The sequence below is a fragment of the Nothoprocta perdicaria genome, unplaced genomic scaffold, assembly GCF_003342845.1.
Source record: "Nothoprocta perdicaria isolate Ctin4 unplaced genomic scaffold, notPer1 scaffold_7, whole genome shotgun sequence".
NCBI classification, from domain to species: Eukaryota; Metazoa; Chordata; class Aves; order Tinamiformes; family Tinamidae; genus Nothoprocta; species Nothoprocta perdicaria.
In genome coordinates this window covers 8734854-8806942 of record NW_020455976.1, presented here as the reverse complement: position 1 = coordinate 8806942, position 72089 = coordinate 8734854, and the positions used below count along the sequence as shown (strand labels likewise).

The following is a 72089-nucleotide window of genomic DNA, read 5'->3' as shown; positions in this document are numbered from 1 at the left end:
TGGCAGGAGGGCACCAGCCACAGTTTTGTATGGGCTCACTACTACTTACCCAGGACTCAGAGAGATTTTGTTGAACTGTGGGCAGTTTCAGCAGAACTGCTGATAGAGTCATAGAATCACCGAATCCTTAAGGTTTAGAAGGGACCTTTAGAGATCATCTAGTCCAACGTTCCTGCACAGGCAGGGTCACCTAGAGCATCTGGCACAGGCTGCGTCCAAGTGGGTTTGAAGATCTCCAGAGAAGGAGACTCCACAGCCTCTCTGGGCAGCCTGTTCCAGGGCTCTGGCAYCCTCACTGTCAAGAAATTTTTCCTTTAGTTCCTGTGGAACTTTTGATGCTTCTGTTTGTGACTGTTTCCTCTTTTGCTGTCCACCACTGAAAAGAGGCCGCCCCCTCCTCCTCACTGCCTCCCTTGAGGTATTTATGGACACTRATCAGGTCCCCCCTCAGCCTYCTCTTCTCCAGGCTGAACAGGCCCAGCTCCYTCAGCCTTGATCTTCAGAGAGTCTTAGGGCAAACTCAGGTGTATTGGTGGTACAGGGCAGAGTACTGTAGCAGTGGTGTCCAWTTAATACCAGAGATGAAGGATTGCACTGGGCCATTCTCTTTGTCCTCCTTCTCACTTTGCCTGTGCCAACAGTATCACAGGAGATCAATAGAGTTTCCTCTTCCAGGATTTTGGGGCATATTGTGTTAGTTTTTAAGCTGTGAGTCCTAGATTTAGTGGACTGGATTAAAATCACAGCTAAAATAAACAACAGCAAATGCCCCTTGATTGGGGTTGAATTAAACCATTAGAAAATGTATTCCTCTTCCTATGCCATTTTGGGGTTTTAGCTTGTGATGTTTTCCAGCCTTTCAAATGGTCCTTCATCGTGAGAGACAGCCTGGTTCCAGCTTCCCCTCCTCTCCAACCTGAGAATAACACGTCTTGGCTGTAATAAGGGGTCCACACATTATAGTTATAGGTTACCTTGGTGCGAATGGTTGAGTTTTCTTGTTTACTGTATAAAAGTATATTGTCTTTCAAATGTACCTGAGAATGAACTGATACTTTTATAACTCAAGGTAAATATCTTGAGTAGTTCCATGAAAAATAAAACGTTTTTCTTTTGTGATTTATGATTAACTGGAAATGTTATCAATCTTTCATTTACTTACAATGCTTAAAGGTTGTACATAAAAATGAAACAGTTCTTATGTTCTGGAGGAAGAGTGAAGAAAATACAAACATTTAACAGAGGTAAAGATCATGAAAACCCCATTCACTCCAGAGCAARCTCATCTGGCATTAGGAATGGGATAAGAATGGGACTCTCCATTTTTAAATCAAATTAAATCCATTAAAAATCTTCTTTAAAAATGCAAAAGTTACTTTATAAAGTGGGTAACTAGTGAAACCTATAGGCTACTGAAATCACCAGAGGATTCCAGGATATTGAAAAGTTTCATGCTAAAAAGGCTAGAGAGCTTTGCTGGCGAGAGAAGTACATTGGCCTCACGATAGGCAGTAATGATATGGTATGAGAAAGAACATGAGATTAGAAATTATAAAAGAACAGTCTCTGTGAGTCCTGATTTTGGACTGTGGGAGCAGAATCGAAACCTCTGATTAAAACAGGGATGTGGAACCCCATGGAAGCAGCACATTGTATGTAGCGCACTCACACTCATTAAGCACAATGAGCAATTACAGATTAAAAGCTGCTGGTGTCTCACTTCCACKGGGCAAATGCTTTCAGTGGAGAAGAGGGAATGAATTTTGATAATTAGATGCTTTCAGGCTGCAAGTTTAATAGAAAGAGGGAAGTCTACTGTTTCTACCATAACTGCTGCATTTGCAGGCCCCCTGCAAAGCCTCTGCAGTTACATAGATCACCTCTCCTAAAGCAGCAGTGTCAACAGCGGCCAATTTGCACAATTCTTAGTTCTGTGAATCAAATGACAACTGTGGGTACTGCCATGATTAGCATGATCTGTAAAATAATAACTTACCTTGTCACAAGTGAAATTAGTTTCTCTCCCGTTGTTCCTGTATTTTTTTCTCTCCCTCTTCTCTTTGCAGGGTAAGGCACATTCTGCCCCAGTCCATTTTCACACTGCTTGGCTTTACATGTCTGAAGCAATTTAGACCTGGAGGAGGTGAACTGGCTTGAAAATTTTAAGGCAGGACCATCTCCCATCCTCCCATCTCCCTACAGGGGGGCAGGTGTGTGTATATATATATACATATATATATTTTTTTTTCCTGCTAAATAGGACTAGAAGAGACTTTTGGAGGGAAATATGGTGCCAAGAAGCCTTGTTAATGATCTTTTAATGTTCCTCAGGAACTGCAACTCAGACCACATTATGCTTATGTATTAAGGTACCATTATGTGTACAAATCAGCAGGACTGCACCAGGGATGACTCACACTGACATTATTTTGTCAGTGCTGCAACATCTCTACTGCTGCTCTCAGCCTGGGCTTTGACTCTGGAGGCGGCTTGTCCAGCGCTGCTGACATGGAGCATTCTCTGCATAGGTGTRGAGGTAGTTGATGGGCAGCTGTAATTAAAAGCTTTGCTGTTTGAATGAGAATCATTTTCCTCTCAAATAGGAAATGCCAGAKACAGACTGTAGTGCTGCATATCAGAATTTGGATCTTGAATGTCTGGACATAGCCGTTTTCATAAATTCTTCCCTTACGCTTTTGCCCACGAGCGAGGTGGATGTTGCTCCTGCCCTGAGCCTGCCAGGCTGCCATCTGCCTGGTGGTCCAAGGCACCAACCTGAATCCAGCTGGTTTCATGGCTGGGATCCAAAGCTCTTTTCAGCTCACAGCCAGGGATCCGAATATGTGCATGCAGACATTTATAGATGCCCTGGGGGTGACCTAGAAGCCCTGCAGGCCGAGGGCTTCTGAGCCCCCTCTGCAGGCCTTCCTTACTCAGTGGCTTATGGTGGAAAAGTGAGGTTCAACCCTTCCTACCATGGAGGCGTTATCCTCAAAATGGCAGGAGATGCCACCTGAAGCTGCTATTGAAATTAATATAACACTGCAAAGAGTAACAGCAATTCAGCTGGTTTGAAAAGTACCTCCACAAGACKGGGGCAAAGTCCCTGCATGGCTAGAAAGCTCCAGAAGGTACTTCAGCCTCCCGGCTTGACCTGCCTTTGTGTGGACACCTGCAAGTGTTTCAGCACTCTCTTCCTTCCAGGAGCTGAGCTGGGAGAGAAGAACCTGAAGTTTCACCAAGTCTGAAAGTTCTCCACAGTGTGTTGGGGAAGCTGTGAAGAAGAGAGTGGCTGTTGAATACTGCTGTGCAGGACTGCTCCTGTGCCAAATACTGGTGCCATGGACAACGAGAAGCCTCGTTCCAGTAGGGTTCCTGATGAACCAGGTACTGTGGCTGCATATACCTGTATTGCTCTAGCAGATGGTACCACTGACTTATTTTTCCATCAAAAATGTAGGTCTGTTTCTCTGCTGCTCCTCATGTGTATTATTTAGGTGGTGAGCGTTTAGGGTACATATTSTTCCTTACTATGAGCATTTTCAAAGCTTCGGCTGAAGGGAATTTTTCTCTCACCGTGGCCTCTTGCCAAATCTGCAGCAATAGCAGGCTGTTGGAAGGCAGTTCATCRCTCTCCAGGTACACAGACTCAGCTACATAAACAGCAAGGCAGCCTGGATTTCGACAGTTCTCCAAGGCCGGGGCCCATCTCYACCTCACTGAGGAAGTCTGGAGGCATGTGATTTCTTGGAAGATTCTTTTAAATTTATWTTTATTTTATTGCAGCTGTTTCCACTGTCTGGCTTAACCTGTTGGTTAATTGGATTTACTCAACTGTTTCCTCAGCGAGCAAAAGCCTTTCACGATTTGCAAATCTGGGAATACCTGTTAGGAGGGCAGTGATCTCCCTGCTCCAGCGTCAGCCCAGAGACAGCTCTTGCGTGTGGCCCGCTGATCTTCTTTACGCGCTGCCGCGTCAGCAGCCACGTCGGGCTGTGATGACGGGGTGCGAGCTCGCCGCCAGAAGGGACAGCTTTGTAATCCCTGCAAATACCCCCGCCCTGCGGGGACCCTTTTGCGTCTGTGGTTGGGGTTTGCTGCCCTGCTGTGAAGAGCCTTGAGAGGATAAATACAGCGCTGATGGACTGAGCGCTTCAGGACTCAGCGAAAGGAATCGCTTGCCTGTGAGCTAGAAAAATACAGCTGAGCAAGAGCCTGGTCAGAGCAGCTAGACTGACTGCTGTGTGTGCTGGAACGCCACGGTACGGCTTTCCAGGGATTCGCTGGGTGGGACTGCCTCAGAGAACACAGGTCACTTCTAAACTCTCCTCAACTGTGCTGAAATGGAGGGAGCTGCCTCAGTAACAAGCCTGAGAACGTGCTGGATGAAAGACTACATTCAGTGAAAATCCAGCTGTCCTGGGACAATTCCGTTGCTCCAGGAAGTCCAGTTGCTCTCGCAGGATGAGGAAACAAAGGCGGTCTAACAGTATTGGCAGGTGTACCTTGCCTGCCATCCCAGAATATCCAGGCTTTCAGGACATTAAGGTTTGTATGCAAAAATTCTCTTTGGAATGTATTTTTCTGATAGAGGCATTTCCCTATTATCTGGTAAGTTGTTATTTGATGTGATACTATGTTTTGGCTGGGTCTTGGTATAAAAAAGATTAAAAGCTTGAAAGATATTTCTTCCACTTCATTATCAAGTTGAGATTTGCTTAAATATATATATTTTTCTAAGGTTTTGAGTTAGGAAGGAAGGATTACTTTTCATTAAATTTTACTGCTTTTGAATTACCTAATTTAATCCAAAAGTGAAGTCACTCTAGGCATGACCACTAGTTTTGCTGGATCTCTTCCAGAGTGTGATGGAATAGTTAGAGGTCAAAAACTTGATTCATTTTCAAAGAGGGATGTGGAGCTGCTGGAGAGAGTCCAGYGCAGGGCTACSAGGATGATCAGGGGCCTGGAACATCTGCCCTRTGAGCAAAGGCYGAGRGAGCTGGGCCTGTTGAGCCTGGAGAAGAGGAGGCTGAGGGGGCACCTGATCAGCGTGTATAAATACCTCAAGGGAGGCAGTGAGGAGGAGGGGGCGGCCTCTTTTCAGTGGTGGACAGCAATAGGACTAGAGGAAATGGCTTCAAACTGAGGCACCAAAAGTTCCACAGGAACTTGAGGAAACATTTCCTAACAGTGAGGGTGGCAGAGCCCTGGCACAGGCTGCCCAGAGAGGCTGTGGAGTCTCCTTCTCTGGAGATCTTCAAAACCTGCTTGGASGCAGCCTGTGCCCCCTGCTCTAGGTGACCCTGTGTGTGCAGGGGGTTGAACTAGATGGTCYCTAGAGGTCCCTTCCAACCTTAAGGATTCTGTGAGTCTATGAAACAGTAGCATAATGCCAAACAGGTCTTCCTTCAAGCTGAATGGCCAAAAAAAAAAAAAAAAAAAAAAAATCAATGAATAAGCCATGTTCCAGTCTAATTTGATATTGCTCCTGTGAGCTTGGAACAGGCTGGGTTGTCTTAACATAGGCATGAGAAAGAAAAAGAAGAGCAGCAACTTTCAAAAACCAAGGAACACAAGTACGGACATGCAAAGGCCTTTGTGAAAAGGTATATTGTGAATTTCTGGTATATTTATTTGAGACTCATTGATTCCCTCAAACTGAATAAAGTAGTATGGATTTTCCCCTAAAATCCACAAAAAGACACCCCCGATGTTAATGGCAGCTGGATCAGGACCTTTGAATATTCACATATCAGGTGAATGTTCACTTTCAGGTATCAGAATGATTGGTTGCCATGGAGATAGCCATTAAATGACAGGAAGGGAGGTGACAACTCCATGCACATCTATGATGTCTTGTAAGATAATAGTAAACTCATATGTTTAGGTTATAGAAACATATTTTATGTGAAAACTGTAATTCTTATTGTAATATGCTTTGATTCAAAGCAAAGTTACTTGGGAGTAGGGAAAGAAAAAAGAAAAGATCTCTGAAAAGGACCATCCATTTTGATCATGTGAAAAAGCAGCTATAGGCTGATGAGATTTGGAAAGGATCAACCTGAAGTTTTATTAATACGGATAGCCTGGGGAACATCTAAGGAAAACTTGATTTTTAAAAAGGCTACATGAAATTCTAATTGTAGGGGAGATAAATGTTCAGCATTGCTTAACCTCAGGCCATCAGACTTCTGTTCCAGACAAGGGTTGATACAAAACRCCAGGATCTTCAGGGAATTTGATCCTAAAATCTTCCCTAACCTCCCTACTAGTTGGAACCAAAAAASTAATTTCCTTTTGTTGCTTAATCAGCACATTTTAATTCAGACTCCCCTCTTCCTTCTGTCCCCACCCTCTCTCTCCCACATTTATGTTTTATATAGTTACCAGTAAGTTATTCAGGAACTCCACTCTTCTGGAATCTGAGGGGAAGAGAAAAGACTTTCTCAGCTCAGTGTCCAAATGCAGCTTCGTCAGCGCATTTCTGGGGTGGCTCTTCAGGAAGCTGCTTGAAAGGCTGCCAGACGACCAGCAGTGGCTTCCATGACAAACCACTGCAGGAGTATTTTGATGAGCGACTCATGGAGCTCAAGAACTATGAAAGCAGAAGAGCAAGCAGGAAGCCCAGGGGATTTGCTGGTGAGAAACAGAACCTGCTCCGCAGCCGCAGGGGTTGTTGGTGCAGGAGCAGTTGCAGTGCTGTGACACTGTCCGGGCACTGCAAGGAAAAAACAGAGGCACCCTGCGAGCCTCACCACCGAGCCAGCAAAGCAGTGTTCCAGTGTGATGGACAAGAGCAAACCCAGAAGGTCCTGGCCTTCTACAAGAGTGACTACTTGGACATTTTCACAATGCACATCATTGCTCCACTAAAGCATTTCTGTGGAAAAAAAGGGCTACAGTAGCTAGCTACAGTGATTGGAGTAGTCCTCAAAACTGAGACAAATTGTTCCTGGTCAGGACATGCAGACTTGAGCTGTTCACGTGTGTCCGTGCACATTTCACACAGAACCATGCTGCTTTGTGGCAGCAACCGTTCTCTTGGTTTGTGTTCTTGCTTGACATTGGACATTTTTGTCATCAGTTATTTTCCACAGAGAACACTTATAATTGAGAAAATCTCCAATTGTTGTATATAGAGATATTAATATTTTAAATACCTGCACATATTACTTGAATTATTAACTTGCCTTAAAAAAATGTATTTAGTGTCAGAGAAGCATCCTGCTTTCCTGTGTGTGAAGGCAGCCTCCTTCCTTCCTAATGTACGTGTGAGACCACTACAGCAAATTCCTAAAGGAATTTGCATTTCAAAATGTTTATTGTTTAACAATAGAATTATTGTTTATAGCAGCATCTAAGTATGTAAACGTCAGCTGCAGCTGAATTTTTCTGTTATATGAAATGTCAGTGTTTAATTCTACAGTGCACTGTATGAATATCCAATCCAAAGCCAGGTAATTACTGCATGTTTAGTAGGAAAAGTGCTACAGGCTGTGGCATCATTAGCAATAAATTCCTCCTTACAGTAGCGGTTTGAGTGAACCGCCTCTCTCAGCTTGTTTTTTGGTTACTTTTTGTTTTTTTTTTTTACTTTGTTTTGCATTTTGTGGGTTTTTTTTTTTTTTTGTCTCTTTTTCTTATTATAAGCTAACGAGTAATGGCAATGGGTGCGATGAATGCACTGAGTGCAAATTGCCACTGTCAGAGTTGCTCAGCTGCAGGGGCAGTGGTCAAAGGTCTCTGCGAGAGCCCAGACGCAGCCCCTCGGAACAGGAGCGGGGATGGGGGCTGAGGTGGTTCTGCCTTCTCTTTCCCTTATGTACTGTCAGAGGAGTGGTAAAATATCCCCTCGGATTCTCTCAGATGGTTAAGATCTTGTGAAAAAAAATGGCTTGGGTTTGTTTGAAAGTTGTTACCTTTCAAATACATAATCTGCATTTATGTGTTTTATTACCTTGGGTTTTACTGAGTTTAGCTGCTGGGTATAAGCTGTTCTCACAGCATTGCTTTCTGAGACCTGATACAAAGTCTCTGCCACCTGCAGCCCTGCACAAATCATCTTTATGCCTCTCTGAAAACTCCTTTTCCCCTTGAACAAAAGCAACTGCACCACTTTCCTGCTGGTGGTTTTGCAGCTAATTGTTTTGGATCCTTAATGTGCAGAGCAGTGAGAAGCTCTTTGCAGAAATGTGCTGTTGTTTTCTTGCTCTGAACACTTTCTCTCTGCTCAACTGGAGTTCAGGCAAACTACTCCACAGGGCTTCATAAATCAGACAGTGCCCACCTTAAAAATAGTCCCTGTCTTCCAGTGCCTGTGGCCTTGTGAGTGATTTTTGTCATTCTGGCCTGGGTACCTGTCTGTGGGTTTGTAAAGAATTGTGTTGTCTGGCACCTCGTAGTGCATCCTGTGTAAGGAAGAGGTCGGAACCAGGACAATCCTGGTTTCAGTCTAGAAACCGACCTTCCTCAAAGCTAGAAACACCCTTGATGCAGCTTTCAGCTCCCTCCATCGCCATCCATGAGGACACGATGGAGCAGAAAAGAAGAAGTGTTATTAAAGCACATAAAGCCCCAAAGGCRAGATGCATCTCATTGACACTGAAATACCTTTAAGCTCCCAGGCACTCAAGGAAGCTCAGTTTGAACAGATGTCTCGTAAAAGCAAAACAGATCATTTTCATGTATTTAAATTAAGGAATTTATTAAAAAAAAAGCCAAAAAAACAATCAAAACAGTGGTTTGATCTAGATACAGCAGCACTGTGACATTACTAGGACATTATGTACGAAGAATCCAAGCAGCCATAGAACACAGAAGCCTTTATCTTCAGTAACAATCTCAAAATGAATCTAGTTTCATCAAACAATGTTAAAGATCTCCCTGGAAAGAGAAACAAAACCAAATATCCCCCCAACCCTCTAACCCTTTGGATACTAGAATGATTTTTTTTGTACAATACCAACAGCCACTAGCTCTTCTAATTGAAAACATTTGCTTTAATTTATTATGAAAATGATTTGTTGTTGACTCAGTTATGAAAGACGGCTTTTAACATTGCTTTAGAAGTGTCTGCTCTTCATATGACTACAGTATTAGAAGTGCCTAAACACATTTAATCCTGGATATGCTCTTGAAATTCAATCAGAAGGATATTCTGTGTATGTTCATATACCAAATATGATTTTTAATTTTTAAAGCAGGTGGAAAGACTAACCCTAATATGAAACGGCAATTTTACAATTTAATTATTAGTCAAATATGGGCAACCACATGATAGTTCATGAAATCTTTAGATCTATCTACATTGCTCAGAAACACAAAATAAAGTTTTTACATCCTTCACCTTCAAAAGGCTAAAATGCCAAGTCTTTTAGAAGCGTGTCCAGTACTTAGAAGAAATGCAATCAAGGGAAATTGCACACGAAGTAATTCATCTGAGCTGGCTAATAAACATACTCAGCTGCGGGCGGGGTGATGAGGAAGGAAAACACATTTGTCATCCAGCCACTCTCTGGAATACTTCTTGCTGGGACTGACTCTTCTTCACTGGCCTGCGATGTGCCAGAGATCTGGAATTTCCCCTCTGCAGTCCTTTGATCCCAGGAATGTGGTTACTTCTTTTKCTTCCATAGATGGGCAGTGAGTTGATCCGGTGTTTACCATTCACGCATCACTGTGACTGTACACAGCATTACACTTAATTGACACCTAGGAATTCTGGTGCAGGTTTGGCCAAAAAAAGAGAAAAAAACGTGAAGCTGAACAAGGGCATGATATTTTCTTCCCTTCTTCATCACTACTTATTTCCAGCATAAAAAAGAGGAAGTGTTTGTGTCATCGCTGCAATTAGTAGCTAGCTCTTAGATAAGAAATGAATACTGGAACATTTGCTCTGTCATCTTCTGCTGGAGGTGTCTTTGCAGAAGTGAAGTGCATCCCGTCTCAGCATCTCTGAGGAACTGTAACAACCCAACAACTGAAAAGACCCCTTCTTTACAGGAGTCACCTCCCTAGAGTCACGGAAATAAGAGCTCCATCAGGCCTATTTCGCTTATAATAACAAAGTTAATATTGATCTGCTTTATGCATAGACTACAGGGTGCTTTCCATTGACAGGGAGCAGCACTCCACGTTTAAGAACTGGAAAGCAAAACTGCTCACAGCTTTGCCCAGGTCAGTAAAGGAAAACCCGGCAGGACAGGAATACAGTCCACTGCTGCTGGCTCCGCCACACAGACCAAGGAGAACACTTTTTCACAAGCAACAATATTGATTTCACTGAAYAGGCTGCAATCTCTTTAAAATTGTCTCTTTCATAAAATCAATTGACAGTGTCCTAGCTCAGCTGATCCAGCAGCAGCATCTTGTACTTGCATTATCACAGAGAGGTTTGGGGGACATGAGTCTACAACACTGCRGCACGATGTTGGCTTTCCCCTTCATCAGGGATATCCCTAGAGGAAACAACGGGCACTTTGTTTATCGCTCTTCCATGAAAGTCTACAATAAGAATGACAGGATTCAGGCTCAGGTATGTGGGAACACTAATCTGTGGAAGAGCTGATCATCCAGGCTCCATGGGCACCTCCTTGCTCTTCGAGCTCTTACCTCTGACTTGCTCACAGAGAATAAACTACCTTGGAGCCATGGGCCAGACCTCTGCTTAATGGGACCTTGAGGAACTTCAAGAGACTCCAGAAACTTTGGGTTGCAGACAACTAACCAAGGATGAATGTGATGTACAGTAAYTGCTATTTGATGCTTAATAAAGATACACACATTAGGTAGCTTCCTCACTGTACTTTAGTGCTCATGGCCTCTCTGTGTTCTTTTTTTTTTTTTGTCCTTCTCCTGGCTTTATTGGTATCATGGGCTGTTTTCTGGTTTTCRTTTTAGCTGAGTCATTGTGTTTGAGAGAAGATTAGCAGCAACTGGACATGAAATGGGAGGTTTTCATAGATAAAGAGAGCCTGGAGCCTGAGTTCTGTTTGAACAAAACCAGGAATCAGCATCTTGGAAAGAGCCACTCGCAATGTTAATGAAGTTGGAGTTTGCCTATGCAACCTACAGCGCTACTCGCCATAGCTTCTGGGGAGGGGATGACTGCAGATTGAGTCAGAAGCAAATTGTGTTACAGGCACCTGGAGGTGCCTCCGAACTGTCGGTCACCGGGCAGCTCTAACCTGCAGCAGGGCGGGCTGCAAACTGCAGCACTGAATTGTGCGGTTCCCGAGCGTGCCGTGGGATTCCCAGCATCTGTCTGGTTTGATAATCTTCACACCTGTTCTATCTTAACACATACATTCCTGCTCAGGCAGTATCTCAGTCACAGCCGCTCTTGTAAAAAGCTCTTTTTAGATAACCCAGGTCAAGTGTGTGTATCTAAGAGTTTATTATTTGGTATTTTTTCTTCATTACTTGTAAGTTTAGAAAGTCTGTCAGCCAACCAGAGCACAAGAAGAATGCTGCAAGACGAAGTGAATCTTGAGGCACCAGAGAGGATGAATAAAGAATTTTTGAATCATAAAGCCCATAATAAATGTTCACTACATTACTTAGGAAAGTCTTTAAAAGTAACAGACTTATTTGCACAATTCAGGATCAGTGTGCAGGAGTTCCCTAGTTATTACAAAGAGCTCTATTTGTTCATCAGTCTTATTAAAACAATCAGATCTTAATTTGTGCATTTTTCAAAAGAAACTGCACTGTAATTGGAAGATGATATAGAAAATGAATCACTCTGGAAAGCTATTAAACAGCTACTCCTTTCTCCTCCCCTGTTATGTGCAAAGCTACCTCAAAAAATTATCCATGCTGAATCCAAATATTGCAAATATTGCATATTCCCTCGTAAATGTTCTCCAAGATTGTATGATGAAATTAGGAGCCTATTTTTTTCAGGACTTCTGCACACCCATGGTGTTTTCTCAATGAAGCATTTGACTCCACAGAGACAAGTTCCAGTTGCTCCTGGTCGCGCAGAGGAAGGGAAGGACTGTGCTCTGTCCTGGGTATGGGCCAGGCTGAACAACAACAGAACTCAACTATTTGTTACTGCGGGCGAATCTTGACCAGAAGATTCCCAGTTTGTCAGCACTACTGGTGTGTGATATTGACTGTAAAGCTCAAGTCCTGGATACTGAAAGCGTATTGCAGCCCTGCCCTCCATTCCTCACGGTACTGCTGCAATTTCTGGGGACAGGATAGCAGCCTCTCAGGGAAACAGCAGGAAACCTCCCTCTGGCTCTTGCTGTCTGTCCTTCCCTTCACTCACTCTCTGCTCCACAAGGGCTGGGACTTTAGTGTAGGCTTAGCACAACCTGGAGATAAGAATCCATCCTCCATTTCAAGCCATGCAGCCACGGAATAATCTCCTCCAAGGATCACAAGCTCTTGGGACTCACAAGCACAATTCTTGGCCACTCCAGGACTTTGCACTGTCCTGGTTGCCCATTGCTGGAGTCCTAGAGGTGCTGAGGAGGGAACTGTCCCAGTGTGAGGACAGCAGGAGGGGCAGAGAGGAGCTCCCGTCACAGCACAGATGTTGCCCAGGGTACAAACCTGGAATCCTGTCTACCGTCACACTGAGAGAGAGCATCCGTGTCCCACTACCATGTTACTTGCTACCACTCACTTTTGTCTTACCAAAAAATCATCCACTGCTTGCTAAGATTGATCATCTAGGAGGTATATGGCCATGTGCACTAAAGGGTTTGTTTTAATTAGGATTTTATTTCCCAAATAGGAGATGGTAAAAAAAAAAAAAAATGTTGTCTTCATGTGACAAATTGCTAACATGCAGAAAATGAATCATGAAGCAAATGAAACTCTTGGGTGACAGGCTGTGGTCTTATCAGCTTTATCTCATGAAACACTGGGGAAACATGAAACATGGACTAAGCCCTCCCATAACTCCTTTTTTTCTCTCCCCCAGAATGGTGGCTGGATAACACAAGCCACGTTTTTCTGATGGGAGAATATGCTTCTCTGTTGCTGCGGATTCAGATAAGGGCAGTGGTGGAGCAGGAGCTTAGTCCATACTCCAGCTGTGACCCGGCACCCCCTTTCCCCAGCACCAGTGCATGGCATGAAGTTCCCTGGTAGTGCCCGAACATCTTGCACACGGGACAGCTAACGGGTAAGCCCTCGAGCAATAAAAACAGACTAGAGTTGCGTGACCAAGAACTAATAATTAGTCCAAGAACTAATATTGGTGCCTCATCTCAGGTGCTCAGGTGCAAACACCAGTGGTTTGGCTAAGATCCGTTCTTCCACTTCCCACCTACAGTTCTTGAAACGAGGTGAAATCCCACGTGTTGCTGAACGAAGCCTGTGAAAACCTCCCAGAGCAATATGTCCTTATCCAAAGCATGCTGAAATGACTATTGGGGTCTTGTTGCTTTACTTCAGGCTACAAGAACAGATCCAGAGGATATGGGCCTCTACAGACATATGCATATAGGCATATGCTGTGATATTTCATTTCTCTTCAGAAACTATTATAGTTTATAGCTGGTCCAGGGAGAAAATTATTCAAAATGTTCCTCTCTTCCTGTCTCCCTACAATCTTGCACCTTGCCTAAGACCTGCAATGCCATCAGCTGAGGCATCGGAGAGCGGCTCAGCACCATCTGCACTGGGCACAGGGATTTCCTGCAGGAGGAAGGGGAATGTATTCCTGGTGACATTCTCGCACGTTTGCAGAGCTTTTCTGCATGTCTACCAGTGAGCAGGGAATCTGGAAGCTTCTGGAATGATGAATGCTTTCTTCCTCACACTCTTTGCTTCTGATCGAGGTGCCCTGTTTCCCTTCTTAGTCTTCTGCTTTATGCCGGTTCCAACCCTGTTCTATTTCCCTCCCACATGCCTAGAGCTGTTTCAAGAGTTCACACCACTTTCTCAATCACAGCTTTGACACTACTAACCCACATCTTCCTTTCTGCACTGGCCAGAGAGAACATATCTATGGACATTTTGTCTAAGGAATTCTGTCTACACAGACTTTTGCTGGAACAGTGCTTCCTCATGGCCAAGGAGAGCTGCTCTCTTTGTCAGACACACCAGGATGACCATCAGATGTTCCTTGTTGACCCCAAAGTGTAAAATGATCAGTCCAGTCTAGGCAACATTGTAAAGAGCATGTTGAAATACCCTGTTTTACAGAACATGGACTATGTAGACATGGTCTGCACTTCGGGGACACGGTTCTTGCAATTCAACTTGAAGGGAAGCAATGATATTTTATATCTGATCTGGCACTCTTAATAACAGATACTAGTCTGCTTCAGAAGAACRTATTTCTGGTGCCTGAATCTGACTGATCATATTTGTACTAGTGGGAAGAATATTTTCCATATTGGTTACASGATCCTCTACAGCAAATGACAGAGCCAAAAGTGGGAGCTATTATTTCATATTTGACATTTTATTCAATTAAGTTGAGTACTTAATTGAGGGGATGAGCCATGGTGTGTTCTACATGACACTTAACACATAAAAGAACCCTAAGTGCAGACACAACCTACAGGTTCTACTGCTGCTCACAAATGGAGRCGGGTAAAATAAAAGTAGATGCGATGAGACATAAGCAGGTCAGATCCCATTCGGAGCCTCCATAGCACAGCTCTAGAAAACTGACATGAATCTCATGGTCAGAACAAAACAGACTATTGAATTTCTCTCTTGCTACCTGTTACATAGAAGCAACAGTGGAAATTTCTTGAACTTCTGACTGTAACACTGACATCACTTCGAATTTTGCTCTTAATTCAATGGGTGCAAGTTTCAAGTCCTTGAAAACAAATGGTCACCTGCCTTCCTTGTCACCTCTCAAACAATTTTGTTCTTTCTCTCATTGGAAACAGCAAAAACAAAACAAAACAAAAAATGAAGGAAAAGGGCTTAAAACAGGGTTCCCTTTCAAACCAAACCAATTTGTGATGGTCTAACAACATAAGTAAGTGCAAATCTCAGCTGTGCTGGTCCCACAACATCAMACACCTTAGGCATAGCAAGTAGTATTCTTGAATGCATCAAAGCCTTATCAGTATCTTTTAACATTTAATGCGAGACATTACAAATTAATGGAGAAATGTATGCAGTGTTGCTGTAAACCAAATATACAGATGTAAATTAATTAAGAATAAACTGTTCCATAAAAATGCATGTCAATAAAACCCAGTCTGGTAAAGTGGAATATGAATATTTTTCTAGATTTGCTAAAAAGAACAATTTCTCATTTGAGGCTCTGGAAGTCTTGAGTCACATTTCTTTTTCTTTTAAAAAAATGCCTTAAAACACATGGCTTTACAGCTGCTGCTTGGAAAATATACACCTCCAAAGTCTGACTTTCATTTAAATACAAATGTACAAAATGTAAACTGAGACAATAGAGAAATTTACAAAACTTTCCTTTAAAAATAATAAAGACAAAATTCAGTTCTAGCATGATGCTATTTAAATACGTGCAAGTAGTCATGTTCATTGAATTTCTATTGCAATGTTCTAAATAGACAAATTTGATTCACACAGTCTTGAGTGCCACCTCCAAAAACAGACCTGAGTGGAAATGTCTTCTTAAAATGTGAGGCTCCACTGGAAGGGATGGATAGAAAATCTCCATTTTAGGGAGATCCTTTTTGTTTTTTCTTCTTTCCACTCAACGGTGGATGCTCACTCTTCCGTAGAAGCTCCATAGAGGAAGGATGCAATGTGTTGTTTCATAAAACCCAGTTGGAACTAGCTGCTTCCAGTGGAGTTTGAACTTACATGGTTTGAATTTATGTGGTGATTTAAATTGGCCTTTGAATTTGAAGAACTCTTTGAATTGTTCTGATGCTATAGAAAGAAGAAAAGAATGACAATCAGATTCACCAAACATACTACGCTTTCCTTTTACCCAATATTGCTCATTTTATGGTTATATTGTACTAACTGTAATGAAAGATCTTTGAAGATCCCTGGAGGTAAAATATTGTTCACTTTCTTACCTGTACTCTCTCTAGGTTAGGAAGACCATGGGGGTTCCTGAGAATTACAGAGATGACACAACTGAGCTCCAGGTGTCAATTCAATACATGGCTAAATCTGACTAATGCAAAGAATACCTGCCAGTGCTTAGGTATAGCTTTGACTCTATAGAAATACACGGATCTAAGCGTGTTATCTGAATTTGCAAAGGTCACCATGGTGCCTCAGGAAGCTGCATGTCACATAGTCTCTCATCTACTTCCCTCTCAAGGCACGTGGTTTCTTGCCTTGACTATTTCACTCAACTTCCACTTTTTTATTTTTTTTAAACACATAAACCAAAAGATTATAAAGGAAACTTTTCAAAGACATAAAACCATTATCAAAGTGTGCTTAATGAGAAACCTAGCACACAACTGAAAAGTACTCTGGGAAGTTTTCAAGCACTGAAAACAAATGTGATGAATAAACTTGGGATTTCTGGCAGTAAAACATCACAAGAGGTGGATGGGAAACCTGAAACATACAGTGTTAGTCAGGAAATTACCAGGGAACAGTGATAGCCAGTCCTCTGTAAGACATAGTGCCTTTGTCCTAGCAGAAAAACCTGTAGAACATGATTGTGAGCATGGGCATCTAGACTGTTGGAAGGTTCCTCATGTTAGTCCTGAAAGAACTCACCTGTCGTTTAAATATTCTCTGCAGCAATCCTTTCTTGGGTGGCTCTGGGGGGTAGCTTTTATTTAGGTCTGGTGAAATAGTACCATTTGGTCCAAACACATTTAGTTCTTTGAAACATTCTGTTTCTATCATCTGGTGAAATAYAGTAAGAAAGAAAGAAAGAAAAAAAGAAAAAAATCCAATCCATTAGCATTAAATATACTGCAGCAGTGCTAGGTTGTTCAAAGGCAGATCAGGATCATCAGCTGCTATCAGCAGCTGGGCTACGTTTCGGGAGAGTTCACAGCTGAAATCCTCTTGGTGGCCACAGAGGCTAGATGGGATATACAAAAAAGAAAGGCTTGGTTCACTCTGTGTGATTGCACATTGGTGAGGACAGACTTCTCATAAGAGGTTGTCTGAGAAAGTTTTCTATTTTTTTTTTTTTTCTGGAGACTATCAGGTAAAGGAGCACACTCACAAAATTCTCTTTATTAGCAGCATTCCACCAAGGGGATGTGGCATTTGAGCAACCCTTGGCTTATGATCTCAGCATCTGGCTCTGCTTTGATAGCAAAGACCCAAGACCAAACACCCTGGAGCAGTTCAAGACCCAGAGTCAACAAGAGCAGCTGGGACCCATTGGAGATGCAAAGCAATGGGTGAGATCGGGACCACTTGTGGTCTCACACCAAGGCTGCCATCCCTCCTGAGGAAGTTCAYCAGGGCTGTTGTCAAAGTGCCTCTGGAAATTCAGCAGGAAGCACAGTAGGATCCTTGCCAATTTACACAGCTATGTAGCGCCAACAGATACAGTCACCTGAGCCYGACATCTGTGGTACATTATAGATCTTGAAAGAGTCCATTTGTAACTTATGAAAGAATTAGTTTGGCAAGGTAGCCARTAGCTATATATTATTGGAAATGTATAGCTCCTCTTAAAGCATCTGTGTTAGGGGTTTTATTGGGCTAATTTTACTACGATACATCCTTACCTCATTTTGCCATGGAATAGAGACTGATCCTGTGGAAAACTTGGAATAGAAATCATCATCTGTTTGGTCCAGGTTTACTCCTTTCACTGTGGAGAATTGCTCGATGTCTAACACGTCCTTGCAATATACTGCTCTGGGCTATCTCAGCAGAAAAAAAGAAAAAAAAAAAAAAAAAAAAGAGAAAAAATATTTCTGAATCTTACCATGTGCCTTTATGCATGGATTCAGTCAAGTGAGAATGCCTAACAACAAGTGACTTTTTGCATCCTGCTTTTCTAGACTTGCTCTGCCCGCATGTTTATCATCAAAGGCTGACTTTGCTTTTAGCTTGTTAAGCATCCTACTTTGAAGTCCTTAAAGCATCAGCACAAAGTGGGTTTTAGTCATCCATGTAGCATATGGCTTAGAGGTAAGGGAACAAGGACAGAAAGAGTAAAAAAAAAAAATCAGTATTTTAGGGGACTTTTGGAGAGGGAACAAGAGAAAAATGGAAATGTCCACGAATGACACACTGGAGACAGCTCTGAAAAGGYACCTCAAACAGAAGTATCCTTCCACTCAGACAGCTGTGGGTTTTGCAGCTTGAAACTTTAAAGGAATGTATACTAATTGCTAAAGAAAACACAAGAGGTTTGGCATTTTTCCATTGTTTTTATTAATAGCTCAGCTGCTGGAAGCTCTCCAGGATCACCTCTATTAACTCTCTTAACTTGGCAGCCTCTCTTCAAACAAATAGTCAAGCATCTTTACCTTTTTTAAACTACTTAATTTTAGGGGGGTGACAGGCTCTTTGCAGTGACACTGCTTTTTAGCTTGTATCCCAGCAATCAATCATAGGAAGCAGAAATACTTATCCCAAGTTATTGCTGTAGTTAGAGTGGCTGCGTGCATGCCTTTGAGGCACAGGAGCACCCAAAGGGCAGCTGGTGGGACTGCCCAGCCTTGGAGACCTTCAGCACATGCTGAATGTTGCTCTCTTTGCAAGCTAGCATGGCTCTGAGTGCAGGGGTGCCACTGTGCAGTATTCTATCTGGAACTGAGCAGCGTGACCAAACCAATTAAACTGATGCCTCCTGGAAGAGATTTTTGTTGGAGGCTCCAGCTCTCCGCACCTCTAATGGCTGCAAGCCACAGAATTCTTGTGGAGACAGAATAGTCCAGAGGAGAATGGAGAGAGGTGGGTTGGATTACAACCTCTGCCACTGGCTATATGGCTTTGGGTGATTCAGCTGACTTCAGTAAAGACTTGGAAACCTAGGGATGAAGTGCCGACTAATTTAAATTAGAGTCAGCCCTTGATTTCCCAAGAAATTGCCATAAAAATTTATGTGCCTCTGCTTTAGCAAATACAGCTATAAGAGGTGCCTTCTAGTCCCTACATGCCACAGTTAAGCTTTTAACACACTCTGGCGAATCCCAAAGTTGAGCCCAGAATTTTCTAATTTTCTACATCAGAAAAAAATAGTAGCTTGTCTCCCGTTTCATCCCATGAAACAGGTCGTAACACCACGGGCTAATTGGCAGGAATAACTAGGCCGCATAGTAAAATGTAAAGCAAAACCAGAGCAGCTAAAGTAAACTTTTGTAGCTTTCAAACCACTTTGGTTTGGTTGAGTTCACAGCAATGTGACTGAAAGCTGCCAAGATGTTACTTTCGTTAATATGGTAGAATGGCAGTGTTTACTAACAGCCATATGGGAACTTTAAGGATAGAAGGCCTAGCCAGAAAGACAGGCCTCCAGGAGGAAAATAACCAGATAATTTGGATAGAGACCCATGCCACAATGAGGTGGAAAGCTTTTCTATTGCCAGTGTAACTGAGACTTTCAGTATGTGCAAGACTGGTAAGAGGAAGGAGGCTGTGTTTCCCAGGAACACCAACAAAATCAAAATGCTGTCTCGGGTCCTGGCCTCTGTCCTACGTGATCCCAGATACCTGAGCTGGGTTTGGACTTTCTGCTAAGAGTGTCTCCCCTCACAGCGAGCAGCCCATTCCTCACCCCCACAGAGCTTTGGTCTTTTTTAATTACAGTCTCACTTTGTGTGTGTATCTGTATCTATGTATATGAGGCTTTCTTTGCTGAATTTTATGAGTGCCATCTGGTTCAGATTGTTTTTTTTTTCTTTTATTACTCCTATGGATAAGTTTGTAAACATATATGTGCATACATGTCTCCAGAGCAGTTCTCCTCCTCCCCACAGCCTCCCCACTCCTGCTCACTGCTCATCACAATGTCCTATGGCTGTTCCAAGACAAGGATTTCTTTTCAGAAATGAATCTGTAATGGGCCAGTGGAGGTTCTTTCCATTGTACTCACATCAGGGACAAAGGGAGGATCCAGCATTCCTGCTTCTAACCGCTTGAAATTCATGCTCTTGAAAAAGGGGTGTCTCTTCACCTCTGCTGCACCTTCCCCTTGACACCCCAGCCGCTGCTTCGCATCCTTGGTGAGGAGCTGAAACGTGCCCAGAGGAATGGTAAGGAAGGGAGAATAGTGAGAACCTCACAGTGATTTTGTTTTTCTCCAAAGTTGGTTTTTTTTGCATGCATCCAGGGAGGATTATGAAGGGAAATTGTAATTGATGTTACTTAATGGCCAAASTTAAGTCGATTAGGATCCCACTGTTCTCAATGCTGATCAGAAAATCACCTGCTGTAAAGTCAGGTTATGATCAAAATAGAGATTGTATTTTTCTTTTACTTACAGCGAGCACTTTGGAGAAAAGATCTGGCATTTCTCATACATATTTATAAGTTCCCATGTGCTCTTCCTATTTTTTTACATGTTACTCTTGTCATAATAATTTTCCTGAGTTGTGTTACTTATGTTATGTTACTTCACCAYCAAATTGCATTTTCTCCTACCCATTGCAATATATTCCAGTATAAAACATATACTGGACCCAATCATTTTTACTTGTCAGTCTATCCCTGTAGAAGTCAAAGGGAATTTTGCCCGTGGAGCTACATGTCTTCACCCAGAAGATGCACTAGTGAACCAGAATTAGCAATTATCCTAATGCCAGCCTTTTAGAGAAGGGCAATGTGCCACCTCCATATGCTACAGCAAGTGCTGTCTGCTTTCTGGGTACACTCTGTGGAGCAACAGAGATTACTCAGCCCAGCATCCTTGGTCTGTTATATCCAAAGACCTGTATAAACACAAACACAAATATACACAGGGAGCAGAACTCCTTGTGTGTAGGAGAAAGGGTCCATCTGGCTCAGTGGAAGACCAGTTCTGGCAATGACCAGTCAGTGGATGACCAGAGACAGCATACTGCCAACTCTTGACCAAAATGCCTCTTCTTTTAAATCATATTCACAGAATTGAATGGGCCAAACTGGTGTTTTAATAGATGGTGTCTTGAGAGACAGAGAGAAGAGAGTTGAAGCTCTGCATGTGTCAGAGTTCAGCATATAGCGACTGATGCTAAAAGGGAAAGGGGAAGAGGAGGGGAAAATGGAAAGGGAAGGAGAAAGGAAAGGGGAAAGGGAAGGAGAAAGATAGGGAAAGGGGAAAGGGAAGGGGAAGGAGAAAGAAGAGAAGGGAGAGGAAGGGAGAAAGGAAGGGAGGGGAAGGGACGGGGCCACCGGGGGGCAGCAGAGGAAAGGGTACCGTGGGCCAGCACTGCACCATGGCTGAATGATCTGCTGCCACACATGGAAGAGCCCCTTGGAAAGGGCCCTGATGAGGAAACACCTTGGGGCAGCTTGAGAGACGCTTCCATGGAACTGGGAAGCTCTACCWGGAGCCCGGGGTGGAAGGCTTCCTGCATCACCCCCTCTCCCATCTTCACTCTGATGCAGGGACCCCTCTCCATGCCCCACRACAGCTCTGCCTGTCCAGAGGGGACTCGGCTCCAGGGTGGGAGAGAGGGATGGTTGGGCCTCCTTGCACCCCTCAGACCCACATGGTRCCGAGCCAACTGGAGCAGCTGTGGGCTCTTTTACCAGCAGCAACCTGCCTGGCAGTGCCTGTTTGAAGCTTTCTTGGTGGCACAGAGGCTTGGGAGAGTAGGAGAGAAAGAAGCATTTCTAGGGAATATGCAGAAAATCAGGCACAGCCCCGGAAGAAGATGGGAACGTGGAGCCTGGCCTGTGCAGCCAAGATGGCGCCTGCAGGCTTCCCGCCTCAGCACCTGCYGCGCTTCGGCCACATCGCCTCCACAAGGAGGAACCTTGACAGGGCTGTGTGTAGTGTACGGGACAGCCGTGATCCTTCCTYGGGTGCCTGCCTAGCACCAGCTTCTCCTGTGTTTATCTGTGGCGGACAGGGCCGCAGCTTTGGTGGCTTTCCTGAGCACTGTGCTACCCCCTGGGCATCAGCATTTCCCTTATCTGACTCCCACAGCCTGCTCTGTGAACACCTCCTCATTCTTGCACTTTCTTTTTGCTAGGAGACTTGTTTTTCCAGGCTGAGATATCAAATGGCTTTTGCAGAGAATGTGCCCCGCATGCTGAGCAGACTGCCATGGCAGAGGCTACGTAGCCAGAAGAAATCATGAAAGGGATGGTGGGACATAAGTGGAGATGTAGGAGACATGGTCAGAGAAGACTGTGAGGACAGAGGGGTGGGTGGGAAAGCCAATGGTTCCGACCATAAAACAGCTCTCAGCTTCTAAAAACCAAGCTCCCTTTCTCCCCCAGCGTCCTCTGTCTCTGATACTGCTACTGTTGAGTTGATGATGTCTGCTCTGATCATGACCAAAACTGTAGAGAGAGGGAAACCAGCTCTCTGGACTGGGCTCCTCTTCCCTTGCTGCTCTGCCCTTGCTGCTGGTCGGCACAGAAACGACTTGCATTCTTTATATCAGAAATACACCCTCTGGAAACAAGGTCTTTTAAAACCTCAACAAATGACAGCTGAAGAAGTTTCTCAGCTGTGTCAGTAAGACTGTGTCTGGCAATGGCAGCTTCCTTCTGGAGAAAGCAACCCTCTCACACCATACCTGACACAAAATCACTGCCCTGGCGAGGCTGGTGGTGGGAGCATGACTGCTTTGAGCACTGGCAYGCTATGGGATCTTGGAAACATTGCAAGGAGTGGTTTCACAGTCTTTAGAAAGAGGAGGATTTGAAGAAGCGTTTATATGCCTTGTCATCCCCTAAGCATGTAGTAGATTCATGGGATACAGCATCATACAAATGCAATTTAATCAAAAAAGCTTGTTTTTTTTTTCTGACAGCACTTCTCTGGAGCTCACTTTCCCTGGGTAGAAAGAAGGTTGAATGTTTTACTTTTGAATCATAAGACTTACATAAGACTTAGCTTTTATGGTTTTGAGGGAAGTTTTATTATTATTTTTTAATCACAACAGGTATCTAGATCTAGCTGATGTCAAAAAACGCTTTGCAATTTTCAGAGAAGATCTCTTTTGTCTTATTGGTGCTAGGCAGAGAAGACAAAAGTTTTATTATTGTTTGGTTGCTGTGTTGACAGGTGGAAAGAATAACCTGAAGGCTGAAGGGCCACTTTTACTACCCATGACTGACACATTTTTGGAAATGGTGCCTTGAAGCGCTCAGGAGCAAGGGACAGAGCTATCAAAGAGCAAAGAGCTGTCAAAAGRGGTCGGTTTGGACTTCCCTCTAGGTGAAAAAGGAGTCCTCTGCAGTTTCTGCTCTAAAAGTCAACTATAAAATGAGAAAAAAGAGGCGGCTACTGTTCTGTTTGTGCAGCCAATAATCCGCCTGCCTCAAAACTAAGTAGGAAGACTAAAGTAATCTGGGAATTTGCCCTTGCCAGCAGGAGTGTGAAGAGCCTGGTCAGAGGCTACTGTGGTTGAGGATAGAAAAMGAAACTGTGGGGAGTCCTGGGTTCCTCAGTAATAAAGGCAGGGTATTTCTCAGTGACCTCTGATGCAAGCAGGAATTCTCTGCAGCATGAATGCATTTGGTTGTGGGTGGTTGTCCACTGTGGACTGAAAGATGTCAGAGAAACAGGCTGCTGGGAGTGGGCTGGGACTGCAAGGCATTGTCTCTGTGAGAGCAGCAAGGGTGAGATGCTCAAACAGCCACTAAACTGGCATTAATGCCCCATCAGAAAAGCACAGGTTCACCCTTAAAGCCTTGCTGTGAAGAAGCTGCTGCCCACCAACTGAGGAGAGTCCCAGCACGGTYGCAAAGGAGAACAAGAAACTCATGGAATTTTGTACAGAATCTCATATCTCTGTAGCTGCAGACAGGTCTACAGGTGGCAACAGATAAAGCCAGATAGTTCTGAGGGCTTCTGTTGTGGATATCAAGAAATAGCATGAACTAGAATATATTCCAGAAGTGAAAGTCCTTCCTGTCTCCAGGGAAGAATGAATCCTGCACCATTTCCTGCAGCTCCAGAAGTGTGCTGCACTGGTTAACCTATACAAATCTGAAATAAGCATCCTGCTTGGGGATCTGACCAGGGGAAGAAAATGGACATAACAGCTGTATGTTTTCAGTCATCTCTACAGTTCTGTTTAATCTAATTTCAAAAGATGCTTTTGATATGACTAGAGAGCAGAACAAAAGCAACTACATTAGGCTGCTGATAAGACCTGTTAAGAGCTGTTAAGACCTGTTCAACGACCAGAGAAACATACATTAAATGTAAGTCTACAGTCAAAGCCTACGGACATCACAGAGCTCCTCAGAGACCTCAGAAGATGACTTTGGCTATCCAGCTATGAATAGAGTCAATACCAAGCAGCAGCACTTTTTTTCTTAGGCACTTATGCAGTGTCTGAGACTTTTCTGCTTCCTTTACAAGAAGAAGCAACTGTTGTGAGGATTGTTAAAACAAAAACAAAAAAGAACCCCCAAAGCACTGCTTTATTTATTCACATGTGATCACTCAGTTCATCTCCAGATAACACTGCATGAAAAACAACTCTAGATGTTTAGTCTAATGACATGAGGAAGAAAACTTTTTTTTTTCAGAGTAAAGTGCAAAAAAATGCTGCTCATGAAAGACTGTCAGGGGAATGACAAAACTACCTTCATTGATCCAGCTGATCAGGTAATTTTATGGAACACTTAGATAAATTTCAATTATGAAAAAATGCTATTTTAAATATTTCTTTAAGAACAGAAAAATAACACTATGGTCCTCTCTCAAATAATAAATAAAGACAGTGTTTGGGGGACTGAAAACGCTAGAACGACATAAAAGGCTGAGGACTGCACTAGTTATGCTTACGATAATCCCAAGCCAAACTCTGGTCGAAGAAGACTCAAACTTCTGGCATGGATGACTGAAAAGCTTAGAACAGAACAGCTTATAACTCAGAATGTAAGTTTCTATTATGATTATTATTACCAAGAGCAATAGCTACCATTTGAACACCTTGATGAGAGAGAGGCCTCTCAGGACGGATAAAAGAGGCAGCACTAATGAACTTTAAGGTGCTATAACAGGTGAACTACTTGGTTTCCAGRGATGAAAGCGAAGAAGAATAGCAGTAAGATGATGGAATTTCTGGTGGTGAATAAAGAAGCGATTCATTTTAGGAAAAAAGAATCCATCATGTTTTAGCTGGCTAGGGAGGCACACCAGGAAGGAAATGGAGATACTTTTTGAGGAGTAAAATGGGAGTTGTAGGAATAGGAAGTGACAGGGAAGGTAGTCTAAAAATGCCTGGGGGAAACGTAGACAAACAGCACACTGACAGAGTGAAATAGAGCACAGCAATAAAGGTCCATCCAATACTGTTGACTTGAATGCACTTCAAGTCACATCCTTGGATACAGGACTGGACTTGTCAGGGAAAACGCACATGTACATCAATGAAGTACAACAGCAACAAAAAGGGAGCATTTCCTAGAAAGACTGGATTTTTTCACAGAAAAATAAACACGAATCACTTATGTTATATGGGAACTATGGGCTGGGGAGCTTCCCAGAAAGCCAGATGCCCCTGTTCCTAATTATTTATTATTCATCTCTACTTCAGGCCAAAATAAGGGTTGATTTATGGGAAATGACTTAGAAATTGTAATATGGAAATATGGGATGGATGATGATTAATGGAAGCTATGAGATGTGCCTGCAAACATGCAAAGGGCATAAACATCTATGAAGGGAAGGTTGAAGTGGGGTGACACTAATGTGTTTGCATGTAAGTAACTGAGTAAAGACATATTTCCTAATGGTAAGGGAATCAGATCGTGGAATAAACTTTGAGGAGAAGGTATGAGTAAGATGACGTTATCTACTACAACTTTATGCTTTGTTTTGCAGGTCTGATGGGATCTTAGATCTTCCTTTCTTGTTCCTTGTTAAAATATTCATACAAAGCAATGAGGTTCTGTTTTTAAGTACAAGCAGCCAAAAGTGTTTGAGAGAAGATACTTACATCGTGGCTTTTTTAACAATATCGCTTGGTAATAGAAGCGAATTTTGGATGGAGAACCACAAATTCCATTATACCCAATATCAGAAGCAAGCCTCTTTCAGTCTTAAAGCACAGTAATATAAACATACGCTCATGACATATGTTGACATATATGACATGTATAAACATAAGCTCACGACAGAGTTTGATGTATCTCTTTTGATACATCAAGAGTTTGCACAAATCACCTAAGCAACCATGACAGTCAGGCAGTAGTTGCTAGGAATTATTTTCAAACAGTTCATCCTTGCCTGAAGCACTGGAATGAACTAGAGGTTCCTGAGGTTCCCTGAAACCATAATTTCTATGGCTTGCAGATGAAAACGACTGCTGCAGTATAATAACTTTCACTACCTACTGTCTGGTAAGTCACAGATCATCTCCAGCACTATCCCATCTATGCTAAATTTAATTCTACTCAGCCTTAACTTTTCATGAGCTCAGTTATTTTACTGTAAATTACAATTCTGTTGTAATAGAATTACAATATTCTGCCTGCAGCAAGAATGTCATTTTTGCCTCACAACATTTTCATTTCACGTACAAACTTAGCACTGTGAAGCACATAAAGTCTCTGCCTCTCCAGCAGCCTCTCCTCCTCACCTGCTGGGAGCTGAGCTGCTGCTAGTAAGCGATGGCAAGCAGGGAGAGCACATAAATGGTGTGGGTCTGYAAGGGCCTCTGGCTGTCCTAGATCCTCCCAAACTGACATCACTGGGGGGCTCTGAATCCCAGTTTAAGGACAGTATATGGCCTAAAGTATCTATCAAGAGTGATGTCAGTTAATTACTACCCTGGGGATTCAGCATGGGTCGGTGCACTGTGAGTTAATGACTTCCAGGCATGATACTTGGCAGTGCTACCATTATATTTTGCAAGGAGACTTCAGTGTCTCYCAAGGAAGCCAATCAGCCAGAATGTTGTTGATATGCTGTTTGCTTGCCTGTTGCACAAGCCACTCTCTAAGTGAAACTCTCACTACCTATTTGTTGACCTTCCCTTCATTCTCTGTCTACCAATACATACTGATACATCAGATTTCACTCTTCAGCGAACCACATTGAGAATCAGGCCACATCCCTTTCCAAATGACAATTTTAGTTTTCTAAAGATGGGAGTTGACATGGCACTGGTGAATTCAGACACAGCTTTGAGATTTCTCTGAGGGTTTGAGGATTTCTATTGTCAGACAAGGCTATTGTGCTAAGGAAATGACTCCCAGCTGAAAGRGTGAGAAAATATTTTAAAGGACAGCTCAACAGTATTAAAAAAAGCTGCATACCCTGGCACCCTGGGGGATGAGCTGCTAACAAAGTTAGTGAGATGGAGTGGGACAACATTTGAGTGTCACAATAATTTCATTGCATAATCTTTGTCCTGCTTACCCCCAGCTCTCACGAAAGACAATGGAAGCATGGGGTGCTCAGTTCCTTGCAGGAGACACTAAGGGTCTTGCATCATCAAGTCCTTTTTTATTTTTTTTCTATAAGACTTTAAAAGTCAGAAATGCATTCTTGACTGCAAACTGACATTCAAAGTCTCACAAGGACAGATACCGCTCCCTTTGCCATAAAACTTTGGAGAGGACACAGTATGACTGTGAGGAATCTCATAGTAAAGCAAGCCCAAATAAACACAATTTGATTGAGTACGAAATGCAGTCATTCCATCAACAGATGAGCTGGGTTAATCCTTGTCTCTGCAGCCCCTCTCCCCTCGTGCTGGATACAGCTGGCTAATGAAGCTGCCACGCTGGACCTTCAAGCTCCTTACCATTTTACAGATGGACTTGGCCTCCTCAGAAAACTTATGGGAATACACTTCTTCCGTCTCCAGCACTCTCCTGTCCACCTCTTCCCTCTTCACCTTCTCCTTCCTTCCACGAAATGGTGATTGCCCAGCAATCATTTCATAGATGAGACAGCCTAGCCCCCAGTAGTCCGGGCTCAGTGTGTATCTCTGGTTGTTCAACACTTCTGGGGCTGCGGAGGAGAGAGATGGGTCTTGTCAAAACGCTTCCCATTTACATAGGCAAAACCCAATCCTGTCCCATTTTGGGAACTGAACACACACAGACACACACAGAATGGTGGGTAAAATATAAAAAATGACTTGCTGATTTCTGTTGAATGATTTATAGAAAATGCAGCGTGCTACATGCCATGTTCACATACAAGCTCAGGGCAATTAAAAAACAAAAACAAAAAGAAGTTGAAGCTAAGTGTTAAGGAGAGGGCCATTCTTAAGTCTTTCCAGATTTCTCCATTTAGAAAGAAATGACACGCAAACACACATCCTGTAAACAACAGAGACTTTTCTCCAAAAACAAATTCTGTCTTTTCAGTGAATTTATAGCTTTTTTTTCCCTTTAAATGCAAATCCAGTTGTTTTGTCTTGCAAACACCCAGTCTGCCTTGGGCAAATCAGCACTTTCCTACAGGCACGGACACACTCATACCCACACATGGAGAGCACCCACAGCCTTACAGTGAGATAAGAGACTGCAAAAATAATGACTGATGTGCTTGCTTGCATTAAAATCTCCATATGCTGCAACAGTGTTTCGTTCCTATTTAGTCAAATAAGTTATTTATATATCTGTACATAGTTGGTAGCCAAATAAGTGTAGTAAGTGGTTAAGTGTCATTATTCCAAGAAAAATGTCCACACAGAGAAGGCGTGGAAACAACTAGACTGAGCTTAGAAAACATGTTTAGTTTAATCAGGGAATGCTTTGTTTTATCCCCATACAAATCTCTACTTGCCTCTAAGGGCTCCCTGTGCCCAAACAGCAAAACATTTATGCAGACTTAACGACTTCATGATAAACATGCAATATGCATGATATATTACCTTTTAACTAATAAACAAAGCAGTAAATAGAAAGAGACCTTTTCTTTCTTTTATGCATATAACCCTCTTGGAAAAAAAATCCATGTTACAGTAAATAGAAACCCAGTTATTGTCACTTGTAAATTGTTTTATAAGCTGATACAGAATTATAGACCAGTTTCTGCCAGTCTCATTAGGAGCTGCTGTGGTCCTTCCTGCTCCCTACTTCTGATTTCCACCAGTACGACTACCTGGTGGGCTGCTTCAGGGAACAGAACCAGCTGGATGTAAATCTTTTTCTTATTAGTATTTTATTTATTTTTTGTGTAATCCTGCATGGCAGAAATATCTTCAAAATCCAAGTAATCTCAGTAAGTTATCACCAAGATGAGCTAGTGAGGACTTACCCATATACCCAACTGTTCCTACCCTTCCGCGGATTGATTCGCCCTCAGGAATTTTAACAGCTAGACCCAAATCTGATATTCTAATGTGACCTGCAAGGAAAAAAAGAAATAAAACAACACAGATATATATAAGAATATGACTCCAAAATAGCCAGAAAACGTAACTGTTGTCACCACTGCTTCACTTTTGCAATTTACTGATCTGACATTTTAAGAAATAAGCATTCCAAATCACTGAATTGGAACGATTTAATTGATAAGGAAAAGAGGAATTATTAAGGATGCTATTACTCAGTGAAATTAATTCTAACAGTGAGGCTGAGGACTAGAGTGGATTGGGTTGGATATTTTAAAACAATTTGAAAAAAAAGCAATAAAGAGCACAGAGTAGGGAAGTATCTTGAACTGATCACGGTGGATGGATGGGCTGACCTAATTCTGCAGCTCGGTGATGGCTGGAGGGGCTACATCTGGTTCATAACTCAGCATGAGATTGGATTATCGCTGCCTTCAGCAGCAAAGAGGTACCTGGGCTTGCACAAAGCGAGCACAGAGCTCAGCACAGGCTGACAGCACTTCTGACAGCAGAGCACAGATTCAGAAGCCACCACTTCCTTAATCGTGTCGGCCTCATAACAATAAGGATGGGAAACAATGCAGTAAAGGCAGGGGCCATCTCGGGGCTCACGAACACCCTGCAGTGCAGCACGGCTCTGTTCCACCCGTGCTGCAAGCGCTGGGACTTCATCTGTCCCAAGACCCCGGTACTAGCCCACGCTGAGCCTCCTACTCGCTCCAGGGCACTACCTGCCCTTTGCAGCACACATCCTAAACCTCACTTCAGCTACTTTATTGTGAAGGAACCTCTGTGAACCCCTCAGACTTACCATAATCATCCAGCAGGATATTTTCCGGCTTCAAATCTCTGAGAAGGAAAGACAGCAGTTATTTGCATGGAGCTGGTTTTGATAATACAAGCACAGGACAGTGTGCAAATGCTTTTATTACCACTAATAAACCAACGGGTGTCAACTCATACAGTGAAGAACTCACAAAACCAACACAACTTTCTACAACTCCCTTCACAGGCAGACTGAAACCATATGTCTTCTTCTAAACCGAAGTTACTTGTTTTTCACTAAGCTGAGCTTTTACTTCATAATCCGCTCTGTAACAGATTGATCCATCTAAATCAGTAAGCCCTACAAATGAAACCTTGTAATCCTGTGTGTTGTTAAAGCTCGGTAACATTTCCTGTTATAAAATCTTCTATTAAAATAAAAATTTTAGAAAATTTAACATATTTTATTTGCATTTAAAAATGGATAAAGTAATCATTTGGGTTCAGTTTTTCTATACTTAGTATCTCAGGTTTAATATGTGAAGGTGAGTGTGTATTTGTGTGTATATATATAATAATTTCAGCAAAAACGGTTCAACTAGCTTGGAAAGTAAGATGGGGGCAGAGAGGGGAACGCTTTGCACAGACTGAAATTCTTCTTGCAAGCATCTGTGAAACTCTAGTGTCTCTGTGGTTTGGAGCAATGCCACAAAAATTGGCAAGGTGGTCCCTCTGATGTCAGAGATGTGCCTTTTGCTGTTCCTCTGAAAAAAAAAAATATCCCAAATCTGGCCAAGGTATAAACTTCTGAAAAAATCTCAGTTTTCCTGTATTTAGCAGAGCCCCRGCAGGTCACCTGGGTGGACCGAGGTGCTGCACCGGGTGCTGCTCCTAGGTGCTGCCCAGCCAGCCGTGCCCGTCCCCTCGTGCGCCCAAGGCCACCCCACCTGCTCCTGTGGAGAGGTGCCCAACTCGGCACCTGTGGCTGCTGCTCCCGGCTGCACTGCTGCCAAGCCAGGAACCAGCTTTCCATGCTTTCCGTGCTCCCTTTGCAGATGGCCTCAAACAGGGACGAAGCGAGAAGGCAGGGGAAAGCACTGCTTCAAGCCCAACACTCTGTCCTGACTTATCTGATTGACTCCTACTGCAACGCAGCAATTCAGCCTGGTGCAAAGAAGGGTTTGGTCTCGTCTCTTTTAAGGCTCCCTTGCATTTCCGAAGTAGCTTTATCCCGTTAGCTTCCCAGCAAGACGCATTTGTTTTCAAAGAGCAAGGGGGGAATGTATAAGAGAAACCCTTGCAACCAGAGCTGTGTTGCACACAGCCTGTGCAAAAGTCTGCCTTGTGTTTCAAACTCTAGTGCCTCGAGTTTTCCTGTGCCTTGAGTTTTCCTGTGAATTGAATCTTCCTGTGAATAGTTTCGGCAAGGCTGAGTGAAATCTCTGAATCTATCTTGTTCTTATTTGTTATCTGAGTACTGTGCACAATCTCCTCTTCTTGCTTGCTTCAGGCCTTCTCGACCTCTCCAGATAAACCTCACTGAGTGGCTGGTGGCACCAAGTCTCCTTTTCAAATCAGCAACGCTGATATATGTGAGGGGCACCTGAATGCTGAGGAGAATCCCCGAATTAGTTTAACATGTTACTGTAGGCTTTCCCCTCCGTGTCAGCAGAAAACKTCCAATATTGGAGCAACACAGTCTAAGGCACTTGCCACATTTTTAAAAAATACATTCTCAATCTCACAGGAACTATTTCCACTGGAACTTAGACTTCATCACCTACTTCACCTTCCACTCCAGATGAGTCCAATTTAACATTGTAACTATGGCTAAATGGAAAAAAAAAAAGAAASAAGTTTTGCATGTAAGTTCAAAAATGATGATTTCTTTGAGTAAGAGGTTTCATGGGGACTCTGAGGACAGCAGTTTAGCTCTTATAGTCCGTTGTGATTTGGGGCAATTAAGGCAGCCTTTCCTTCCCCCTAGACTTCAGTTGTCTTTTCCATTTTCAGATGGAAGGTCCTCTGGACCCAGGATTCCAACTCACTCCAGCTCCTCTGGATCAAAGACTCTTTCCTTTTCATGACTAGTGCTTGAAAGTTTCAAGGAGAAATGTAATATTTGCATTGAAATATCTGGAAGAAATAAAAACCCTCTGTGGACACAGCTACACAGAAGGACACTTCATATGGTATAGCTTATTCCTATTCCCATATGTAAGTTGGCTGCACCTAAAGACACCAAAACATATTTATTTTGCTGGTACTGCCCCCATGCTAGAAAGGCTACAAGACATTTTATAGACCCATATAGAGGCCAGCATAAACAGTACAATTCACCATGGCAGACCAGGCTTAACTATATATTTGTGTAATGTCTAGGACAACGTGATCCTGATACTCACTGGTTCACTGCTATATTATCTATATATTTTATCTATATTATATATATAAGTGTAGGTGTGCATATTATATAAATACAATATAATATATATTATCTATGACATACGCATACACACATATACATAATTTGAGGTGGATGAAAATCTTTTTATGTTTGTTTTCCACCAAGAGTTGACCTTTACTAGCATGCTGCAGTTCAGAAGTGTGGTGTAAGGTCCCTGTTTGGCAAAGAAATTCTGAGCTACACATCTCACTCCGATCCTGGAAGGTGGCTCGGTTGGTCTCTCACGTCATGTAAGCAGCGTGCTTCACTTCTCTGTGAAATGGGTGGCATTTTGGATTGTGGTGATTTACTCACAGACATTCTGTTTGTGAAAATGAAAACAAGTCTAAGGACTAAATGTTTTGCTATGAATTATTCACCTTGATAAAAGTGTACCGTTTCATTGGTATATTTTGTTGACCTATCTAGCACTTGCACATGTCCCAAAACACTTTGGGACATATTGGGAAATATAACAAATAAGGAGTCTATGCAGATGCTCCTAAAATACTGCTAGAAAATGTCACCTACACAGATATAATGTCATTCATGACCAAAATAAATGTGCCATCTGAGGTGCAAGCTAGCAGCCCTTATAGGAATACCAGGAAACAACTGGTTATGGAAGCGGGATGCCAGTTCTCTCAGAGCCCCAGCCTGTTTTGGGTGGGCAGTACTAATACATTTCACTAGGCAGTGCCATTAYTGTGGCATTTTAACTGCTGTGCTATGAATGTATTTTCATCACTTAAAGTAAGCTTGTGTTCTATATTTTCTAACACTTTGTCGCACCTCCGAAGACTTCTCTGAATGTGGCAGGATGATTTTTGAGGATAAGGAAAGTCATCATCTGATTTTGCAATTGACATTAAACACCTAATTCCATTTTATTCCTTGGAAAAATCTTCTGAGCTTGTGCCAACTAAACCAACATATTACCTATTACTAAACCAACATATTACCTTCTTTATGACAACTAGCACCAAGTGACCACTCCAAGGAGCAACAGTGTGCTGATTTCTACGTGTACAAGCAGCATACACCCAAGGCTTATTGTAGGCATATCAATGATTGAAAGTGTGGTTAAATTTTTTAAGAAAGCATATTATTATCTATTAATCATTGTCACAGTGAGTTGTATGGCTGCAAACGTGCCTCCATCCATGTCTGCTGTATTATGGCCACCATCACAATCTAGTCTAGCTAATTAAACTGGAGTTTTCCTGTCCTTGGGCATAAATCCATGCCCTTGGGTTGAAATACCCTGCTGTTTTACTCAGTCTGCTGGAAGGAGGACAGATCCCCCAGTGCCTGCAGGACGCTGCTGGCCAGCATCATGGCTCTGCTGTGAGCACAAACGAAAGACCCAGAGACCGCCTCACTCTGCAGAGGCTGAAGAAGGGAYAGAGGCAGCGAGGAGGGAGCAGATCTGTCACAGGGCCCAAAGCAGCAGCTGTGCCTGGGCAGAAGGCACATTGTGCTGGGGAGAAAACACAGAGCGGGGTCTGGTTGCCACCCCAACGGAGCAGGGCTGGACTGCCCACTTGCCAAACCGACCTCTCCTTGGCCTGCAGGCAAGGTGGACCATTTGTGCAGAGCTCTCTGGACTTCAGAGGTTAGAGCTGYTCCACCACAGAGAGAAGAACCAGCCAGACCAACCTGCCATGGTTAATGGGCTGTGATGATGCTGCCTGTGGAGGTGGCTGGGAGGGAGCTCCTTTGGTCTGAGACCATGAAGAGCAAGTACAGCACAAGGGCAAGGAGCCTCCAGCAACCCCATGTCTGCCTAACATTTATAGTCTACTCCTCCAAGGGTAGAAGAGATGTTGGCTTTTCTATATCTGACATGCTAAAACCAATAATGCAATACACTACTACTACTAATCTGACTACCTACAAGGGAGACTTGAACTAAATAATCTCTGTTCTGTACCAACTTGCAACTAGGTTTTGTAATAAACCCCCTTTAAAGGAACTTCCATAGTTTTCCTTAGTACACTCAGTGCCTGCTGAGATAGGATTTGGGAAGCTTTAGGTTAGTTCAATGGGATTTAGACAGAAGGTATTTCCATTATTACTGAATCATGTCCAGGCTCTGAGAAATCCAAGTGTAAGCACTAATGTATCTAAACCACATTTTACTAAAACAAGCATGTAGGAGGGATGCAGAAAATTCTTCTCCACTTGCAAAAGACATCCTAAGATTTTAGGAGAAGCTTACCTGTACACAGTGTTTTCTCTGTGTAGGTCTTCTAAGCCACAAAGGATCTCTGCTGCATAAAACAAAGCTCGTTCTTCCTCAAAGCCTGGGTTTCCCATGTTGTAGATATGAAACTTCAAGTCACCTCCATTCATTATGGTCAGAACTAAGCACAGTGCATCCTTTGTTTCATAGGCATAGGCTAAATTGACCTAGGAAAACATTGGTAGCATAATTGTGACCGTTCAGTTGTCTGCTAAGAGGAAACTGCTGACTTTTTCATTTAAAGAAATGACTTGCAAAGGAAGAATACATTGTGTAGTAACCAAAGATAACCAGATTTGACACAGGCCTTTTCACAACAGCAAATTTACAATTAAAATATAGCAAAATCAGATATTAAAATGTTACAGGTTACTTATCAGAGAGCATTAACTTTAGTGGAGGAAGAACTTCATAGGGTGGGCAAATCTATTAAATTTAGGCATACTTTTCCAGGTAAGAGAAATCTTAACAGCCAAAGACATCACACCTCCTGCTGCTCCATCCAGCTGGCAACAAAACCTCATCCCAGGAAGGTGCAAACTGCCTGTTCCTATGCCTATAATTCCCTATATGCAGTYTGCTCTTCTCAGACTGCCCATTGCAGAGACACGAAGCTCTGTGCCAGCCCTGCAAGGCCACGCTGGGTACCCCAGGAATGGGTGGACATAGGTTTTTTTTTATGTGTGCCACTGTATCTGCTTCTCCCAGATGTAAGTAAACATGGTACTTTTGTGTGTGCTGTAGTCACAGTATTTCCTAAAATAAGTAATAAAAATGTGGCAGATACAGAGATAATGACATTTTTTAATCTAAGGCAAGTTTTTAAAGACACTAGATCAAACTGGCAGAACTCATAATAACTAGGAAAACGCTAAGTCCAGATCCATATCGCTGGCTAGGTGCTCTTGGCCAGGCTCTCCTGCTTTACTCCATTTGCATTTCCTTCAATCTCAGCCTCCTTCCTTTCTCACAGGCATTGGGATTTCAGGTAATCACTCTGGATAAAAATAGCTCCGCCTGATGCAACCCTGATGCAAGGCAAGGTTGTAAAGAGCATTATGTTCCCATGGCAAAAGCAGGCGCCGTGTTTGGTGCTTTTCTCACAGACCCCRGGCTAAAAGCGAGGCTCAGCACATGTGTGTGCAGAAGGGCGAAGGTGGAAGGAGCAGGGAATCAGCTCCAGAGGCCTTTTATGTAACAGCAAGTTGGAAGAGGCACCAGACTCAACAACAGACATGGTGCTCAGCAGGTGACCACAGCATTCATCTCCAGAGATTTCAATACTCACTACGAACTGGCTATTGACTTTTTCCAAAATCTGCTTTTCATTTAGTGCCATGGATTCGCCTTTCCTCTTTTTTATTCTCTTCTTCTCTAATCTTTTGCAGGCATACATCTTCCCTGTTGCTCGGACTTGGCAGGCGCAGACCTGAGAATTAAGGAGAACAATTGCTTGGGTAAGTCAAAGAAAACACGTTGTCTGGGTAGCACTTTGCTGCTCACAATCTGACCCAATTTAGTCCTTTTAAGGCTAGAGACGGCGCTGCAGTGAATTTGGCCTAGGCGGGGGCATCTGGGGAGCCGATGCCGTTTCCAAACCCGCTGTGTAGCTCTGGTTTAATTACTTCACTTTCCTCCGCCTGCTTCCTCTCCCACCTCCTTTTGTCTGTTTAGATTGTAATCTGCTCCCGAGTCCTGTCTGGGGCTGCTCGGAGCGCGGGAGGCACCGACCTGGAGCCATTAGTGAAACACAAATAAGGGTGTGACCCTCATTCCACAGTAAGTAAAACAGGCAGATGAAAAATAATGTTTGAAAGGGTCTTTGGAGATTACAGAGTCATGAGAGGTTAAGCGAAACTGTCACAATTAAGTGAAAATCAGCATCTGCCTMGTCGGGCTTCTGTAACCTGCACTGCCTGGGAAGTAAGGAACGTTTTTAAGAGAAGCTTTTGGAATTACTCACCTCCCCAAAGCCACCTTTCCCTAGTACCCTGTACTGCCTGAACGTGTTTTTCGTTACTGGTTGCCTGGAAGGGGAGGAAATGAAAAAGACATGTTACGTTTAATGCACTCTCTGTGATTTATTTATTTCAGAGCATACTTTTGAAAAGCAAAATAGATAAATATTATGTAATCGTATTATTTCAAGGTAATCACATTATAGAATATAATATATAATTATGTAATCACATTACTTCAATACTATGTATGGCTTGAACTTTTCAATTCCAACATATTAAGCTGTAATAAAATACAACACATTAGTGAGTCATCAGTATAATTTCTGATAGAATCTCAGGGCTAAAGAGGGTCCTGGATCTCCATCACATGGTTTGGCCTTTGCTAAGCAAAGAGGAGGCCTAGGAGCTTGTGAGCACAATTCACTCCATGGATCACTTCATGAAACACAGAAATCTTTTAAAGCTTATTTTGCCCGGTCCTCTGGCCGAGAAAAAGAGATCTACAATTCAATCCACCACAAAAGCATCTCCGTTTTCTTGACCTTAAGCAAAACAGGAAATTGATAGGAAACAAGCAAAAAACAATCCTGGGAACGGTTGGGGTGGGATGGGATTGCATTCACGGAGCTGCAAGCAGGAAGCCGGGCTCGAAGCCCTTCCGGCCCAGCTTCAGCCACCTGCCTCTGGGGACACTAGCGTGGGGCAAAAGAAGAGGAAAAGAATCTCTGTCCTTTGAGCATGCGAAACGAATTTGCCCAAACCATTCACCTGACAAGGAAGCGCTTGCATTTGGTTTCTTTTGGGAATTTACCACTGAGTCTTGCTCTGTTTTGTTTGGTTTTGCTGGTGAGTCAGCTGGGGACCACACTCTGCGAATCGCGTTCTGATTAAGGGCCAAACCATGAGCCAAATTAAGAACGAAATAAATCCCTTTCTCCTTGTGAGAGGAGGGYTCCCTACCTCATGGATTTTGTTTGGTCTCACTATCCTAGAAGAGTATCTTCAGCGGGACCATGTCCCTCCTGGGGCAGCACAAACAGCTCTCCTGGGAGATCCTTGTGCCACGGAGCACAGGGCGGGCAGGGATATCCCAGGGATGACAGACAGGGTCAAGACAGATACTGACCCAGCACAGACATTGCCATGCCCCTGGTTTGGAGGTTGGATATGCCAAGTCTGGGAGAGATGTGCGATCCTGGCCTGTGACCATGCCCATGGCCACCCCGGTGCAGGTCATGATGGAGAGGTCCCATCAGGAGAGCCTGGTGGGCAGGGCTGTTGATGGCAGAGCAATCAACGTTGATCAATGTTGATCACCCAAGAAGCGGCTCAGAGCAGGACAGAGGCTGCAGCCCTGACCTGTGCACACAAGAGATGTGGGCACTGGGCCAAGAGAGCAGGAACCAAAGGACCAAGTGACCCAGCTTCATGCTTGATGCCCTGCCCTCTCTCCGGTGCTACCAGGAAGGCCAGAAAGTTGTTGTTTTTTTTTTTTTTTTTTTTTTTTGGGACCTGGTTTCTAAAATCATTTTGGAAAAGTTTCTGCACAACCATATCAGCTCAATCACTATTTTATAGGATTTCCACAAAATTCAGATGTACCAAAAGTGCTCTGAACCTAAATGAAACTTTTACATCATCTGTTATCATTAAGGTTTCATAATGTGTCAGAGAAAGGACTTTGGTTTCTGAGACGTCACATTTTATAGCCTTGCTCGCTTGCTCAGTCACTCTCTCTCTCTATTTATCTATCTATCTATTTACCATTGAGGAATTAAAATGATACTAGCAGTCACTAATGAATATTCATAAGAACCCTACAGTAGTTTTGTCTTGCTTTTGGCGGGAAGCCAGCCAGCAGAGGGAGCACAATAACGTGGCTGTGCTAACAGCCTTGATGATGAGGTTGATGACAATAGGAATAAATGTTAGAGTGAATTATTTCATTTATGTTCATTATTACTTTTAAAAAGAAAAGTGGAGGAAGAAAAACATGCAAAAGGCCAAAACTAAAAGAGGAAAAGATGCTATTTTCAGACTTCTAAGACGATAGTGCCAATGCTATTAGGGTTAAAAGCAACAATTAGCAATGATAACTACATGCTCAACAATGTCCCTGGAATTAATGGACTGCTGGACTCTTCTGTCRGAGCCAGCGGGCTGTCAGAGTGAGCTGTTGATCATTCCATGCTACTAATATCTCTTTGTTAATCCTAAAAACAGCTCTCCCAGCTTCTTAAGCTGGATGGGCACCTCCGAAGATAGCTTGTCACRTTTGCCAGGGGAATGAAAAAGACATCCTCAAAGCATTTGAGAAAATTCCCTATCCTACATGTGAAAGCTGATAGGAAATAGCCTGGCTACAGATGAATCACCTGATTTTTTTTTAAATTGAAATGGAAGAGTAAATGCTGGATTCAGTAAAGACAGCACACGGAGCACGTCTTGGCATGAAATGGTTGCTCTCCTCTCCCCACTACTTCCCTTCCTTCTCATGCGCCAGCTTTGTAGCTTTCCAGGGAATGTAACTGGCACAGCTCCCTGGATCTCTGAGGCATTATGCCCATAGACACCTCTAAGGAACCTGGCCATAACTCATCTCCCACAATTAATTCAATTTGTGGCAACCAGGGCGTCTCTCTGCTCAAGGTCACTGTTACCCAGCAGCGTGAGTCAGTCTGCAGCACTCACAAGCAATGAAAAAGCAAAGCCCCTTCCCTGCAAATGAAGACCCCTAAGGATATCTCATTATTAAGTGTGATCATAAACGTCTAGCCAATAATATGGTGCCAATATATGCTGTGTTTGAGTCTGTTTACAGTGATGTTGATAATGGTGATAATTGGTCCAGATAAAAAGCCATATTCAGAGCAGCTAAGCGGGAAGACTGAAATTGTTGAAYGTATTTTAATCATACCTAATGTGCTGGTCATTTAGCAGCAGAACACCTGAGCTTTAGAGGACCAAACAAGCTCCCTGGAATGGATTCCTGCTTTAATATTTACTTCCCTATCAAGCAGCATCTGGTTCATTCTTGCTTGGGCTCACTGCAAATGTGAAAGCCAGAGACTGGATGGGTATCTTATATTTAGCATTACAGATGCACAAGGGTAGGTTATGAACAAGCATAATATACCCTTCAAAACCTTCTCCACATATGTAGCTCATGGTGAAAGGACCTACACTGAAATTTGTTGCAAAATTTTGTCAAAACACACAGATCTGCATTATCTCAACTGTCATATTTTGACTGAATTCTAGAAGCTTTGCATGGAAAATGAAAATATACCTTTTATTTTCATTTTGAACTAAAAAAAAGAAGATAGCAACACTTACCTTTCCAGCCACTTCCACTGCAGAAACCTGTCGAAGTACATGCTGTTTAGGTATTCTTGGAATGGTTCCCCACTGAGGTGGTCAAGGACAGATCTATCTCAGATGAAAAGGATATATAAGCATTTTATAATCCTGAATTTGGAGCAAAAGACAAATTAAACAAGTGGAAAAAAATCCAGACTGCTTGTAAATCAGGGTCATTTCCCTTCCACTTTATTTTCTATTTTATTTTACTCACGGTTTCAATCATTAAACACTACTTGGGAACTAAGCGATGTTCTTATATTATTTCATAATAGGAGGCCTTATACAAGCTGAGTGCTGTTAGGCACAGAGGCTGTTAGCCACAAGGGAACTAATATCTTAGTTTCTGTTAGTAAATTAAGACTGACTTAACCCTGCTCTGCCAGGAACAGAACTCCTAAACTCTGGGGAATGTTCAATCTGGATCCAAAATTCCTGGCTGAGGCCCATTTTCCTCAGAAAAGAGGCCATCAGAGGTGGTGTTTTGAGTAAAACAAACAAACAAACAAATCTCAGAAGAAATAACAAATGTGCTTAAAGTCAAGGGGCTTTCCCTGACAGCTGTGTGCCTTGCAAAAACAAAGTGAGTGAGTTGGGGAATYTGGGTCTGCATCAAGTGAGAATTTGGGGGGATCACACAGTGGATGCAAAGTCTTGGTGCAAAGGCCCATCTGCAAATGTGACAAATGGATTTGTTGTCTGCGAGAGGCCACAAGCAGCCCCAGAYGGAGAGACCTGCAGTAAGGAAGGCTGGGGCTCAGAGCTGAGAAGACAGGCTGCTTACGGCAACCATTTCTTAACAGCAAAAATTCTTCTTAAAGAATTCTTCTTTTTAATACAAAATACTATTTAGAAAAAAAAACTGATATAAATTATTTTTTATAAATATCTAGAATTTTTTTCTGGAGGAGAAAATTCTCTGCACAACTATTCTGGTTAGAGAAAGGATAACCATGTCTCATCCTGATACGGTTCTAGGAATGAGCAAACCATTCAGAATGAAAAATGTGCCCCCGCAGTTTAGTTCTGCACCATTCTTTAATTACAATTTGTAAGTTTTTTGGAAACTTTCAGATTTACATTTTTACATTTAATTTTACATTAATAATTCTTGATCCATAGGTTTGCAAGAAGTAGGTGATTGCAAGTATTCAATATTCAGAAGTCAAATGGCTGTTGCCTTCATCAGCTTTGACTGGACACAGGTCGCTCAGTATACATCTTACGGAGAAGAAATATTCTCCATAAATGGATTCAAGTTTACAAAAAAAAAAAAATCTGTGTTAATAAGGTTTAGAAAAGGTCCAAATCAGACCCCAAATTACAGAGGAAATTAGTAGGGGGCAGATAGAGGAACACAGTCTAAATGCTGAAGGTCAAAGCAGAAGCACGTGTACATTTACACATACATTTTTCTCGCATATTGATCTTATCTGGGAGGATTTGTCTGAAACTCATCCCCGCTCTGCTCCCACGGGATGTCAAGTTTCATACTTGTGCGCACGCTTCCCTTTTTTGGTTTGACTGAGAACACTTCCAAAATTAACGCTGCTCAATGCGTGGAGCAACAGCAAGCTCTTAAAACTCCCTTTTGACCCSAGCTCGGTCCATGTGAAACCATCAGCATGTTTATCAGCGAGGTCTCAAAAGTGGCTAATTTATCTGTTTCAGTCCACAACAAGGACTGGCTGCCTGTGAATAAGAGCCTGAATTAAGTGGTATCCGACGCTAGCCAATTCAATTCAGTTAATTAAAAGCTTCACGAACTTTCAAAAACAATAGCTGCCTTTCACCAGCCGCTTGCTTTTTAGTTCCCTCTTTGGCACCGGCAAGGCACATTCTGGAGCAAACTGTCAGCTCTGGAATTGATGTCAGGAATGGGCGCAGCCCCGGGGGTTACGTCCCCCACGGCTCTGCCTTTGTCACCGTGCCTGGTGCCTGCGAGTGGTGCGAGTTACACGAACATCTCAACGCGACGCGGGGCCAAAGCGAGTGAACTCGGCACAAGAGGAGGCCAGAAATAACCCCACATCTCCTACCAACGCAAAGAATAACTGAAAACAGAAAAGGTCAATGAAATGAGTCAAAACAATGAATGACAGCGGAGCAAATTTTACAAATCCCCATTACATCACCCAGGGAAAACAAACCGTGCTCAGCCAGAAACCACACGGGCTGGCTTGCGATGATCCCTCCTTTTCATATTTTTATTGGTTTATGATCTACTGGYGTGCGCGTCCGAGGGCCGGCATTTGCAAATGCAAATCGCATACCTGGAGCTTTAGGGCATAATAGCACAAAGCGCCTCGCCGCTGCAAAACCTGATAAGCCTTTTCCCAGACAAAGCACGAAATAATGGACGCACATTTGAGCTCCGCAGGCAGACAGCAAGCATTAAAAAAGCCTCATTCTCCCGTTGAAGATTTTCTGGAAAAGCCACGCGGAGCAAGTTTGCACATTCCTCTGTCTAAATGGACTGTATAGCCACTTAATTTTTATTCACTTTGAAACAGAGATGTTTTCTTTGGATACATTATCATTGTAGCTCTTTTCACACAGCACGAAATCTATGGCTGGTTTCCTTGGCTGGAACACTCGGTCAAATACCTGAAACACTAAGTGCCTGTGTGTAGTGTATATAAAGGCATGAAAATATTTATTATATTTTGTTCAGATGAAATAACTGCACCATTTGTCAGTGATGTCTCTCAGATCCTGAATGTACGTCGAAAATACACGATTCACGTGCAAATTCCAACTTCTTACCTGGCACATTCCTCACAAGCTGCTGACTGCAGCCGTGGGACCTCTGGATATCAAGTTATACTTACTTTGTGCACTGAGAGAACAGCTCTTTGCMGGGACTGACTTCGAGTTTTTCCTCTGTCTGCTGGATAAGATCTGGACTGACATCTGGAACATAAGCTGGAGACTGGGGAGAGAACAGAGGGGCACATTATCGCTGCGACGAGGTGCAGATTCTCCCCTCTTAACATGTAAAAGACACATTCATTATTTAGGCCCTGAGTTGCTCCAGTTCAGTTCCAGCGGTTGTGTAAAAGCAATGAGACTTTACGTCAAACAGCAGTAAAATAGGATACGGTGGTAACTTACTCCACATTCCACTCTATCCTCATATTGCTTTTTTTTGCCTTCTTCGGTGCCTTCACCTCCTTTCCCAGGCTCATGAATATGCAGGACCCATCCCTTGCCAGGTCTTTGAACTGCTCCCTTGCATCCCATGAAAATGTGCTGGACTGAACTGAGTACGAGCCATTCTCTTAAACAAAAGAGAATTTGCCCAGTGTTTTCACTCCATTGATGATTCATTGTGCTGTCTGAAAAACCCATCTTTTCTTTTTTTCCCCCCAGCAAGATTTCAAAGAAAAACAAGAGCAGAGCATGTGCATGTATTGATTTAAAGAAATAATATGAAAAAAATGCTTGTAAAAAGTGTCTGGACACTTTAATACAGAATTAGAAGGACAAAAAATAATTCAGCAGTTTTAAAATAATCATTGCAAGAAGGAATTCTGCCAAAAAACTGCACATAAAATCTTTTCATTCTCTCCACCCTTTGGAGAGAATGTCCCATTAGCCCCTTTGAAAAACCCTCTATGAAAGAAGACTTTTGCAGTGTGCCTTGATGGTCAAACGATTTAGGACCTTTGGGACTAATAAGCTATAGAGATAATTTTTAGGCAGTCCACATTCTTACTCATTAAAAGGATACTGAAATTATATAAAAAATGTATATGCATGTGTTTGTACCCATTTATAGACACYCATCCCGTATCGATGAAAGCCCTTTTATATAATCAAGAGGACTGAGCCATTTTCAAAATATCCAGGCATAAATGCCAAAAAAACCCTTTCCTTGCAGAAAGCGAAGCACTGGGTGAAGCTGCCCATCCTTGGCCATGACCACCAGATGTGCTCTGAGGGCACAGAGCATCATCACTCATTCCTGGCCAGATGTTCTCATTAACCCACCCTCAGCCGGGGGTATCCTGGCAAGCACTGAAGTGCCGGCAGAGTCAGAACCACTGGGAATGTTTCTCTRCTAAGAGGAGTTTTTCCACTCAGATGCTTTTTGATAAGAACATGGTTTACAGAAATGTCTGTACATGCTAAGCAGCACAATATCACRATTTAACATTGAAATACAATCAGCAGAACATGCTGGATACCTTTGACCTCACTGAAGATTTCTCTTATATCTTCCATATTCCATATTTTCCTTAGCAGAAGATGGCTGGGGAATGGCCACTTTTATTTGCAGACAGAGGACATYGCAATCCCTTAAAAGACCTCACTCTAAGAGGTAGATGAGTCCCCCGTATAATCCTCTAAAAATGAAGAGATTGAGATAACGCCAGATTTCCTTGGCTGGATTAGTCACCAAGGTTGACAGGAACTGAGAACTGTAGAGCAAGTCTCAGTAAATTGGACCTCTTACAGAAATTCCTAAATGTTGACTCACATGACTAAATCTAAGTCACACTTGTAGCCCAAGAGAGCAACCAGAGGCAGGAAGAGTGAAGCAGAGAAAGAACTAGGAATAAAACCTAGAAGTCCTGCTTTCCAGTCCTGGAGATGCTGTATAAAATGGGGGGGGAAGGGGGAAAAGGGGAGAAAAAAAGAGCTTTTTATAAGAATCTTCATAGAGGACCCTGACCCAAAGCCTAATGATTAGCAGTCTTTCAGGTGATTTGAATAAGGAATAATGTGAATTGATATATTGGAATTAACGTGTAATTTACCTCTTATTAACACTTTTTAGAGTCAATGGGCTACACTACACAAGCTCATCTGCAACACAAGGTTGTACGTGGCTCTGTGAGTTCGCTGCTCTAAGATCTGGYTGTCTCGAATTTATCTCTAAGCTACAGGGCACAGAATTTATCTCTAACCTATAGGGCACAGAAACACCATTGACTTCTGTAGCTTTTGTCTGGCTGGGAATCAGAAGTGCATTTTCTAATGTGAGTGGAGTTACGCTTTAGTAAAATCAAAAGTAAAAGAGAACTAGGGCCTATAAATAAAGCCTCTATTAGTAAAATCTAAAATTTGCTCTAGGCTCTAGGCTTATAGGCCAAAACTTGGAAACAAAAGGTAAAGTTGAAGATAAATTTGTCTTGATTTCATCATTGGAGAAGACCATGCCTATAAACTGCTACTGCAAATTTACTGGAAGGCTGCAGATTCACACCCAAATTTACTGCACAGTAGCATGCTTATGTGGCCATCCCTTAGGGTCCCCCCAAGGTATTTGAAGAAGGTCCTGTTTATTCACGTCCCAAATTATGAATACAAGGTCTGTGCTGTGGACAAACAGGTCTGAACGTTCTGCATGACTCTTCCTTTCACACCTCAGGGATCTCTGTGGCCTCTCTGCTGTCCATGTTATAATAATAGTTCTATCAAATTTTGTCTGAGATCAAAGTAAATTGAAGAAAAACAATGTCAGCTAAGTCTTTTTCATACAAACTAATTATTTTACTATTATTTTACATACTAATTATTTTTTACTATTTTACTATTTTGCTATTTTTACTATTTTACTATTTTACTATTATTTTACATACTAATTATTTTACAGAGGAAAAGGAGGAAAAGAAACTACAAAACAAAGTGGGAAGTCTTCATAAATGGCATGAACTGTGATTCCTCTCTCCAAGTTTGTGGCAGATACAGACAGCACTGGGTTTTCCAGAATCATTCCTTCCTGACCTTTGAATCTTTGCTTCCTTTAAACAAACCAAGAGCAAACTAACAACATTAAGGTAGGTGAAATGCAACAACACTCTCTACAAGGACTAAAGCCTTACTGTGCAGTGCAAACCATTTACTCCGGCACTTCATTTTCTGTTGCAAAAATAACCACTTCCTCCAGAGGCTGGACATTTGCAAAGGTCCTGCGGGTCTAGCAAGACCCTGAGTGCCACCACGCAGCCCYTCGCAGCGTTCAAGGTGCCTGTTCCACCACCAGGGAATCCCTGCACCAAATCCTATCTGCACCCTGTGCAATTCTAGGGAGTCTTTGTACATCTTTTCTGATATTTTCAGAATTTTCTGATATTCACAATTCCCGGAGCTCCTATTCAATAACCATGACTACTGCCTTCCCAGTTGGAGCACTCTGTATCTGCAGCCTTCAACTGTTAACACCAAACCAGAAACAACAGCAGCAAAGACACAAAAACCAACCGACCTACCTAAACACCACAATCTACACCGTGACATCTGAACATGTGGCACAAAATGTTCCTCCCGCTCTCCAGAAAATGTTCAAAGACTGTTCACTTGCCTGCATTCAAAGCCAAACCAAACTGAGTAGCTTTATCAAGGACAGACCTGGATTTTTGTTAACGGCTCTTGTTTCCTGAAGTCAAAAGAGGTCATTTTGTTCTCATTCACAATAATGTAATTCAGGAATGATGCCAGACGAGCCAGTAGAGTAACACTAGGGTAAAGATGATTGAACTGAAATAACAAAAATGGGCCAAGACTCTGGCAGTACAAAAAGTGGTTAAATTGGTCTAATAAAATTATTCTCACTAGGTTACACCATTTGACCATAGAGTCTAATAAAAGTTCTAAATGTAGTGACTTTAACCATTTTTTAATCCAAATCTCCTATCTATCTTCTAGTTTATGGTTTGAAAACAAAATCCCTCTTGTAAATATTTTGTAGGCACAGCAACATCTCAGTTTTATGATGTCCTTTTGCTTAATTTTTAAGAAAAGAATGCAACTTGGAATTAGGTCAGTGATTAGCTGAAAAACTGGAAAGGGATATACAGCTACCTCTGAGTTCAAATCGCACAGTCTTTAAAAAATCTGCACTTTCAAATTCCATCTTTTTAAATCAAAAAAACAAAAGGCAACTTTTCAGCAGCCTGTTCCACTTCCAAATATGGCTTGAGAAAAGATGAAAACTGACAGACTCTTCCAAGGCTGTATTCCTATCCACAAAAAAAAATTAAAAAAAGTAAAAAAAAAAAAAAAAAAAAAAGAAGGAGATGGCTCCTCCTTCCAAATTAAGTCTCAAGTACTTCTCTTCAAGTACTGAAAGGAAGCACAATCTGCTTCAGGCTCAGATAAAAAACACCCGGGCTGTGTAACTCCCCATTACCTGTTATTTTAAGTGTCATGTCATACCGCTGTGAGGTAAAATGTAAACTCTGCTCTTCTGACAGCTCTGCAAGCTTTGCTACAGGCTGCCTCCCTCAGCCCTTCAAGACATGGTGTTAGGTGACCTTCACTGCACAGGACAGAAAAAAAATAAACCTCTTGTAAAATCATCTCTGTATGTCTGATAGGGCACTTACTTAAAATATTTCTCCGATGGTTAGTCCCCCTGCGTGGAGGACACCCCACTTTTTGTCAAWAGGAGCTGAACAAACTCTACAAAACAAGCTGAAACCTCTCCATACCACAGGAGTCACTTTTTATGATAGTTATACTCTTTTGTTAAAATATGCTAATTTTCCTAATTATTCCTTAACATAGGAACTGCCAGAGCTTTACAGTGGGAAACTTTGGTCAAGATGTAATACACTACAAGTGCTGCTTGCAATGCTCCAAGTTGGAATTTAAGGGATTAAAAAGCATTTTCCTGATAACACAATCAGTTGGGATGAGCCTTTTTGGAACTGAGTGAGTAGCAGGTGTGTGTGTGTAACCAACCCTCATTTTTCATGATAGTTGTCCGAGTCCAGAACAGATGGACAGACAATGCAAAGCTGAGTTTGTGTGGGTAGATTTAGYTTATTGCATGTAAAGCTTCTGTTTTGGTGGGGAAAATGCCCGTATAACATGGGAAGCTGAGGGGGAAATGCTGAGACTCCAGCTACCAAAGCATATATAGTTTGAGTCAATACATTTTGGGAAACCTATAGAGAGCCAARGAAAACAACAGGAGTGTCCAGGGCTTGAGGAACATGCCTGAAAATGAACAAATAAATAAATAAAAGCCAGAGGAAAGTGTTGAGGAACTATATTTCTTTAATCTAGAAGAGTGGAACATGATAACAGCCTTTCTATAAGTAGATATTATTTTATAAAGAGGACATGGATCATTAATTCCTTATTTTGCATTCTRCACTGAGGGAAGGATGGGAATTAATCATTTTAATTGGATATGAAGACTATTTTTCTAATTCTCCAAACAAGGAAGCACAGAAACAGGCATACGAGCACCACGGAATCTTTTCTCAGAGGCTTGAATGAAGAGGCTAGACAGACATCTATGGGTATCTGTGCATATTTGATCTGTCCTGAGTCCAAGAGGCTCTTGAGCCCTCTCCTGGTCCCTCGTACCAACAGTTCTGTAACACTGTTGGACTCTGCAAAGCACAGGCACCTGGTGTGGCCCTAGGAACAAGGGAAGAGCAGAGCTTTCACGTTGAGTGCTCACCAAAGGCAACGGAGCTTTGCTCTGAGCAACGAACCTCCGCCTTACATTTGATTCCTGTTAGGGATTAAGCATTCCTAGCAAATTCAAAGATACTTGTCTCAATCACCACTGTCTCCAGCAAAAAAGAGACAGCCTGCAGAACCCTGAGCTTGGGCTAACTATTCAGATTGAAAAGAGGGATAACACTGAGTTGGGTCACACTGACTTTGCAGCCAACAATGCAGTTCTCTAGCCCAGAAAGATAACAGCAACACTTTATCCTTACACAAAGTCTTTCATCTAAGAACCTCAAAACATTAAAGCTTCATTGCATGCTTAAGTGTTTGCAAGATAGGTGGCAATCTTATGGTATTTAACAGAACAGTGAACTCCAGAACAGGGAAGTTAGGGATTCTGTTTTGCAGAAGAGTTGATTGTCTTCCTCTGTGACTGAAATCAAAGAAAGGTCACAGAGATAAACTAAAGCTGGAGGTGCTCAGATTCCACAAATCAGTCCATCTATAGCCTGCAATTAGTGAATAAGGAATAGGAATACTGAAATAAAAGCTTTCATTTCATATCATCTCCTGCCAGTGGAGGTGAGTCATCAGGGCATCTTAAAGCATGACAGTTCACCAATACAAGAGTGATATGAACCAGAAAGATGCCACCCACTTTGGAGTGAACTGACTTCATGCCAGCTTTCTGGTCATAAATACAACTGCTTTCCTGGCAAGTTTCAGACTTGCAGCCATGATATTGAATCACACTGAGTTGTTTTAAAAGTCACTTGCATAAAACAAATCATGTGCAGCATATGTTACATCTCAGGTTATGAAAACATTCCCCAACAAACTAACTTAAAACAATTTAAAAAGTTTCAGTCAATGCACAAAAGTTCAAGCCATAACTTTTCCTGAGCTGTCTTCAGTTGCAAGCACTTGCGTCTTAATAATACGTGTCTTTTCAGATGTGGAAGAATTTCCACATATAGTCTATCTGCAAATCTCCACGTGGATTTGCTACTATTACAGACTTGAATACTTTGGAAAAAAAAACAGTCCAAAATGAACTTTGGTGTAACATGGTCCCTCAGTATGCTGTGATGAGAGCTGCATACAGGACAGCCTGGAAACACTGGCTGTTCTGTTGCTGTGTTGCCCTTACAGAGTCATGGCTCAGGACCAGTTCAGAGAGAGCAATGGTTTGTGTYGCTGATGGGGAACAGCCACATGAGCTGCCAGCTCTGACACTGCTATTGCACAGTCACATCTGCTTCCAGATGTTTGAGGGYGGCTTAGCCAGAAGGGCCATGGCTCCTGGGACAGGTAGCGGTGTCAGCTGTCCCCTGTTCATTGAAGGAAAGAAGTCTAAGGAGGACGGCAATCAGACAGGGGCCTGGAAAAGGGGGAGGTAGGGAGGTACRTATAAATCATCCTGGCAGCTGTGGTGTAGGTGCAATATCAGGGAGAGACAAGTTTCTGTGCTTAGGTAGTGCATGTTTTCAAAGGGGCAAGCTCATTACCTTCCAGAAGATGAATCAGAAAACCCCAAATCGTGCCCCTCTGTGCTGCCAAAGCTGACATGCTGCTCTCAACTAGGCATTCACCTCATGAGCAGGCCTAAAAGTGGCATTTCCACCAGAGTATCCGTTGCTGCCTTGGAGCAGAAACATGCCAACACAAGGCACGGTCTGCTTGCCCAGCCCCAGAAAGAAGTTTGCAGTCGTTCCGGGCTAGTGGCCTCCTTCCCCCTTCAGCCAGGGACAGGCTACTGCCAAGTGAGATTTAATCCGTGGTGGGAAATAGTAGCTATGCAGCTTGTGAGCTCATGTGGGGAAGCGTGAAGGAACTGACAGTGAGGAATGCGGAGCAGAGCAATGCGGGAGATAAAGAGGAGCGTTTTGGTGGCAGTTTGCATTTGGGGGAGGCCAGATCAGGCATGCATTTCAACCCTGGGAGGAAAAGGTTCCCAGCAGTGTCACAACACTTCCCATCTCCTGATTCTTTTTGGTGTTATGCACAAAATGTTGGAATATTCTTTTTTCTTGCCCTACGTGTCTGATCTTGTCTGTTCGGATTTAGCTGTATTTGTAGTAAACAGCCAATTTTACATCAGGAGCAGCTGCAACATTTTAAGCAATCAACTTCTGCATTTTCTTTTTTTTTTTTTTTTTTCCCCTACCACAATGTCATCTGGGCCTGCATGAGGCAAACCAGTAAAGCACAGCACTCATAATTCCAGGAGATTTTCCTTGAGATGACAGATGTAAGAACTGGCAGTGAGGTAGGTGGACAGGGAGCATGAAGAACAGCTGTGTTATTAGCAGCATTTTATCTTTACGGCAGCATGTAGATATTGAACCTGAAGATGGGGGCCCACAGAGCCAGGTATTCTACATACACAGGGCAGAACTACAGCCTCCAACCCCAAATCAGCCATGGGAGTGGGAAGTGAACATCCAAGATGCAAGACACGCCACCCAGGAGTACCGAGGGGATCAGTGGCAGAGTCAAAACCAGAACCTGGTCCTGAGTCTCTGAAACAAACAGCAGTTTGGGGCAGGATTGCTTGCTGGTCACTAAATGGAGCAGATGGGCAACCCCTATCAACCCCTATCAACCGTGGGGTTTGTTTTGTAGCTGCAAGCTGCTCTGCAGCCACAATTACTCTGTTTTCTCTCCTATTCTACTAAACTATCAAAATATTTGCTACCGCAGGGGATAACACAAAGACTAAAGACAACAGAGCCTTCATGGAACAGCTGAATGTGTTCTTCTGCCTTGAAGCACTGYGCTAATTCATCACAAAGAGCCACACTAACAAACCTAGTTCATGAACTCATTTGCTTCAGTAAACCTGATCTAGCCTCAGGCTGACTTCCTTGCTCCACACTCACTGGGCTTCCTCTTCAGCTGCCCCTTTGGCCTCAGCAGACTCATAGACAGGACACAGATGAACATTTTCTCTTGGTTTCCAACATCCTTTGTCTCACTTGAAGCCCTCTTTCTGGTTCTGGATGCCAGCTGCGGTCTTGAACCATGCCCTTCCTTGGARAAACTTGGGAACTACTCAGGTTTCCTTGCTGGCAAGTACATGGGAAGTWTATGAAGCATTTTTCAAGGCCCTCCTGTTATTCCAGGAATTGCCATCTATACCTTATTTTTCCTTCTCTTGATAGACTTTTTTGTAGCTACCATCACTGTAAGAAAAATATATCTACAAGGTSTGGACCTTCTTTTCAATAGTCCAGCTACTCTGTATCAAGCTCCTTTCTAGAAACCACATTTCTGTTCCTGAACGTTAGCAAACAAGAAACTGCCATGCAAATGGTGTGATTCAAAATGTTTCCCACATAAAGAGTTTCAATCCAAGGTGTGGTTTCACTGGAATGTTAGATCATTTGATTTAGAAAAAAAAATCAGGCTGCAACCACAACTTTCAATTCAGAGCAACAAAGCAAGGGAGAAGATCGCCTAGATCAAGAAGGAAAAAATTCTTCCTGGCTCCTAGAGGTGGCTAAAGGAAATCTTAAGCATTCAAAGCCTCATAGAAAAGTAGTTTCGAAATAACAGAATATGTCAGGAGACAAAATTCAGTTGTTTCATCAGCTGCTTCTGCAAGTGCAAGGAATCRGTTGCAGACTTTATATTCTTCAGTTAAACAGAAACTCTCACCACAATCCGAGCCAACTATGGGACTTTTGGTACAGTTTAGATGAAGAATTCAGACTGGTCCACATGGAAGTTATGCTTTTGACTTCAATTATTGAGGAACTGGACTTCATAAAATTGTTTGGCAAAATATTTTTTCAGTATCTTTAAACTCTAGTCCAGTACTGTTAACAACTCTTTGGAAATTCTTTGGATTATAGATGCGTCTTTACCAAATAAATAAGTTTTTCCTTTTTTGTGCGTAGTTGAACTGGTTTATTGGTGTAGGGGTGCTCCTGAATTAGCCAACTGGAATTSTTTTATACAAACCTGTAGTTAAAGTGGGGGAAAAGAATGCATGGTTTATTTGCTGTTGCCATTTTTCTCTCTTTAGAAGYACTTTGCAACCAGTTTAAATGATAAAAACATAGATGAAATATACTGAGTGCCAGAAGCTGTCAGTAGGATGATGGAAGTAGCTTAAGAAACATAATAGGAAAGAAGAATAATTCAAAACAAGATTTTTAAGTTTTCCAAAAGTTAGGCATAGTCCTCAGAAGTGTCATTAATTCCAACCTCTTTTGTTAGCAGCCCACAGGATCGGAACCATTCGTTACAGCRCATTACCAGAAGGGGCCAGATGTTTGATAACACATTTTTGGAAAAGAACACTATTCTCAACATTAAGGGCAAAAAAGATGACAGGACAATTTTAAAAGCTTCYGTTCTCAGAAGCTATTCTTCTCTAGTCACGTGCACTTAATAGGTTTGGATAGCACCCAGTGTCCAGCCTCTTATCAGAACCTTTCTACCTCTTAATGTCCTCCCTCATTGATGGATAGCCTAACCCATTAGCGAGGAACCTTATGTTGCAATAGTYGTAGCTTGGCTTGCTCTGGTAAACCAAATGTCATTCGTTCCATTAAAAAAAATCCCTAAATCTATAAACACTCATTTACAACTTCAACATTATTGAATGGCTTTCTCGCAGGAAAACAAACAGATCCCTGCTTGAATTCACTCCTCTGAGACAGGAGCCGGTAAATGTGAGTAACCCTTCCGTTGCAAGCGGCCCTCACACTGAACTCCACGAGCTATTTGCTTTCCATGAAGGCAGCTCATGCATGAGTGCTTGATGCAGGCTGTACTGAAGCCAGTGGTTACACTACTGTCCATTGGGGCAGAGATTTTGCAGCAYTTCTTGTTCATCTTCTGCCACAGCAGAACAAAATTTGTAGGAAACACCTGAATGAAGAAATGCAAATCCAACCGAGAGTCTCAGAAGGCCTTGAAAATGATTAGGAAGTGAATTAAACAAACACTAGGCAGGAAACAGCGGGACACTTTTATAGGAAGACTGGAAACACCCACGAAAGCAAACAAAATAAGCACCTAGTGCTGCTGGGAAGAGGGCATTCCCTAATCACCTGTGTCACACGATCCATTAACGATCATATGGGAGCAGCCATCAGCAAAGAACCRAGAGGAAGACATTTATTGTAGGAGATGACATGCTGTTTGCAGTGGCGTATTACACCCTTCCTCAGCTCTGCTTGCTGCACCAGCAGCATCTGTGCTAGGATAATGTTAGGATAATAAACTTGATATATTCTTGATTTTTAACACAGATCAGGCTTTAGCATGACCACACAATATTAAATTAATGCATAAGTAGAAGCTCAGTATTCAAGTGAAGTGGATTTTGTATTTGTATGTGTACTTGCATTACCGAAAGAAAACCCCACAACCAAACAAATAAATAACCTGAACAGTACGAAGTGCCAGTTTTCCACAATCTGAGCATGCTGGTTATTTTTAAACCCACTTGTTTTCAAAATATCTTTTTTTGGTATACGTTCTTCTATTTTTTTTACACTTACAYAGTGACATTTTAATTATCTGTAAAAAATAAAATAATCCTACAGCAATGCTATGATTCTTGGATCCAAGAATCATAAAATAATAAACTCTATCATTATAAGTAAAATGTTTTTTTTCTCTGAATCCTACCAGTCAAAGGCATCGGTCTCAGGCATCTCATCATGAATTTGCCTGGCACAATCCTATGAGGCTACTTAGTTGTTGAAGTTTCGAGACGGAGAGTCTGCTATTCCAGAATCTTTATTCCCTATTATTAGGAAATCAGATGAGAAATAGGTTATGTTTAACTTTCAATTTATTCACTTGCTTCCTCATTCTCTTCTGTGCTGAATCATGTATACCCTTGGTCTGCTATTGCTTTTGCGTTTTGCACAGTGTATCTTGAGCTCAGAAAGGCATTTGCTGCCCCATTACATTTCAGCTCCAGAATTTTTTAGCTGGCAAACCTGGAAGGTTACTTGAAGTTGCAGAGAGCAGTTATGGATGACAGGCATTCCAACGGCTCCTGAGTTATTTAGGAATCATGCACAGAAATCTCTGTGGATATGCCATGCAATGCAGGTCTATGCACTCGGAGTGCATTACACCTGGAGAGGAATTGGCCTCATTGCCCTTCAACCACCTAAAAATGAGACACTCAGAGTCACCCTGGGTGTCCTGTATAGTCAACAGGCAGAATTAGCCACCTCATCTCACCTCTCCAGATGCCTCCCTGTGCTTGGGCAGACCAAGCCCAAGGTGCTGCACTCACTGAAGGCCTGTTGTAGTGTCATTCTGCACAAACAAGCCAAAGCCTTTTTCTGCAGATTTCTAGATATTTTATAAGCCAATGTTTCAGGGGACAGGAAGAGAAGATCCCATGGAGAAAGAAAGGAGGAGATGTAAGGAGTTTCTTCATCAGGCAAGCGTGATGACACAYGATCTACAATGACAAGCAGACCTACTTGTCAGTAATGCTGTTGATAGGACACTGCTCTTTYCTTGCATGGTGCCTCCTTGGTGCCCTGGTTTTCTGTGACAGTCATCACAGCAGCCTGGGGGGCCTGCCCTGTGTCAACAGGCAAATGTGAGCCAGGTTGACACGTGTGGCTGGCAAGAATCAAATGAAGCAAGTTTCCCTTTTCCAAAGGGTCAAGTAGGCATAATCCCAGCAAACACAYGGCAGCTAAATGGCTTTTGCCCACTGACCAAGTCATCCCAATGATTTTCCTTACCACAAATGACAAACAACAAAGAAGCATCTGCTCAGCAAAAGAGATGTGGACTTGGGAATGAAACCTCTCCGAAATAACAAGGAAACCACTTGAACACAGTTCAAGTGGTAGCACTGCTTAGCATAAACCCAGTGTGGTCAATGACCCTGGCCCAAGCCTTCAAACAGTCTGAGCAAGTCTGTTATGGATGGAGCCCTCCTTAGATGAAAAGGGCAGGGTACAGGGGACTGCCACAGGACCTATTCTGGGACAGCATCACGGGGACAATGCAGGCTCCACGTTGTTTCCACAGGCTTGTATGCAGTTTGACATCACTGCAAGAGCCAGAAATCTTAAGTGTTTAGTTAACTAACATTTGTATTATAAACAGTGGGTAAAGGATTAGGAAATAGGACTTGAGTGAACCGTGAGAAAATGCCTTTTAGTCTCCGACCACAGCAAAGGGACTCCTAATCAAGGCAACACTGTGTGATTTTTCGGATTCCTCGGACATACTATATTAGATCTTGGCCCCAGAGGCAGATGAAGGCTTCTTAAAATAAATCCCAATTATAAAGCACAAATTTCAGTAACAAGGTTGCAATTGTGCTGCTCAGATATTCTTCTAGAATTAAACTTTGGAAAGATGARCTTATGCAGAAAGTACACTGAAAAGGCTACTTTCCTGGACTGATACACCATGATCAGTAGATATATTGATCACACTGTCTCTGGAACAAGAATCACATATTGATTTCTTTGGAGACTAGATTATGTATTGACTTTGCTAGCTGCAATGTGGAAGCTAAGTAACACTATCACCTCTGGCTAAAATGGTGCCTGTGGAGCAGTGAAGTCAATAGCAGGGTGAGATGAGAAATCCGTTGAGTCAAAGGGTAAAGTCCCAAATCAATTATTCAAATGGGAAATTTCTCTTTCACTCAAGTAAGGCCAGGAATTCTACTTAARTATTCATCATTCTGTAAAATTTTCCTAATAGAAACCCAAGAATCACAATGAACAACATCTTGAGCAAGCAGATCCATCCATCTYAGATCCATGCCACATGTCGTATATTCCGACAGATGTTTCATTGCTTACCTCAGTTGGGTCACTGATAAGATGCATGGGGTTTAGTCATGTCATTAATCTGCCTGCAGGACTGCTGTGATTTTGGAGAAAAAATAAAAATAAATAAAAGCCTAGTTCTGGAGATAGCCCTTGGATCAGTCCTTATGAGCACATTTTCAGTAACCAGCGAAAGGTGACCTTATGTTGGCCTTTTATTATTACCAATATAATAAACTTGCAGTTGGACAGGGATGACTACCTGAACATAAGTGATATAAGTTGCATTTGTTTGTGAAAAGTAACTGTATAAATCGATTCCTGCTCTTCCTTCAAAACACAAAGTCTCTGTCTCACACTAAACTCTGYAGATTACTTCACAGAAACTTTATCTTCTCCTTTCAGTCCTTCATTTGCAGTGACTTTCAGCTTTTGTTTTGGTCATTCCAAAAACTATAATATCTTCCCTGGAAAGTATTTAATAAAACTGAACAGCTAAAGCAAGAGGTCTCCGCACTTGAGTCCAATTCTTGTTACAGCATGACCTGCCTTCCACAAACGGGACTCAGCCAGAATCATTAAATAGTGGTGCACAAAACTTACTTCATAGGATATGGAAGGTTTTAGTGATCAGAGAGGATGACTCACTCAGAAGCGTAAGAGCCTAARTTTGTGTTTATTTGGATGGTGAAAATACACTGGAAGGGGAAAAGAAATCTTGAGCAGAGGACAATGGGAGGATAAGATCCTCAGCGTCAAGATTAAAGTCATGGTGTGAAAAAAGAAAGTTGCTCTATGACAACACACAGAGCTGATGCAGGATGTTGTAAGCATGGGCTTGGACTCAGCTGGGAGACGTTTTCCATCAGAAGGGGTCTCATACCAATTTAATAACCTTTTACCCACATTAGATGTTTTCTTCTCCAGAAATAACTGATAAGAGAACACTTYTCAGCCAGTGGGCAAGTGGAAGTCCAGGCACTTCTGATCAGGCAGTTTCCCTTTCACAGGATTTTGCCCTCCCTTCCTTATCCTATAATTGTTCATAAAAACAAAGACATATTTTCATTTAGCAAAGTACCTATTGCTGCTCTCCTCCGACTGGAGTAAGGAGGTAGCCTTGCTCAGCTAACCTCTTGCAACAAAGAAAGAAATTGTAAACACGGTCTTTATGCCGCACATTTTCTAGAGGAAAGGAGAACAAACAGGAATTCAGATAAGAAAACTGCTGCTGCTGCTGTTCTCCATTTTCTGTGAAGCATATTAACAGGGATAACAATACGCATTAGCCATCCTATTCAGTAACATTTTTAGTATCCAGCTGAGTCCAAATATAAACTATAATGCCATATGGAGACCATCTTAAGGGCCATTTCAAATCAATTTACTTTTGTAGAGCGTTTCTCAAAGTACAGAGAAAAAGAAAATAATGAGCTTGTGATTTAATACAGTAGGACATGACAGTTTTGAGGCAGGAAGGTAAAAATGATGCATAGAAATGCATAACACTAAGAGCAGTACTAAGGTTATCATATCTCATTTTTCTTATGTTACAAGAAGAAGTCAGGTAACAAAGCCAGGCTCAGTTTGGTTTAACTTAACTGTTCTACGAAGCACTGAGGGCTTTTCCACTTGCAGACAGAATTGGAACCTAAATCTAAAACATTCCTATCCAACTGAGATTAAGAAAAGCCAGGGAAGAAATATTTGTGACCAATTCATATTAGCAGTTTTACCATCCTCTTTCACAACCTCAGAAATTTTAGACTTCCTGTGGGTTGGACTTCTGCCCTCCAAGCTTATTAAGTCAAGAGGCAGTTTTAAGTGCCTTTTTCATGGAAACTGTTAAAGTCTTTCTGCATGAAGCAAAGGTCAGCAAGACTCYAGTCAAGAAACCCTTGAACTGCACCCTACCTCTTCTAGGGGCTTTCTCTCTCCTGCTCAACACTCAGGTGAAGTTGCTAAGGAATTCGGTGAAAAAGGTCACCTTCTGGCATCTTTACTATAAGGATCCCTCGTAGCCCTTACATTTCATTTCTATCACAGTCAAATTGCTCACAAGGGCCCATTGCATATGAATGTTTCAATTTACTTCAGGCAAAAGAGAAACGCTGACATGTTCCTAGGGAGGAAGCAGGGACTCGTTTCTGCTACAAGACCCTGCCTGTCTCCACTTCCCCAGATGAGTTCCTACGTGCCATTTCTCCAAGAGGATTAATCCACCCGCTTTCCCTTCCATATTCCAGGACAGATTGAGGATTTGCAATCCTTGTCACTCATAGGCCCAAGGAGGCTGTGAAAACCTGAGTGGAAACCTGACTGTGCTCATGCTGTCCATGTTGTGAGCCACGAGAAGAGCAGTTGGACCTTGGCTCCTTCAGCTGGCACATCAGGCAGCTCAGGATGCTAAACCAGAGCCTGAATCATGACTCTGAGAAAGCGTCTCCCCCCTCGGCAGTCTCAGGAAGTGCTGAGCTTCTTTAGCTGCCTCAGGATTGATGGAGAACGATCTCAGGAAAAGTTCTCTCCTCGGGAACTCGTTGCTCCCACACATCTGAGCTTGCTAACCACCCAGCGCCGCATAGTAACACCTTGCAGACAGCGGCTGTGTGAGTCACGAGGTTGTAAGTGCTGGTGTGATGTCTATTCTCCTGGGGAAATGTCTCCTTTTTCTTTCTGCTGTGTAAGTAGTGTATGCTTTATTAACTAAAGTACATGTTCCCTATGCAAATGAATGAACTTTAGAATGATGATATACTGACACATTGTATGTTAAATATCTATGACATTTAAAAATCTAAGAACTAAAAATCATTTATAAATATTAAAGAGCACGAAGTCTACTTTTTGTTTTGATTTCACTTCTGATCCTGCACTTTGTGAAAAATATTCTTTGTATTATRAATCTGAATTATCTGTCCAAGAACTAAACCTATCATTTTATTCCATCAGTCAGGCTGTATGTCACACTGTTTTTATACCAAGACAAACAGGTTCTTTGAAGCACAGACATACACCTACTTAAAAGAAATGTTCCTCTGAAAGCAGAAGGTTTTGGGAAAGAGCGGTTCTGTGTATCTTTCAAGGGACTCATCATTAGGTGGAGAAATGCAACACTTAAGGAAAGGAGGGTTTCTTTGCTTGCCAGAATGATATGTCAATTGAACACTGRGATCCAGATTCATCCCCTGAACTGCAAGCATGGAACCTGCTTTAGAATAAGTCAACCTGCATTCAATGATGAGAGAGAGGGAGAGAGRGACCTCTGATGGCTTCATACCTGACTTTTTGAGCTCTTATTTCTCTTGACTATAAAGGAAAGCAGTCCATCTAGACTCCCAACCTGAGTACTTTGTTTTTGTTTATCTAAAATTAAATGAAATTAAGGCATGCCTTGCTCTAGATGTTTATGTGGAAGATAAGCCTGGTATTAGAGAGCCCAGTGGTYGACCCCCTGCCATGGTACAGTCAATTTTGCCTCCAAGAAGCATTTTCGGGGAAAAAGCAGAAGTTTTCCCTTGAGAAAAAAAAAAAAACCTAACCAATGTAGGCTTTAAAGTACCACCTCAAAGGGAGGCAATTTTAGTTAACAAAGAGATAACTTTTCGTTCCCTTCTCTCCAAAGTYCTTGATGTAATTTGCAAACACCACAGAAGTTCCAGAACACACTGTAGATATCCTCTGCCCCTTCCACACACTGAGAAACCAGCTACCCAGGTCAAATACAAAGTCTAGAGCAGGGCACAGAAATTTCAGCTCCAGAGTAACGGCAATTTATCTTTATTGTATCATCACATTTATTTATTTATTTATTTATTTCTCTATCTATCTATCTATTTATTTATTTATATTTGCTTGATGAAGATTAAACTGCTCTCAAGCTGGTCTTCACATTCTTTTAGCTATTTCTCCTGCTCTACGGGGTGACCGATAAACAGACCAGGATGGCAGGAGTTTCATGGGATTGCACTGAAGTGCTCTGGCGTCTGGAAACCTGCACAAAGCCCAGCTGCACTTAGCTGAGGCTAAACAGCAGCATCCTTCTCTCACTTCGCTGTCCCTGATATCAACAAAATACCTTTCCTCATCTCCAGATGAATGCTAAAGCTGTGGGAGATATTTTCCTTTGGTATTTGTTCCTCTTTCCTCTGTTGACTTTAAGACAAATGGTCATCTCAGGGATTAGAGCGCAGTGGAACTTCATGCCCCTAATGAATGGGCAGCAGGAGCCCATCCTGGCAGTACTAAGTGACTGCACATGAAACTAGCCAGGCTCGGTAAGTAAAACCAGATCCCAAAATGCAGTCCGAGATAACTGAAAGTATGCACTGAAATTTATTGTAGGAAAATGACTGACTGGAAAAAAAAAATGGTCTGCTCTGCCCCTACACCTCCAAAACATATTGTACCACTTAAATGCTTTAAGAGGCCATTTGCCAAAAACGCAACTCATTTTCCCGAAGGTCAAATGTATTTCTCTTGTAAAACAGTGGAAGCAGCGACTGTACGTCTTGGTTACTCTTATGAAAGAGCAACTTAGGAAAAAGCCTAGGATTGTTCTTGTGTTTGAAGTTGGATGTTTATTGCTTACTGGCAGTGTCTTTTGTGTGAAGGTTAAATGCGGTCAGCAAATGATCAAAACCCAGAAAAGAAGGGTTAGTCCCAGTGCAGCCCGCCCAAAATTCCTGCAGCAAAGTTGTAGTTCTGTTCAGAGTGCCACCCTGTGGACACAGATGCTCCCARGGGCTCCCGTCCTTCCTATAGACATGAGTTGCAATGGTCAGGAATTGGTAGTAGTGGAAATAAACTGGCTCTATCATCCCTCCCTTCGATACACTGCACCACTGCAATCTCATGTGCCCATGGTTATTCTGGGGCAAATGGGGTAGGGAACAGGTAGAGTTTTCCTACCAACACCCAGTGTATAGACTAAAAATCCCTTTTTTGCCAATGCATCTGAAACATCAGCTCTTTGGAACGGGATAGGAAATAACTGTGGCATCTGCTGACAACAGCTCTCTGCTATTACAACACAGAGGTAGAGCTTTGCACACAGAAAAGAGACCAGAGAAGCCCCCCTGCTCTTTCACAAACGAATTAAGTTCTTGTACGGGAAGGTCCATCTTTAAAAGCCAATTCGTGGATGGAAGTGTAAAGCTTTTTCTCTGTGGCTGTTTGCCTCAGACTTGTGGTTTTATTCACTGGAGATTGTCACGATACATTTTAGGACTCCGTTTGCAAAGCCCGTAACAAACTCGCTGAGCCAAGGTGTGCCTTGCAGCGTTCCTTCAGCAGTGCCACTCTGGCTGCCCCTTACCTCTGGGGTGAGGTATTTCATCACGATTTCCTTGCCTTTCTCTCCCAGCTTTTCATCTGGAGCAATTTCATACTCTGCCTGGAACAGATATAAAGAAAATGTCAATATTTGCACTCATACTTCAGCATTATAACTTCATTTTGGATATGGCCTTAACTGAATGTTCTATCTGAAGAACCTGGAGGATAAATACTATTTTCTGCTGGAAGTAAAACCTGTACACACAATCTTATTAAAAGGCTTCCACTATGTTTTAAGCAAACCTAAATTATGTGCTTTTTGAGATGATACCTTTTAATTAACACCGTACAATTTAATTCATTTATGTTTTATAGCCTTGCCAAGCCAGTGCTCGGAAAACATTCAGTAACAGCAACGCTATTTGGTTCTGCTCGCAGGGAAGGGGGATACGGATGGTAAAATCATTCCTCTGGGTAACAGAGAAACTGGATTTTGTTAATTCTCACTAAAGCTGTTTTCAAGCACCAGGTGAACTCTCTCAGCAGACTGTCCTTCAGGTATTATGTACTCTTCCTATTTATTTATTTACATCTTTCCCATAGTTTTAACACTGTTCCCAAAGCAGAGAGGCTTGCCCATTGCTTGTAGTGACCCTTGATTCAGTTCCTCAGGAGGGCCCATCTAAGAGCATTTTAGAACCAAGAAGAAACCAATGGAGACCGTATGGAGGCACAGACAGCGCTGACTTCCATGAATTTGAAAAGAAAAAAAGCACCATATTCACACACAAAAAAATTACCTACCTTTTAAAATTCTGACTATTCTATATACTACATCCCTAATGAGTTTTGATGATTTCTGGACAACATGCATGTAAGACACCAAGGAAGCACTTCTCGTGCACCACTAACCCATGAAGCATTTTAATGGATGTTTTGCAATCATGGAAGGCATTCACACAAAAATGTACTGTGTGGAATCTCAAGGGAGGCAGGAACTAAAAGATAATGACAAATTCTTAGAGACATTCGGACTTGGCACTGCCTGGAATACCAGGCGTTAGCCTTGGGATCAAAAGATTTTCCAGCAAAAAATCAGCCTAACAGTTTTTATGACTGCTCACATTAGAAATAGGATCCCAGAAAATTCTGCCAAGCCAATTAAATAACCTGGTCCAATACAAGCTGTCTGAGATGATAAATGAGGAGGAAGTTTAAAAAAAAATACAGTAAATCAGACTGAATTGGCAAACACCAGGGAGAAAAAACTTCAGAACTATTGCCCTCTCTAAGACATTATACCCTGTCCTGAATTTGCTATAATAAATCTGAAGKAAGGCTGTAATGAACACCCCAGCTAAGCTAAGCCGAGTTAGGAATCAATGACATTGAGGCAAGCAGTAATACTGCTATTACTGATCTATCTGCCTGGTGCTCATGTAGATACTGCAACTTGAGCCTAATGCCACATGGTTAAACACACACGTAGCAGGTTGCCTGGAGGGTTTAGAATTACAATCTGATTTGGTTTGGGAAATGACAATGACCACAAATAGCAGGAAAACTCTACAGCTGATGAGAAATATCCTGAAAGCTCAAATCCACTAGCGCAGTGCTTCCCTTTTAGTGACCATTTGGGGGATTAACTGATTATGTTCTCATAAAACTTAATACAGGGCTTAAAAAAAAATCTTTCATCCAATTTCCTGTCCATTCAGATGGCATCTGAGTACGGGTCATTTCAGCTCTCAAAGCAGGGATATTCTAAAATGTTTACGGCATCTTAGCAATTTCTTTTCATGAATCCTTGCTAGAGGATAAAGCGACAGCAAGAATCATAGAAGGAACGTTTTTTTAAAAGGTCAAAGAAATTGCATCTTATCCTGGCACATTTAAGCTAAATTCACACACAGGCTAGGTGTTTTCCGTCTAAAAGAAAACTGGAATAATGTATTTTAATAAGAGAAAATATTTGTACTTAAATGTAACCTTATGTGCAGGCACCTGCCAAGTAAAGCAGCAGAATTTATTGGTAATGTCTCAGCATGGAATTCAATACCATTAATAAATTATTTAATAATGATCCTTTAGCTGCTTGTGGACTCTGAATATTCCACCATACTATTTGGAAAGTGCCAAAACAAAAAGAAAATGGACCAGCAGATTCCTTAATGGATCTGTGCTGATACCAAATGTCAGGCTGATGGACTCCGTTATCTTGAAGCTGAATATAGCAGGTCAGTGCCTGGCAAGCATCAGCACCTTCTCCTGGAGCTGGCTTTGGGTAAAGCCAGGATTGTTAAATACTAAGATGAGTAAGCTAAGATTTTAGCTTATGTAAGTGGAAGAGACATGAATTTCCCCAAAAGATCACAAAATTGGATGCCAATATTTCATATATTTAGTGACGCCTGCATATAGATACTAAACCTCAGATGGTTTCAGTAGTTTCTTGACAATCTCAGGTTGCTGAAGATTTTCTTTGGCCATACCAGTCTTTGATGATAGCAGGCATAAAGGGTTTTAAGGCAAGGATGCCAGTGGCATATATAATGCGTCATTTTGCACTGGGCAAAAGCAGTCCCGTCACAAAGCTGCTAAGTTTCTCTTCCAAATGGCTTGGTTACTGGTCCTCGCTAGGTCTACTGCATCCGATACATCACTGGATCCTATTAACTTGGTAGTAAACAAAAACTGAGTCAAAATATTTCATCTGCCATTCAATGTGCACGATGGGTTTGTGAAAAAAGATGTGTGGCAGAGCCACCCCATTATGTTTTCCTCTGATCAGAATTGTAAAACCATAAGTAAATCAGGATAGACCTTGGAAGAAGTGAGAATTTAGGAGGAATTGGGGCAATGTTTTGAAATGCCCTTCCTAAGGGGATTCACCATATGCAYAGCTAAAAGCAGCAAGTTTTACACAGACACACACTTCTTCTGGTCTCAAGATTGCTTCTATCTCAGGATATCTGAGAAGGAATAAAAAGCAAGTTGCACTTTACATTCTCAAAAAATGCTGAACTCCAGTGGAGAAGGTAGGAAGTGTCAGACAAGTGAAGATGTGAAGGGGAGCTGTAAACTCTAACACTGAACAGTGTTGACAGAGATTTAGCTGTAGCACGAATATTAGAAGCCTGTCTTACTTCTTTTGAAGTTTGTCATTATTTCAGCTTTCAGTGCCACTTTTGGTATATTTTCAATGGATACTGGTACCTTCTCAGCCATAGATTGCTGTTACAGGAAGAATTAGACGTCTACTGAGCCAAAGTGCCTTCCCCACRTCCACTCTGCCCTGTGCCTGGAAGCGTACCAAGGTCCTTAACTCCCAGTCCTATGCCTAAATCACAAGATACATCCTCTTCTCCAATAACACTCAGAAACACGGCTGCAGTTTGCAAGTCCCTAATTGCTAGAAATAACACCATTAGTTAAAATCCACGTGGAAAAAAATATTTTCCATTATTCCTTTGATGAATCCAGGCATGTGTCTCAAGGCTCTCACTCTGAAGTCTAATAGCTTCTCCATGCCCTAGTTAGGTCAGACAGGGCCCTATTCATAGCTCATAAATGAGGGGAGGATTTATGATCACTCTGGCTGCATGGGACGAGCTGCAGGGGAAGGCTCTTTCTGTGGGCAGACACGGATCCTTCAGTCCAAACGGCGAGAGGATGTGGGCTGGCCACCATTTGTTACTAACTTTGCTCCTGGCTGCTCTTTCAGAGGTTGTAGTTACTTTGGTGGCTCCTAGAAGCAACACTGGCTGAATGGATGGACAGGGGTAAGGAGCCCCCTTCATCCAGAGCAGCTGCCCATGGTGAAGGGCAAAATGATGGGATGGGAAACGGCAAGGGAAGGGAGAGCAGTCCAGTCTATGGCCTCATTTGGGAGCCATGCACTGGTGGGAAGGCCAAGGAAGAAGCTCATGGACCAGAGTGATAGGAACCTGAAGAGAACATTGACAGAGCAATGTGTGAGGAAGTGCTTCGGATGAAAATCCACATTATTGGCCGAGACATGGGGACGCAGTGCATATTCACAAAAGCAACCTTAATTCTGATGCTTCATTTCATCAAGTGTTCCCCCTTTGACTCAATATTCTTTCAGCTCTTCCCTGGGGGTATGTGAAACTGTATTGCTTGAAAGTTTGTGAAAACAGAAAAAAACCCCAACCCTAAAGAGTCAGTCTGTAGAAGGGGGTGGACTCTCTCCCACAGTACAGTATAGCACAGCCACAAAAGTTGGGTCCCTTCTACCTGCCAGGAGATGGAGATGGGAATGGTGGCTTCCACCAGTGTGGTTTCAGCTGCTGGCTAGAAATCAGAAGATGGTGAAGCACAGGAGCAATGGGGTCAACTTTTGAGTGATATRCCAGCTTTTGCAGCAGGATATTGGCATTTTGGTCTCAGTTTTATATCAGTACTTCCCTAGTTTCCTTCTCTGTTATCCCAGGATATTCTATCTTCTTATGCTCCTGCTCASACCCTCCTTGCATTGCAACTTCTGCCCTGTGCTTGTTCCTACACTCCAGCAACTATCCTTGCTCTTGGCTCCAATAGGAATGCAAAATATCTGGCTGCAAACTGGAAGGAAGAAACCAAACAGCTTGGATTCACAATCATTCACATTTCTAAGTGAGAAGTTAACTTGAAAGCACATTTTTCATATTTAAACAGAGACTAAAAAGAGACCTTTTGAATATTTAAAAACAGTTGTTGAGTTAATGAATTTGTTGGTATCAACAAACTGGCATTTTTGATGGAAAAAGCCTTGAACAGCTTTTAAGACACACATACACAGATGGTTTATATACCACATAAGGGACTTAACTAAAGGAAAACACTCTAACAAAGAGTTTTTTACAGCTGACATTAAATGGGTGCCTCTTCCTCCTTTTACCCCAGATAAGTGTAATGTCTAGTGAAGCATCCAGCTGAAAATTGCACTGAGATAACCATGCATCTCACTCCCAGTGCCAATTCAACACCAGCAGAAACAACCTAGAGAGGCACCAGGGCCTGAAAGGAGTCAAGAAGTCTGTAGTGAGGTTTTGCCTTTATAAAAGCACACCAAAATAGGAGAGGAGAGGGAAATGTGAGCAGCGGGAAGGGGCATTGCTGAGAAGGGGATGCAGGYAGGAGGTCCCTGCTGAGCTGCCACGTTCTGGTACTGCAGGCACTGTCTGCTGCAGAGGAAACGTATCTTGCTGACAGGTCAGCTGCTTGCTGTCAGCACAGGAAACCTACTCTTTAACACTTTATTTTAATGGCCATCTTTCAACATCTACAGAGTTGTATGACATGGATTGCATATTTCTAAGTATAGCAAAGTGTGCTGCAAGGGTTTGTTCGAAATCTTTGTTAAGGGTTCGTACTGGAGCTAATTTAATCATAAAAACAGCTCCATTCAGTGATAATAGTCTATGTTTGTATAGCTCCATCAATGGAAAGGTTATGCAAGCTTTTGGTGAACTATTAATATGAGAGTTTGTCTTTGTGCTTATGTGCACACAGATGTACATGACAACACGTTAATATAAATATGGAAAGATTGTGTCCCTTGGCACTTGTTACTACATATTTCTCCCTGGTCAAGTCAGGACCCTTGTCATGAATGGTTTGCACAATATCCGTAATGGGAGATGGCCATCAATTCTTAGGATTTTATCATACATGGTAGGAGAAGGGATTCCCTGAGAGGCATCCAGGGCCCAGACCCACAGACATGCTGACCTGCTCTTTGTAAGCTCTGTGCTGCACCAATCTGTAGCTCCCCATTTTTATCACAAATGTTGAGAATTACTGCTAAAAATCACATATCTTTGCAGTCCATTTTACAGCTGATACATTGTGACTAATTATCCAAACACTCTTCTCAAAAAACATTTTGTATCTCTCTGCACTTTAATCTCAATTATGGCTTGACATTGGCCAAAGTATTCACAAGTTTGAGAGGTAACTGAAAGCAGTGGAGGTAACAGCTCCACACATGCAGAATGCAATGACACAATCCTTTCTCCTTCAGAAAGCCAGCCTAACATCAACTGCTTTAACTGTACAGACCAAAATAAATGTTGCTAAAATTGGATTTGCAGGAGACAATATCAGACCAGGCTAATTATTTCACCCAACAGCAGAAACAAATGTTCAGGAAGGTGTGGATTTTTTTTTCTCTTTAGGTATCAGTAAGGAAAGTGTGTGAGAGAGCTTTGCAACTCTCAGTCTCCCCTAGGTATGGACATGGAGATCACTGACTCCAGGTTGGTTGTTGACTCTCACACAGCTGCTGGTTTCCTACCAGGAGCGCTGATTTGTTGCTTCCTTTGCAAGCAATTGGGCTAAAAACCGGGAGGCACTGACTTCTTGTTAATGCCAATGACTTACTGCGAGACCTGGTAAAAACACTTAACCACGTTCTTCTAAGCTGCAATTTCTTTCTATGAGACAGAGACAGCCTTACTGTCTTTTGGTTTTGTGAGACTCTGATGAGCAGCTAAATATTTCTCTTTCTTCCTTTTTCTTTATGTTACATAAAAGCTCAGTTTTGCATCCAAGGTAGAAAGATAACTAAGCCAAAAGAAAATGGAGACTCTTGGGTTTTTCTGCTCAGGGCTTGTTTCAGCAGGTGGTCTCTAAAAGGGTATATTTCACATTCCTGGTGGTCTCAGAATAGGCCATAAAGTCAAATTTTTGGTCTCATTATAGAACTTTTCTGGCTAACATAGGACTTGGCCTAAATCCCACTACTCACTCAACACAGTGTGACCCTGCTGGGTGAATTTCAGTAGCAATCATCCAATTTAATGGTTATGGGCTGCACTGCTAGACCTTAATATTGGACAATACAGGGATTTTGACTGGCTGGGAGTTGAATTTGAAATCAATAAACAATGGAGACTGCTGTTAATTAACTTGAGAAAGGAGGAGAGACAGGGTAAATATTCAGACCTCCACAGAGCTAGACATTTTGTTCATAAACTGTTAGTCTCAGCCTAGAAGGGAATAGACCTCTGGCCTGCACTGAGGGAGAGGTGCCCAGTAGAGGTTATTGTGCTGTGAAGCTTGCTGTGCTGCTGCGAGAGGAAGATTAAGAGCCAAAGTTGGGGGGACAGGCATGTTTCCTCTTCCTTTTTTAYATTTGTCCACTTAAAACAGCATGTTCAGAGCACACGTGTCTCTCACTATGCATGTGCAYAGCTTGCACAATGTGGCCTTGTTCTCTGTAGCCCCTGGGTGCTACGGGAGTAAAAATGTGATGATTGCTACTAGTACAAGAAGCAACGGAAGAGCAGAGGCTTGTAGATGYCCCCAGTTCTGTAACCATAACCCTTTCCTCAATTCCTGCTTTGTCTGGATTAAAACCATATGAGGAATTGTTTGCTGTCCTCCAACTGATTCCTACGTTTTTCTGAGTGGACAACCACAGTGAGTTTCCAGGGGCTGAAGGCATCACACTTTCTGTGGTAATTCCATGGTGGTGTCTACCCCCAGATTGGTGTGTAGCATTTAATCTGTGGCACTCACCTGACCAGGAGATGGCTGGTGCCGGATAAACCCATCCAATGTATCTGAAATGTACTTTTGCCCACAAGCCTTCAGCACAGCTGCATAACAGATTTGCCAGAATGAAGCAGCTTTGTGGACCTGTTTGCCTACGCCCTTCCACAAGGGGAAATCACTACCAGTGACTGGTGCTGGCTAGGAATGCAGCATGGAAATTACGACCACCCAAAAATCTCTTACAGAAACCCTTCTCCCTGAGTATGCTGCAGGTATTCATTGAAAGGCTACTTTTTTACCCAACAGAAATAGTAGAGTAAATGCTTTAGCCGGTCACATGAAGCCAAGCAGGACACTTTATGTTGAGGTGAACAGAAGAGAGTCCTAACAGCAGGATTGTGGTAAGTCCCCTGTAAAGAATTCTCTATGGGTCCCTCTGATCTAAGTGCTGAAGAGCACAGTGCTGTGGTTTATCAGTGTATGCACTAAATGCATTTGGGAAAATCTCCTCTTTTGCTTTATCAGTTATTTACATGATTATGTACAGTTTTTGACCTCTTTATGCCACCTACTTCTAGAGAGTGTTAAGCAGAAAGTGGAGTATTTTTTTTATCTACTGCAGCATGGAGACCTAACGTCCAATACAACTAATACTTTGAGCCAAATGTCATCTTTCTTCAGCACTGCTGTAAGCCATCCAAGGAAAAAGCCAATTTTACAGCACATTTATATGATTCAGCAATCTCTCTGTGAAATCAAATTGCCGAATTAGTCTAAGAAAAAAGTTCAAAATATTATGAATTGTGTTGAGATCTAATGCACCAAACAAATTAATTTTAATAGCACTTTATCCAGCTATCACCAACTTTCTGTGGTGAATATTTACTATATTTACTATGGATTCTGTCAGACTATATAAATATTTTGATGACATGTCCCTCTCTGATTTACAGCATAACTTTAGTGTAATCCTGATAAATGCATATAACTGAGAAATTGCTTCACCTCAGTRCAAAGCAACTCAATTCTTGGTGGGATTCATTGTTTTGCTTTGGCTGTTAGTGTCTGGTGGAAAGCAAGGCCCTTAAACTCTCACAGACAGCAGTGGAACCGAGCACTTATCTCTGTCTATCAGACGATTTTGTCTTCACCTTTCACGAGGCTCCCAGTAAGGACGCTAGTGACAATCTCTGCATCTGAGAATGTCACACACTCAAGAGTGAGTTTGAGGTCCCTCAGAATGTGTGGGGGAGTGTTGTGCTCAGTGGTTAATTGGCTAATTGATACTGGAGTGGAAATTGGGTGGCTGGACTTCATTACCTGATTTGGGTGGCTGGACTTCATTACCTGATTTGTCACCACTTTCTTGGTGGCGACTGCAATCAAGTCACTTCTAAACATTGGAAAAACATCAATAACAACTGGGACATCCTTTGTATATCTCCCTGAAGACTACTGATAAAAGGCTCGATAAGTGTTTATTATTATTATTATTATTATTATTATCATAATCCTCATTCTCATCCTGTCAACCCATTGGTCGTCTTTCCTCCCTTCCATTTCCTTCCTGCCTGCTCTGCAGGCTTCGTTGGCATGAGAGAATGTGAATTGCAGGAGCTCGGGTGCTCGTGCCTTGATGCTCTAGCGAGGCTACATGAGCTCCTGCCTTCCTCCCCTTGCAGCACCTAGAGCTCCCTGAGGCTGGTGCTGGGCTGATGGGGCACCAGCAACTTGCCCAGGTGTGCTAGATACAAACCCATGCCCCAGTAGGCAGTGCTTTCTGGAGGGAATCTTTTGAGCATGCAGAACCACACAAATGGGATCGATGCGGAGCGCGGGGTGCCGTGGGGACTGCCGTGCCTCCAGAGCAGCGCTTCGCGTCTCCACCGTGCTCTGAAGTTCATTCCCAAGGAACRGAGGGCTGCCAAGCACCGCACAACGTCACCAGAATTGACTTACCACTGAGTCAAGGAACCTAATGCAGCACTCAAGCTCGGGTCGGGTTTCACAGAACTGCCGAAAGAGAAGCCTTCCAATGGGCTGCTTTTCGCAGATACTGCAGTAATCTCTCTCTAGAGGCAATAAAGAGAAGAAGAGAGGTATGAGAACCTGAGCAGATGCTCTCTGCTTTTAGGGTTGATTAGGAAGTTAAAACATTGTAAGTGAGCGCAGAACTGTGACCCTAATTAGAACTTCCTTCTCCGTGCTTGCCTCCCCCTCCATTCCAGATATCAAAGTACAAATATAATTAATGGTTTTAAAAATCAAACACGACAGGCTCAGTTTTTTAGAGATGATATAGGTAAAAGCTTGACAGAAGCTATTCAGCTATTGCAAAAAGAGAATTTCAGATTTTTCCCTGCTGGAACTGTATGTACTCTGCAAAGGTACCACTCAGACTGGTAGAGTTTATGGGAAATTGAGGAGGAACCTACACATCCTTGAAACATAAATCTATACATTAAAGAGTAGGAAAAGTGGAATTTGTGGTGGCTATCCTGGTTCCTTCCCAGATATGTATTAAAATGCACCTAGTCTCTGGAAAAGCTAAAGTCGCTCTCTACTAAGTAATTACTTCAAAATATGCTTTTTTAAAAGGTTTCACAATTTCTGCTATTTTCTTGCTGAGCATTAACCAATGCAGGGGTCATATGGCATCCAGCTGTTGGGCTTCAGTCACTCCCCACACCTTTGCTAAAGTTTATTTTTCCTTAAATGTGATTTTTCAATGCCATTTCCCCAGGCTGGCTCTTCCCTACAGCCAGAACCACGACTCCATGAAAACAAAACGTCCTTTACCCATTATAGGCACCATGTGCAGCAAAGCATGGGAAAAGGACAGGCTTCCCTCATCGACATTGTACCAGCACAAATGAAGAGGGCTCTGGATATTATTTTGGCAGGAGCAGCAAATCCCTGAGCCTGCTGGGAGCAGCAGCGCTCGCTCGAGCATGTTATGGCTTTGGAAGCACACACATGTCAAACAACATACTGTGTTTCCTTAAGCGTTCTTCTCACCAC

General features: G+C 42.5%; 1 protein-coding gene across 1 annotated transcript; it reads right to left on the bottom strand.

Moving 5' to 3' along the window:
• Positions 1 to 13345: 13345 nt before the first annotated feature.
• GRK5 (G protein-coupled receptor kinase 5) lies at positions 13346 to 42967 on the bottom strand. Its single transcript, XM_026050750.1, has 12 exons — positions 42927 to 42967; positions 40072 to 40168; positions 36738 to 36801; positions 36063 to 36203; positions 34751 to 34941; positions 30130 to 30167; positions 29243 to 29332; positions 27777 to 27985; positions 19949 to 20086; positions 17631 to 17768; positions 16657 to 16788; positions 13346 to 15843 (listed from the first exon to the last, which is right to left on the bottom strand). Exons 2-12 carry the CDS (start codon positions 40110 to 40112, stop codon positions 15745 to 15747), a joined length of 1281 nt encoding a protein of 426 aa, XP_025906535.1. The 5' UTR covers positions 40113 to 40168; positions 42927 to 42967; the 3' UTR covers positions 13346 to 15744.
• Between the last annotated feature and the right edge of the window lie 29122 nt (positions 42968 to 72089).

Coding starts and splice junctions, on each gene's coding strand:
- GRK5 (XM_026050750.1), bottom strand. CDS start 40,112: ATGTACTTCGACAGGTTTCTGCAGTGGAAGTGGCTGGAAAG. Junction 36,802..40,071: donor CAGTGGAAGTGGCTGGAAAG/GTAAGTGTTGCT, acceptor CTCCCCTTCCAG/GCAACCAGTAACGAAAAACA. Junction 17,769..19,948: donor ATCCTCCCTTTGTCCCTGAT/GTGAGTACAATG, acceptor CTGCTGAGATAG/CCCAGAGCAGTATATTGCAA.